We start from the raw sequence: 72,089 nt of genomic DNA on the forward strand, positions 1-72,089 counted from the left end.
CCTTTTCGGCTCTTGCTTTTTCTATAATCTCTTTTTAATATTAATAAAGACTTTCATTTTTGCACTCCAAATTTTTTTTCCTTACATATACTGTCTTTGTCTATGTAAGAATTCTTATATATTCTTTTCTTATTAATTATGTTGTTTTTATTTAAATAATAAATAGTTAGAATATATATAAATAATTCTTTGTTATAAAAATAAATATAGTATTCTTAATATGTATATTCTTTTCTTTATTTATTAGGTTGTTTTGATAATAAATCAACATACATAGCTAGAATATACACAAAGATATGTTCTTAATATGTCTTAATTATTTCTTTGTATGTTCTTAATAAATAATATATTAGTTATTTGTATGTTCTTAATTATTTCTTTGTATTTTCTTAAAAAATAATGTTTTAGTTCTTTATATATTCAATATGTACCTTTTTTACTCGTTCATATTAATATAAACCCACCTTTTCAAAAAAACATATATATATGTACCTTTAGGTATACATCAATGGATCAATAACGAACTCATCCAAGTGCATATACATATACATTTTAAAATATATAATGAAATAGAATATATAAATATAAACATATATATATATATATAATAACCTTTAGTTGGATATCAAATATATATAACTTTAGTATATTTTATTTATATATATATAATTAGTATATTATATATATATATATATATAAAGAGAGAGAGAGAGAGAGAGAGAGCGAGAGTGAATAAATTGTAAATACATATAACTGCATATACATATTCCATATTTATTTAAAATATCTATTCACACCCATATATATATATATTATTTCAATTTAAAATTTTATTTGTTTATATTTATTTATTTATATAAAATGTATAATCAAATATAATATGTAAGTATAAATATATAATATGAATAATACATAAAAAATATTTATAAATATGATCACATAGTTATTTAAATATAAAATGGAAGACATATCAAAGGTATACATACAGTACAATATGTGTATTAAGATAATGAATAAATAAATATATACATATATAACTGCATATACATATTCAATATTTATTTAAAATATAAATTCATTTAAATCTGGTTAGGGCAGTGGTCTAAATTGCTAAAAATGTAATTCTTTTATTTTTTCCATTAATAATACCAAGCCTTTTCTCCACAAAAAAAAGTGTATATATATTATTTATATTCATTTGTTTAAATTGTATGATCAAAAGATTTATTTATATAAAATTTAGTTGTAAAAAAGATTTGGCCACAAGGCCAAAACTTTGTGAGGGTTTCCAAATCAAGATGACCTCAAGAACAAGATGTACAAAAGTTTAGACCTTGTGGCCAAAACTTTCAAGGGGAACAAACTCATAAAGATTATCACACAAGAAAAACGTTTGACTCATGAAGATTTTGCCACAAGGTCAAATCTTTGTGAGCTTCATAAGGTTAAAAATTTTTCACACACACACACATATTAATGTAGACACTTGGAAAGATTTGGCCGCTTGTTCAAAACTGCACACACATATCAATACATATGTAGACACTACAAAAAATTTGACCACTTGGTCAAAACCACCATATGCTTTTTGATTGTGTAGATAGGAACTTGTCCTCATGACGCTCAAAACTTATTGCAACTTTGTGAATATGTGGACACGTCACAAAGATTTTACCACATGGTTAAATCCATCCTAGGCAAATGATTAATCTACAAGATGAAAACTTCCCTAGACTACCTATGGGTGTATGTACTCTCCTCAATGGTTTGTTTGGACACCCTTGTGCTTTCACTACAAGCTAAAAACTTCTCTGCACTTTTTTTTTGTGTGGACACCATCTTCATAAAAATTTTGCCACAAGGATAAATCTTTGCCGGGTTGCATACTTGTAATGGGACACCCCCCTAGGCTTTGTTTGGACACCATTGTTCCCTTGTATAGATTTGACCCCAAGGTTAAAACTTTCCTCTACTCAATCACAATTTGTTACTCAATCACAATTTGTTTTGCACAACACCTTTCTTTCATGAAGTTTTGGCCACTTGTTTGTGATTATGTTGACACCTTCTAGTCATCATAAAGGTTTGGCAATATGGTCAAAACTTTTACAAGTTGTGTGTGTGTGTGTGTGTGCGTGTGTGTGTGTGTGTGTTTAAAATAAAAACCTTTTAACAACACGGCATACAAAGCTCAGATAAGGGTGGATAAAAATTTATTTATTACATGGTTGTTCATACAAAGTGTAACAAAAATTATAATGCCGGTGCAGTCCTGACAAGCATCTTATTTACTGAAGAGGAGAATCTGCATTCCTGCCACCATCCAACAAGAAAACATGATGAGAACCAGGTTAACTTCAGTTGGGAAGACAGGTGTCATAAACCCTTCTCCCTTGTTATTGGGGTCACAATAAATTAAAAGCTTAGCCATGAACCAAACCAGCATGATGTAAAAAATTAAATACAAAAGATGGGTTTCTTCAAGTGTGGAAAAAAGGTCCGGTTGAGTGGTTCAAGTGTGAAAAAGGCTCGGTAGTATGGAGAGAGGGTTTTAATCTACGACAGATGTCTTTAAGGAAACAAAATAGTAAATAAAGGAGAAAAAAGCAATTAATTTGGTTAAGAGATGGCACAAGATGAGAAAGTTTAGAGGGGAGAAATAAAAGATGGGAGAGGGGGAAGATCTAATGTAGAGGAGGGGGAAATTGGAGGGGGGATTATATACTTGGAGAGGGGAATTTAAGAAAAGGGAAGGGGAGAGAGGGGGGGAAGAGGGGGAAGATAAAGTAGGGGGAGGATAAAATCTAATTGGAGAGGGAGGGAAGGGGTTAATGGAGAGGGAAAGGAAAAAAAAGGGGGGACGTGAAGTAGTTATATAGAAAACAAAGAAGGGGAGGGGAAGAAGGGGGGAATTAATTTCACAAAAAACAAGAAAACAAAGTTAAAAAAGGGGGAAATGATGCAACAAAAAAGGAAAAAAGGTTGTATAAGTGTGTACTTATGCACACCTATAAGTCTCTAGTGCTCGAAGGTTGGGGCAAAGTACAAACGCGGGGAGTGGTAGTCACGGTTTAGTGAGTAGAGGGGATTGTGCCGGGCGTCAAGGGAGTCATGCCGAGAGTTAAACTTTAGTGAAGGGACCAGGCAATGTAGTAGATAGGCTCATAGGATTTTAGAGCAATAGCGGCCATGTAGAGGCATAGATGGAGAGCCAATGTAGCACGGACATGAGTTGACAGGCTTTTAACAAGTGGGCTGCGCATGCATGAGCAGTGACTAAGTCAGGCCTGAAGGAGTAGGGGGTGGGAGGCAGTGACTAGCATAGGAGGTGAAAACTGTGAAAGACCACATGGGTGGAGGGGAGTAAAGGTTGGTGCTAAAGAATAAAGCAAGGGACGGGACAAAGCGCGAAGGTTTCTGAAGAAGGAGCTTCCATTTATAGGCCAATGAGCTGATAGTTGTGCCTCGGGTAAAAGAGACTGTAGGTAGAAGAGACTAGCTTGCAACGATGCAATGGGAGAAGAGAAGGGTAGTCTATATATATATATAGGGGTAGGAAGAGAGTCGGTACACGGGAGTCAGGGGGTTGGGAAACCCTTGGGAGGTAGGGCATTTAAACTAATGCCCCATGTTGCATTAATAAATAGAGGCATAAAATTTAAGGGTAAGGTTAGGCCAAAAATTAGGAGTAATCTAGAAGTAAAATTAGGCAAAAAAAGGGAGTAAGTAGAGGGATACAATTTAAGGGAAATTTTAGGACAAAAATAGGAGTACTTTTTGGAGTAAAATTAGGCGTAAAAATAGGAGTAAAGTAGGAAAAAAAGAAAAATTATAGAAAAAAACTTTATAAAAAATCAGACAAGAAAATAGCTATTGATAAAAAATAAAACATAACAGAAAGGAAAAAAGAAATGAAAATTTTAAGGTAGGTAAAAAATTAATAAATTAAAAGTACTAAAGTAAATTAAGAAAAAAGTAAAAAACAAAAGTAACAAATTAGGAGATAGAGACGAAAAAGTAAGAATAGAACATAAAAAATATACAAAATTTCTAAAAGAGTAGAAAATTTATTTTTAAAATGAAAAATTGGGGAAATAAAATACAAAAAAAATAAGGAAATTTTTTTAAAAGAAAACAGAGAGAGAGAGAAGTGTGTGTGTGTGTGTGTGTGTGTATGAGAGAGAGAGGGGGGGGGGCAGTAGGAGAGATACAACCATGTGGTAGAATTTGTATATTCATTTACTAACTAAGAGTTCTCATTTTACTTTATACCTACATTATGGGTGAAGAAATCCGATGTGAAGATATGGTGAACTTAATAGTTAAACATAAAGTTGTGGCTATGGGGAAGGTATAGGCAATAAATCCATCTGACAAATGCCATGGGAAACTTCTTGGTGTGGGATGCATATCCATATCAGTGGATAAATGTCTGAATAGTAATGCACTTTTGCCATTTCCAACTGATGATGCATGCAAAGTTTGTGATGCCATTGGTAGTTTTGTGAAGTGGACTAGTGAAAATGTAATGAAGGTACTACAAAACCATGATGGTACACTACACAATGCTTTTGGCCATGAAAATGGTAGAACTAACCTATGCAATGGTGATGGGGCAACAATGAATGTGATGATATGCTTGCAGATTTTGATTGCATTAGTGTATGTGATAGTTGGAGAGAAAGGAGAGTGGTACTATGGTCAGAGGAAAAAAAACAGTACCTTGGCACAGGCGTCATCCTTCTAGCTTACCCATATGAGACTATTGATTATGAAATGCTAGGAGACCTTGATGTAGATGTAGTGGTGGATAGGACATACAATGATAGTGCATCGTCAAATTGTTAATGTGATGATCTAAATTGTGTCAATTTGGTGAGGTGGCCTATCAAGAGTCTCACATTTGAGGATGGAAGACCATTGCCTAGATGATGAATACATGGGTGGTACCATGTATGAAGCAAATAGAGTTGATGAAATAGAGGGTTTTAGCGAGGATTTCATTCTAAGCAAGACTTCAATCTACCTTAAAAAGAGATCGTATTGTATGGTGAATTGGAAGGGTAGGGTTGTTGCTCAAACGATATTTTACAAGTGGCTACATTGAGGTTATGTATGGATGATATTTTACAAGTGGCTACAACTGAATGCTGTGCTAAAAAATGCTGCCAACTCACTAGTCGGGAAGCAATAAAAGCTATTCGCAACTACCTTTAGAGCTTGAACTTGGAAGCACGCATTAACTATGTGTATGACAGTTTTGACTCATCAAATGTGTTGATATTGTGGGTACATGAAGATATAAATTTTTGTTTAATGGGAAGGATGTGTGTGCCATTGCATGGTATAAGATATATGGCATCCCAAAGACCTCATTTTATAGGTACAGAGGGCAAGTGTGTGAAGAGCCATCCATGGAAACAAAGGAGTTTTAAGGAAATCTTGGGATCACACTCAGATAGGAAGAGTAATTATGACAGACTTTGTGGAGAAGAATGCAGGAAAAATGCCACACAAAAGTCGAACAAGAGAAGATGGGTCAAGAAATACACAATTAGTAATTCCAAACATGTATAAGCAAGTAGACATTTTCAATGAAGTTAATAGCACCTTGGGACAACTAGGGTATAAGTATAAGTCTATGTCCACATTCAATCGAATATGGACCATAGAGTTCAAGCATGTAAGTCTTTCAAAGACTAGTGAGTTCTCCAAGTGCAGCACTTGTTCGGAGATCAAAGAATAGCTAGGGGCAACAAAATGTATACAAGAACATGATAAACTCTTGAGGCGACGTCGATGTCACATGCTACAACAACAAAGCTATAGAAATCTCTATTATGCATGGCACTTGGCATCACAATTGAATCCATTAAAAAACTTATGTATCATACATGACAAGATGGATCAACAAAAGACAACAATACCAAGATTGAGGGTGCAATCAAAAGAGACAGACAAATGCCCTCAATTGTCAATTTCACTAACAGGAGTTATCATACATGGACATGGGGAAGGGCAATATGGTCACTTTGCTTTGGGATTATGGCCTCATGACCCAAACTTCAGTATTGCATCATTGTCCATGTGTTTATAAAACTTAGAGAGGTTGGAGAGACATTAGAAGGGTGATCTTGTAGAGGATGGTGTTATGTTGAGATCAAGCAATGCACTTCTACATGCACTAAATTCCCGAAAGGTGCTGGATCATCACCAAGGTAATATCAATAAAAACATGTGTGTGGATAAGATGGTAGAATCAGATGGTCAAATGGAGCTCAAACAATTTCCTAAAAACTTACAACTACAACTTGACAATTGTGGATTAGGGAATAAAATTCGCTCATTTTTTGCATTTTTATCACTCTTGGTGGCACGAGGGACCTTCAAGATGATACAACTAGGATTTCTTATGGTGGGTCATATACATGAGGACATTGATGCCATGTTTAGCAAATTCTCTGAGAAGCTCAGGACAAGCATGACTTTCACTTTCCCACACCTGATGCATCATTTTCAAATGTGTGAATCTTCAAGGCCTGCACCATTCCTAAGAACCCATGTCCCTGATTTCAAGAGTTACATCAATGGCTTCTTGTGTGATGGGTAGGATGCATTGGTGGGGCATTCAAAGCCACTACAATTCAAGTTTTACATGAAAGGAAACATGCCAAACATGCAGTACAAGATGCATCCAAAGTCGATTGAGTGGCTACCGAGAGAAGGTGCATTGAATTGTGGAAGAGGGATAATTCTGGGGAGCCCATGCTTCCAACAAGGTCCCCAATGTTAGTACCCATGTTCAAATATATAAAGGATCACCAAGAGGTGGTAGGAGGCATCAAAGGATACCTATGATACTGGGAAAAATGGTCAACATCACAATGTCTAGATGTTGAGTTCACACGATACATATCACCTGTGATTGAGTATTGGAAAAATATGGTGGGTGCTTTACAAACTCCAAACATGCAGGAAGAGGAAGTGTTCAAAGATTTTTGGCCAAGGACACATGGTGAAGGAACATCTGTTGCAATAGATGACAAGGATAACTTTGAAGAGTTGGAAGAACGGGATGACCACTATTGTGGGCCTGTGAAGATAGTGGGAGAGAGGGAAGGAGTCTCACTTACGGCTTTCTCACATACACAATGGGGGAATACACACACAGGTGCAGGCTGAAAACAGTTTTCCTCTTCTTAGTTGTGAAAGCCAAAAGAACTCAAGTACAAAGAAAAAAAAGAACCCTATATGTGGGTCTCAAACCAAACTCAACTAACTAAGGTGGCATACTAATGGAGCCACGAACTAGAGTAGATAAGGATAGCTATCATCCAACTATTATTCGTGGGCGGTGTACCAACCGCATCTGCAGCTAACAAGTCGGTGACATAAATACACAATGATCACCCTGGCATATCATGAGTGGAGCTCGATATCTCAACACTCCCCCTCGAGCTCAATCCCAATTCTTGCACACCAAGCAAGTCTCTGAACTTGCGCAGCTTCTCTGCGCCCAATGCCTTCGTGAATATGTCAGCTACCTGATCCTCTGTGCTGACATAAACTAGATCAATAAGACCTAGTAAAACCTTCTCTCGCACATAGTGATAATGCACCTCAATGTGCTTTGTTCTAGCATGATAGACTGGGTTATTTGCCAAGTGTATACTGCTCATGTTGTCACAATAAATGACAACTGGCCCATATGTAGACTGATGCATATCATAGAGTAGCTTATGCAACCAAGCTACCTCACATGCAGCCATTGCTACACCCCTATACTCAGCCTCTGTGCTCGACAAGGCAACTGTAGGCTGTTTCTTGCTGCTCCAAGTGACTGCAGCACTCCCAAAAGAGAACACATATCCACTGGTAGATCGTCTATCAGAAATACTACTAGCCCAATCAGCATCAGTGTATCCATGCAACTGTATCTGAACCCCAACCTCATAAAATAGTCCATACTGCAATGTGGACTTCACATACCTGAGTATGCGTCTAGCTGCATCCAAATGCGGTTTCCTTGGAGCCTGCATAAACTGACTTACCAATCCAATAGCATAGCTTAAATCTGGCCTGGTAATAGTCATATAAATCAAACTTCCTACTATGCATCTATACATAGTAGGGTCTTCCAGAAGCTCACCTGCATCTGTGCTCAGCTTCACATTCTGCTCCAAAGGAACTGAAATAGGCTTACAGCCTGTCATCCCATATTTGGACAGCATGTCCAATCCATACTGCCTTTGCAAGAGCTGTATCCCACTTGGTGATCTAATCACCTCAATGCCCAAGAAATAACGCAGCTTTCCCAAATCCTTCATCTCAAACTTCTGCTTCAATAGCATTTTCACATGAAGGATATCTTCATCACTATCACCTGTGATGATCAAATCATCAACATAAATGACAAACAGCATAATCCCTTTCTCTGTTTTTCTCACATAGAGTGAGAAATCTACCTTGGAAATCTGAAAGTCAATAGTGACAAGATACTGTCCTATCTTGTCAGACCATGCTCTAGGTGCTTGCTTCAAGCCATACAAGGCTTTCTTCAACCTGCAAACAAACTCAGGATGAATAGCATGAACATAACCTGCTGGCTGCTCCATAAAGACCTCTTCTTGCACATCACCATGCAAGAAGGCATTCTTTACATCCATCTGATGTAAAGACCATCCCTTTGATGCAGCCATAGCAATGACTGCTCTTACAATTGCCATCCTTGCAACCGGACTGAATGTTTCTTCATAATCAATGCCATATGTCTGTGCATACCCCTTGACAACTAATCTTGCCTTGTATCTATTCACAGAACAATCTGCATTGTGCTTGATCTTATAAACCCACTTATAGCCAATTGCATTCTTGTCTTTAGGCAAAGGCACCAATTCCCATGTAGCATTTGCTTCCAAGGCATCCATTTCTTCATCCATGGCTTTCTCCCATTTTTCATTTCCCATGGCTTGCTCAAAAGAAGTGGGTTCTGGTATCACTTTGACCATATAGGCATAGTGAATGGCTGTAAATCCATCATATTTCAGCTTATCCACAGGATACCTAGCTCTGGTAGACCTGCGCAAAATAGGCTCACTTCCATGTGCTCTCAAAACATCCCTGGTCTTCCTTACTCCAGGTGTAACAACAAAAGGAATTCCCAACTCATCATCAATGCTCTGTTCTAAGCCACTGGATTCGCCATCCACATAAGAGTGACCTGCATTCACATCAAACACGGGCTGATCTGCCTTCTCTTTTCCTTTTTGTGATACCTGCGTACCACTATCTGCATTGCTTTGAGGAGATTCTCCTGATCTCAATCTGCCTGTCCATGGCGAAGTATGTGAACCACTGCTAGAGGACACTGCAGGTCCACTGATATTTTGTGATTGCTGCATTGAATTCTGTGCAACATTACCATTTTGTGCATCTACATCAATCATCACATTTACTGGTTTATACCAACTACTCATCTCATCAAAAACATCTCTGCTCACTGTAAACTTACGAGTAGAAGGGTTATAGCATCTATACCCTTTCTGCTGCAGAGAATAACCAATAAAGACGCACTTCTCAGCTTTTGGATCCAACTTGGACCTCAACTCATCTGGCACATGAACATAGGCAATGCACCCAAAAATTTTCAAATGAGAAATGTCTAGTTTCCTACCAAAGTACATCTCCTCTGGCATCATGCCATGTATTGCTGCAGTGGGAGTCCTGTTCATTATGTAAACTGCTGTAGCAACTGCTTCAGCCCAATAATAATTTGGTAGATCTTTTTCATTTAGCATGGCCCGAGATACCTCTCGAATATGCCTGTTTTTCCTTTTTGCAAGTCCATTTTGCTGTGGGGTGTGATTGCATGAATATTGCTGCTTTATCCCATGCTCTGCAGGAACCTTGCAAACTCATTTGAGAGGTACTCTCCCCCTCCATCTGACCTTAGGCATTTTATTTGCAGGCCTGTTTCTTTTTCAACCATAGCTTTAAAAGCTTTGAAGTGCCCAAACACTTCACTTTTCTTTTTCATAAAATACACCCAAACTTTTCTGCTGAAGTCATCAATAAAAGTGACAAAATAGTGACAGCCTCTAATAGGTGCAGCTTTAGTAGTCCACACATCAGAGTGGATTAATTCCAATGGCTTTTTACTCTCTTGAACATGCCTAGGAAATGGTTTCCTTGCCTGTTTTCCAAATTGACAGGCTTCACAAACCTTATGCATTTCTGTAACCTTGAATTTAGGCAATCCTGCAATAATATTTTGGGCTTGCATTGATTTAAGTCGCTGTATATTAACATGACCAATGCGTTTATGCCAGATATCAATATCTGCAACTACACCGGTCCCATGTGCAAACATTGTTGCACTCAATTTAGGCATGTCCGCATCCAGCGTAAACATCCTGCCCTTCTTCTTTCCTTTTGCTATCAAGCGACCATTATTTTTCATATCCTCAACAAAGCATCCATGAGGATTGAATCTGACCTGCAAGCCCTGCTCAACCATTTGACCAACAGAAACCAGGTTCTTGGTGATGTTCAGGACATGAAATGCATTAGATAGTATTTCTTTTTCCCATCCTGCATAGACAAAGGAATTTTACCAATCTGCACAATAGGATGTGCAGTATCATCACCAGTCTCCACAAATCCTGGTTTTTCCATTTTCCTTGCATCCTGCATCCATTCTACATGACCTGTCATGTGGTTTGATGCACCTGAGTCAACATACCACACATCATTTCGTTCTTCTGCACTTGAGAATTGGTCATATGCTGCACCATAAATAGATGCTCATTTCTGTCATCCCCCTGTCTACTAGAAGATACATAATTGCCTTGCTGAAATTTTCCATTCATAATGTCATTCTGCTTTTTGTAGCAGTCTTTAGCCATATGTCCCATTTTACCATAGTAGTAGCATTCAACATTGCTATTTGCATTTTGGCCTCTCTGCCATCCACCACGGCCTCTTTGGCTCCCCCTGCCTCTAGAGTTACCACGTCCTCCTCCATAGGACTGGTTTTCTTGAGTTTGCTGCATATTCTGATTTCTACCATGGACTGCAGATCGTCGGCCTCCTCTACCTCTGCCTCTACCTCTTCCAGCATTTGAGTAGAAGACAGTTTCTTTTGACGTTCCTCCTGAAGAAGATGCACCCCCATTTCCCTGATCTTCAGAAATTAGAAGAGAACACACTCTTCAAAATCTAGAAATTTTTCACGGACGGCAATGGATGTCCGGAACTGTGCATAATCTTTCCTAGACCATTCAAGGTCACAGAAACTAGATCATCATCTTCCACTGGCGACCCAATGGAAGCAAGTGCATCTGCAATTTTCTTCACCTTCATGTGGTAGTCATTTATGCTCAAATTTTCTCTCTGCACATTGTGCAACTCCTGTTTGAGCTGCATTTTCCTGGCTTGTGTATTTGTGCTGTACATTTTTGCTAAAGTATCCCATGCCTCCTTTGGCGTACTTGCATCCTGAATATGCACAATCATAGAATCCGAAATACTGATAGATAGCCAATACATAACTTATCTGGATCTCTCATGCCATCCTTTAAATGCCTGCATTTCCTGTTGATTGGGAACATTAGGAAGAATTGGTTCTTCTTCATTTCCTATAATGAACTCCCAATAGTCTTTTCCCATAAGGAAATTCGTCATTCTAAACTTCCATGCCTGGAAGTTGTTCTTGTCAAGCTTTTCTGTGACAATCTGTGAAAGAGAATCAGATGCCATTACAAAACACTGCAAAATATTCTGTCACTGCGAAAAACACAGCTTTTGCCTCACACGGGCAGATCTGCAAAGCTGACGAAAGTGGTATTTGACCACACAGTCACTTCCTAGTGACGATTTTGCATCAACAGGCAACTTTCAATATCTCTGGACACAGGCATACGATGCAATTTCTGTGGCAACTTTTCACCGACCAGCCGAGCAGTGGTCACACAGAAAAAACAGGGCCTTTTTCTGAGTGCTTGTGAAGAACTTCTGCCTTTAAAACGGGCCCCGAAATGGCCTCGAATCAGAAAAATAAAGTCACCTAGAGCTTTGCCACTTCCCGCAGCATATACTGCCCTCTCGCCACACCGCGAAGGGTGTCTCAATCTGAGATAGTGCACTCTTGCAATTCTGGCTGTGCTACCTGTAGAGATTTGCTCCCAAACTCGAATTAGGAAAGCAACACTGGTCCTCTTACCAGGACACCATGAACTTGGTTTGCTTTCTTGAGCTCCTTACCACGAACAAGGCTCTGATACCATGTCAAGATAGTGGGAGAGAGGGAAGGAGTCTCACTTGCGGCTTTCTCACATACACAATGGGGGAATACACACACAGGTGGAGGCTGAAAACAGTTTTCCTCTTCTTAGTTGTGAAAGCCAAAAGAACTCAAGTACAAAGAAATAGAAGAACCCTATATGTGGGTCTCAAACCAAACTCAACTAACTAAGGTGGCATACTAACTGAGCCATGAACTAGAGTAGATAAGGATAGCTGTCATCGTGGGCGGTGTACCAACCGCATCTGCAGCTAACAAGTCGGTGACATAAATACACAACGGTCACCCTGGCATATCACGAGTGGAGCTCGATATCTCAACAGGGCCTTCATGAAAAAGGCCCAAAATGCATTTAAGCTAATGTTGGATGTCAAGAATGGTGATTTTGTGCTTGTTTGACCACTAGACTCAATCTACTCAATATGGCTTGGAGTTGCAGAAAGTGACATAGATGTGATCATGTTGTATCAAATACTTGTACAATATTGGGCACAATTTGCGTTTGATGAAATGCTACAGATGAAGAAGTGTATTTAGTGTGTTGGGATAAATTTTGGATGTTAAACACAAAGGATCCTCAACGATGGGAGAGTATATATAGTCTTGTATTTGCATGGATGCATACGAGTGCTAAACTCCCTAAAAAAATAAAAATCCCACCAAAACATGCAGCCAAGGCCCAAGAAAATCTACGGTTGTCCTTTGGAGATTAATCGTTGTGATGTACTAAGGTTATGCAAGCCTTACGAATGGTTTTTATGAACACCACCATATTGATTTTTTGTAAACGATGTTTTAAAAACACCACCAATGTGAGCATTTTCAATCCTACACTATGTGGATGCATATTGCTAGTGTTATAAAAATTACAATCAAACCATGCAAGTTCCATACTATCTCATGGCAATTTCTATGCAACTATAAAAACATATTATCTCATGGCGAGTTCCATATTAACAAAGTTCCCAAACTTAAAGGGATTTTTCTCATTTGAGAATTCCTAAAGTATTTGAAAATTCCCAAATTCCCTAATATGGTGTTATGCACTATTGTTAACTTTTATGGTCGCTAGCTGTTATCTTTTGGCCTTTAAGGCTTTCAACAATTGTCAAGTTTTTATAAATGTAAGATCCTCTATTCAATTTTTGCTCAGTATAAGTTGTTAATTTCATATAATTTGTTATTGGAGGTAAATGTACATTGTAATCTCTTTCGCTCAGTTTTCACTCGATAAATTGTACTTTTGCCCTCATTTATATTTACTGCAACAAGGACTAAAATGCCAGGAAAGAAGGACTACAATTTCCTTGGTGTATGACCAAAACAGCGCTAAAATAACTCCAACGACCCACCGTTGTGGTTGCATGGAGATACATCTAGAAAAATACAATTAAACTCTCTGAAAATGCAATTGATGATATGGCCCTTGAGGAGTCCCCTCTAGGGGCAAGAACCATATCGACATGCATTATACAATATCCAAGATGCCACTGGATAGAAATGGCATGTCGATATGGCCCTTGCCGAACCTCTCAAGGGCCATATCATTAATTGTATTTTGCTTGGTTGCACAACACAATACGTTTTCCTTGGTACACAAATATATAACTCCAAGAACTAGCACGATGGCTATCATAGATCTCCTTCTATTTTCTAGCACGCTGGTCATCATAGACCTCCTCCTGTAATATGTAAAAATAGGTAACGGAGCTATAGCTTCAAGAACAAGCGTGGTGGTGTCTTCAAGACAACCTTGAATTATGGGCGATGACAAGTCATCAGGTCAACGATTGCGCTGAGGGGATACTCAGAATGATAGATTGTGTCTCATTATTATGCCAAAAACCAATGCATTAGTCTCTCCAAGCCAACCTATGATTTGCATGGGTTGCAGGCAAAGATGCGGCAAAAGACTACACGATGACAGGGGGTTAGGCAAGAGACTGCGCTTCAGTGGTGTTCAAAATGATAGTTTGCATCTAATTATCACACCAAGAACCAGCGCGGTGGTCTCTCCAAGCCAACCTTAAATTTGAATGATCTGCATGGGTGCGGTGCCAAGTGACAGGTGGCAAAGATGTGGCAAAAAGCTGCGCAATGATAAGTGGTCAGGGGGCGTCGGGCAGAGATTGTGTGAGTCTCAAATGGCAAACAAAACGACACACTTTGGACGTTTCTCCAAACAAAAGGAGTGTGAAATGACGGTGGGATGTCACCACTTCAGACATTTCTTCATCCAAAGTGTGAATCAAACCTCTCTCTCCTCCTGTTCAAGTCGACCGTGATCCCTCCTTCCTTTACTAAGGCCTTGTTGGCTGCTGGCAGTACACAAAGTTCCAGAGAGTGATTACTTCCTCCTCTCAATTCAACACTCGAAATCGCAGAATCATACTCAGTCGTCGTATCCCGCCTAAGGTACCTGAGCAATTTTTTATGCGTAGTACCCTCTCTAAATTGCTTGTGTATGCATGTCTAGATCCCTAGAGGTCAATGAGCGGGGGAAGTGATGCCCCCCGCCATTCACAGGAGCGGGTGGAAGTGATGCCCCCCACCATTCACAGCGTGTTTCTTTATGCATTAGGGTCTAGATCCTTAGAGGTCAATGAGCAAGGGAAGTGATGCCCCCCGCCATTCACAGGAGCGGGTGGAAGCGATGCCCCCCTGCCGGCCTAGCATATGGGAGTCTTTCCTAGGGTTGAGCCATTTCCTTTTTTGGATTGCTTGTGATGCTTGTGTTGGCAAAAGTATACTAACAAGGTGGCGATCAAAGGTGTACGACCATCACTTGTAAGCATCTGATGATGAGGTTGTGTGTAGGGCAACAAGGTGCAGCATCAAGTTCTGCCACATGGGTAGTAGAAGGGCATACATGTAGGTGGAAAGCATGAACAAGATTTGGTAGATATGCAGCTTGATTGGCTATGGATAAAGGCCTACACCTGTGTCGATAGATGGGCTAAGTTTGGTCAGAAAGTCATAATACATATTTAAAACTTCTAGCTATGCAGCTATTGTTTCTAGAATATTTGCAGGCAAAGCTCTTCTCAAAATCTATTGTGCAACTTTGTATTACCAGGAACCGCTGCAGTCAGTACTGGCTGTCCAAGAAGTCCATGGATCTGAGCATGCTGACACAGGTCGCAGTAGCTCCTTGTCCACCCACGCTTGGCTCTTTCATCTCTCTGGATGGGTGCACCTATGGGCAACTGTTTCCTTCGGACTCTTGGTTAGCATTTGGGTCGTGCTGCCAGGTGGTAGCTAGCGCTTGCTGCAAGCTCTCTTGGCTTCTTATGACATTTGGAGCATGGTTCTTTTTGGAGGTTTGAGTGCAGAGTGGGAATTGTATTGGAGGAATTTGGAGCTTCTTATACTAGTTGTAAGTGACTTTATGGGAAAAGCTAATATATTTTGGTCACAAATTTTGATTGCCAAGCCATTTGAAATGGTTAGGCTCCATGTCTTGATGGGACATCAACAGAGTTGCACAATGCACGCTGGGACATTGCCAGAAAAAGGGCCATGAAACTAAATTGATGGGGTTATTCCAAAATGTGAGTGAGATCTATATCTTGGATCCAAAGAAACGGAAATATAAGCATATCAAAGACAAGAGACCCATGTGCTAGAAATTGACCAACAAAGGGTGCGCATAGCGGAAGACTGATAGAATAGCCCAAGAGCTTACACAGTGTGTGTGGGCGTGGAACCACAAAGTTTTTTACTTAATGTGCATCACACAGATATGCAGATCAGGAAATAGACAGTAGACATAGCCAGATATAGAATCCACCAAAACAGTATATTTCCAATCAAAACTATGGACACAACAAAAGAGATAGATTCAGAGTCCCACCAATGATGTGGTCCTCTGATCTTACCAAAGGTCCTTCTCTATCTACTAGTCTCTTCTAGAACCCTGAGTCCGCGTGCTCTACCTCGAGCATAGTAGACTCTCTGTCCAGAATGATTTTCTCCACCTTACTGCCTAGGTAAAGCCTAGATGGGAAGCCTCCTGTGAGCTAGGTCTGCAGCTTCAAGGTCTCTTCCTCCTCCTGTACATAGGCCCAAATATAGCCCTGTTGCTGCTCCTTGTACTGTGGACTGGCTGCTGCAGAAGATGGTTTGTGAGGGCTGAATGGCCCCCTTTTATAGGCCCAGGTCCTCCTCCAAAAAACATACTTGTTGGGTGAATATGGGCCGACCAGACTGCCCCCTCACTGCCCCCCCACCTGATTTTGTGTTCTGTAAAATGACCCCCAGGAAGCCCTTGATTGGCCGACCTGGGACAGCTCTCTTGGGCTACTGCCAAGCCCCAAGGACAGCCCATATAGGGCCCTACCCTTGGGTTCTTCTAGGGCAGGGCAGCTGGCTATCCATGGCCCCTATCCCTTGCCACATATGCCTTGATCTTCTGCAACTGTTTCGCCACCAATAGGCCCTATTGCAATCCCCAATCCTACCCCGTCATGTGTCCTATGGAGGCGACTGCCTGCCGCAGCATCTCCACGAGTGCGCCTACCTGTCGAGGAGGTCCCTTATGCTGTCGCCATCTGTCCAGTGCTCTATTGCAGGTCATACACCTTCCCACAGGCCCTGCACCATAGGCACCTATGTCCTGGGACGCCCTGCCTTGATAGCTGCCCACATGGCAGCCTGTATGCTGCCCATGTGGTAGCCTCTTCCTTTTTTGTGTGTTGCCCACATGGCAGCTCATGTGCAGCTCTATGTGGCAACCCCAATATCCCCTGGTCTACCTCCCCCATGCTCTCCTCATTTGGGGGCTTATAGATGGGGAGTTGACCTTTCCAACACCATGACCCTCCTCAATGTGCCTTATAGGATTATTGCTAGAGGTTTGGTTAAGAGCATGACTCCCATTTCTCTTCTATTTGGAGAGACCCTTTGAAGTGGACATGCTTTATTGGGAGATTGGGCAGAGATCATGAAAATTGATCATTGGCTTAAAATTTCTTGATCTCATCTATTACACTCAGTTAGTCTCCTAAGCTTTGAGCCCCATGCCTCTTTTTCATTTTGCATGTGGTAATCTCTCTACCAAGGGATTAAAGATTGGAGAGAAGCAGTTAATGGATACAGCAATAAGCAACACGACATGGAGTGTGGATGAGGGCTGCCCCCTAATAAGAATACTTCTTGAATATTTTGTGACTCAATGATACTTTGACTTGTAAATATAATGAGGATAGAACCAAATCAGCCAATAAAGACATTAGGTTCTTCCCTTGATACCACAATACCTTGGGGCCTGCATTATATAAACCTCCTCTTGTAGATTCCCATTGAGAATGCTGATAATTTGACTATCAAAGCAATGGAGAGATTGTCACATCCTTACTGCTAGAGAGAAGACCTCTACTTTGTCCATCGTCTAATTCAAGCCCTATTTCATCATGTAGATGTTGGAAAGGTCACCTCCCCATCTGTAAGCCCCCATATGAGGAGAGCATGGGGGAGGGAGACCTAGGGCATGTGCCCATGAGAAAAGGAGAGAGGGGGCTGCCACATGGGCAACACCTCACAAGGTCAGGACAGCAAAAGGGGCCCCCACATGGGCATCAAACAGGATGCCATGTGGGCAGCACACAGAAGGCTGACAGAGGAAAAGCATGGCAGGCCAAAAGGCGCAGCTGTCAAAGCAAGATCCACAGGCCTGCAAGAGAGGTGCATACGTGGTAGCAAGGTCAGACTGGAGGCACCTGCGTGGCGGGCTGTCTGGCAGGGCAGATGATGCAGAAGAGCAGGGCAGACCAGCATATCAGGTCGGCCACATGGAGGCCTGGTGGAGCAGCAAAGGAGGTTGCTAGAGGTAGGGACCTGCCTTTATATAGGGTTGAGCCCTTGCCTTGATTGGAGGGCCAAGGCCCTCAAAGAGTGGGCCAAAGGGCCCTGGTTTGAGAGCCCTTATAGGGCTGGACCAGCCACAGGCTGGTCGGCCAGTTTGGTTGGTCGGAATGGGCTGGTTGGTTTTTGTCAGCAAGCCCTTGGGGGCTATAAAAGGAGGGCCTCCAGGCCCTTATTCCACATTCTCTGGAGCAGCAAAAAAACACAAGCAGCAAGGAGCAGTAGAAGACCCATTCTTGGAGCCTATTCTTGGAGGACCAAGAGAGTAGGAAGAGCTATATACTAAGCTTGAAGGGCTGCCTACCTAGGCTGATCTACAAGCAGTAAGGTAGAGGGAACCATTCTGGACAGAAAGTCTACATATGCTTGAGGTGGAGTACATGGACTTGAGTCTAGAAATAGCCGGCAGATAGGAGGAGGACCTTGTGGTAAGATCAGAGGACCACACCATTGGTGGGACTCTGAATCTCTCTCTTTTGTATTGTCAACAATCCATCTATTCATTTCCATGAATGTTGTCTCATTCCTTTTAGCAACACCATTCCAATATGAATTGTCAGGCTATACTATATGCTGAGCATCAAGTTTATAAAGTGCCTTGGCTAAAACTGCATAGCCCTTGATGGGTCTTTAATCCTGCACTTTCTAGCCTGAAATTGAATCATATATGTTAGGTCACATAGTATGGAAGGAACCAAAATCAGGTTGTTTCACAATTCAATAACATATAAGTATCACTAGCTCTTGTCGTTTCTCAAATGGATAGGAACATGATGCTTAAGAAGAATCATTTGAAGAGGTAACGTGCCTGGTCTTGAAGAGATAATGAGGCATCATAATCAAATACATACAGAAGCATAGGAGATGGTACACCTGAGCATGTTGCTGCAATTGAATCCAAGAGCATGCCGAAACTCATCCTCTAGGAAGACAACACATTGTGCTATTTATATCTCATTCTAATCACTCATAACGTGCCTGGTCTTGAAGAGATAATGAGGCATCATAATCAAATACATACATGCTCTCCTATTTAAAGCAGAAGCATAGGAGATGGTACACCTGAGCATGTTGCTACAATGAAACGTATATGTACATGAATCCAGGAGCATGCCAAAACTTATCCGCTAAGAAGACAACACATTGTTCTATTTATATCTCATTCTAGTCACTCATAAGGTTGAACACCATCCATCATGTATAGCAGGGACTAGCTACTATGACATCCTCACCACCCTCACCTTTGTTGGAAAGGTCACCTCCCCATCTATAAGCCCCCATATGAGGACAGTATGGAGGGACACCTAGGGCATGTGCCCAAAAGAAAAAGGAGAGGAGGGGCTGCCACATGGGCAGCACATGGGCTACCATGTGGGTAGCACACCTCAGAACATACTGGGAAGGTTGGAGGGGCTTTGGAAGATCTACACGGATCTACCATGAAGGGACTTGCAATAGTATGGAGCTTTGGAGCTTTTTGTACATAACAGTGGCATGAGATCAAAGGGCTGGAAGAGCCTTGAAGAGAGGCGGAGATGCTGCAATAGATGAGCAGGCTGGAGGCGCCTGCATGGCGGGCTATCTGCAGAGAACATGGGCAGGCTCAGGGCCTGCATCAGGCACAAAGACAGTGGCCCAAAATGGCCTGCCAAAGGCCCTTTTATAGGGCTGGTTGGACCAGCCAACCAAGTCAGCCAGCATGCTGACTGGTCAGCCAGAAAAGGCATGGCTGGTCGGTTCTATTGCAGCCCCTTGGGGGCCTATAAAAGGAGGGCCTCTAGGCCCTCATTACTCATCCCTTGGAGCAGCTTTTGAGGAGCAGAAAGGAGCAGCACCAGCAGCAGCAATTGGGCCTCATCGTGGAGGTGAACCTGGCTGGATACCTACAGACTTAGCTCACTCAGAGGGCTGCCCACCTAGGCTGGTTTGCAGACAACAAGGTGGAAGAGATCTTTGGATTGAAAGTCTACTTATGCTCGACCTGGAGCACTCGGGCTCGAGTCTAGAGATAGCCAGCAGATAGGAGAAGTATCTTGTGGTAAGATTAGAGCACCACACTATTGGTGGGACTCTGGATCTCTCTCTTTTGTATTGTGTCCATAGCTTTGGACAAAAATATATTATTTTGGTGGTTTCTATATCTAGCTGGTTCATTGTCTATTGATGAGTCTGCACATCTATTCTATGCACATAAGTTAAGATGTTTGTGATTCCACACCCCACACACATTGTGTGAGCTCCTGGGCTATTCTATCAGTCTTCCGCTGTTCGTACCCTCTATTGGATCATTTCTAACATGGTATCAGAGCCCAAGTAGGAGGCTCACAGGTGTGGGAGCCTAAAGGCAAGGTCCTTGTTGAAGGACGACCCTGATTCAGAATCTCTTGGGAATCGACTTCTACGACTGGAGGACAGTACCCTTGTGAGAAGGAGGGTGACTCAGGTTCAATCAGGTGCGTTCAGAGTTCTGGTCTACGGAAAGTTGAGTTTTTTCAACTTTGCTATGTGGTTTAGCAGTAGAGATGTCGACCTCTTCAGCCTCTATCCATCTATAAGCCCCCATATGAGGAAAGTGTGGGGGAGGGAGACCTAGGCGTGAAGTCATAGTCACAAGAAACGTTTTGTCTGTTTCGTTGTTTCGAGGTTTCAATAGGTTTTGTTTCGTTTCGTTTCGAATCTTCGGACGAAACAGATAGGTTACGAAATGATACTTGATATATACAATGATAGGAGCAGATAAGACATGTTATATTCAAGTTTAGAGTGAACAAAGAGAAATACAAGTGTCAAGTCCTTAGTCAAGACACCCAGTGTCTAGGTAATCCAAAACACAAACACATTCAGAATTCAAGTCTCCTTTCTCAAGTTTCAAATTTAGACCAATTAATATTTATGGAGTCAAAACTTAAAAGCATATTGACATTGGACATTGGATTCTAGCATCTAGATATATGAACATCATTGATTCATTGAAATTTGAATCTAGATATATGAGTCATTACTTTCCAAAAGCTCTCAAACTCACGAGCTCCTCTTGAATCTGCCTCACTTGGTTTGTCAAGTGGGTAGTTCTCAAGGACTCAGAATTTGCTGGTTGTAGACCTATAGCTCTTGCTGCGGCGGCTGCCACAAGTGCACGATGGAAATTTTGGTATGCTGGACATCGAGCTATGTTGAAAGCAAGGTTGCATTGATAGAAGAAACGATGCTCAGCTATTTGAGCCTCTTGCTTCAACTTTGGAGCAAAGCTAGCATCAAGGGTGATTTGGCATCTTGGCAGCTCTCTTCCCCTCTTTCTTGTTGTTACAGCCTTGAGATGAATATGGGAGGATGTTGGGATCCTCTCATGACCCACAGCAACACTAACAAAGCTTGATGAATGTGGAGAAGCCACAACATGCGAGGGAGCTTCATTTGCATTGACATTGGGTAAAGACTCACCAATGTTAGAAGACTCCGGGGTGATATGAACTTGGGAAGAAGCCCCAATATTACTTTGAGAAGACACTTAAACTGAGGTTCTTGTTGAAGTAGAGGCCCCTTTTTTCAGTGCTTCACTTTTCTTGGCTTCTTGCACCTTCGCATCAATTATCTCCGAAGGCAAAGGTAGAAGGAGCAATGACCGGACCTCTTCAAACTTTGATGGCAATCCACCATGGGCCAAGAAAATACCTTCTGGAACATGAGTGCAGCCATGTGTTCCTTGTGCTCTCTCCCAAATGTAATGTGCCTTCACCCGGTTTTGTCACGATCTGTGACGTATTCCTTTCTCTATATCTTAGACTTATGGATGGTTTGATGAATGGACACTTGTGGAAGGGTATGCCCTTTCGACGGGACACTTCCTATGAGGCACAACCCTTCACAAGAGACATTCTATGGAAGAGACACTCCTATTGTAATGTACCCTCTTATCAAGGGTCACACCCTTCACAAGGGGTACACACCTCTTCATGCACATACACTTTGGAGTACACACCTTTTCATGTGTGACTCTTCACTCTCTATATAAGAGAGGCCCAATTGTATGGATGACACACTACAGCTACACTGCAGATACTCAAGCAATACAATTATTCCTTGTTCTCTGCTATTTCAGTCTCCTTCCTGTTCCTTAGCACATTTCTAAATATAGTAAATCTTGGATTTCTTACAGTGGTATCAGAGCCTACTTGGCAATCTAATGAAGACTTACAGTAGTACCCTGACATTTTACAGCAGTATTTTCAGAATTTACCGTGATATTTTCTACATTAGTTCATTATCTCCACCAGGGTCTTATTTTGAGTGGGAGGGGATGTCACGATCTGTGACGTATTCCTTTCTCTATATCTTAGACTTATGGATGGTTTGATGAATGGACACTCGTGGAAGGGTATGCCCTTTCGACGGGACACTTCCTATGAGGCACAACCCTTCACAAGAGACATTCTATGGAAGAGACACTCCTATTGCAATGTACCCTCTCATCAAGGGTCACACCCTTCACAAGGGGTACACACCTCTTCATGCACATACACTTTGGAGTACACACCTTTTAATGTGTGACTCTTCACTCTCTATATAAGAGAGGCCCAATTGTATGGATGACACACTACAGCTACACTACAGACACTCAAGCAATACAATTATTCCTTGTTCTCTGCTATTTCAGTCTCCTTTCTGTTCCTTAGCACATTTCTAAATATAGTAAATGTAGGATTTCTTACAGGTTTGATGCTCCTCGAATTGTTTCCACACAATACTTGCAAACCACACATTTTGTGCCAGAAGTACCATATTTGCTAATGAGAACTGAATCTTGCCAAACATCACGCTGAGTGGGAGACTTGCGAGGAGGCATGATGGAGAAGGCCTTGAAATTTGGGAAGAAACAGAGAATTGGGGCAAATTGGGCTGCTGCTCCTTGATCCAGGTGCTGCTCCTTGAGCAGAACCAAAAAACAGCAGCAACAAAGGGGATGGTGGGCAGGACTGTCGTTGGCAGCAGATGCGAAAGAAGATAGGAGGCAGGTATGTGGATCACAAACGTGGTTTCAACTTGACAGATCGACCTCAAGGACTACAGATTCAGCTTGGGTGGTATCAAAAGGTGAACGAATGTACACATATGATTTTATGGAGACTTGAACATGGTGGGAATAGAGTCGGTCATTGCATTAGCAAATTTAACATACAATGAAGCAGCTGATAGATATCAACTTGATGGGGATGACTTCAAGCTATTTAATGATTTTTTAAAGGCTAATGATTAGTTGATCATATAGTATACTTCATGTAAGTGAATCTACACCATTTTTTTCATTGGTTTGTTTCTTATCACATATGGCATCATTGATGTGCATGCTTTCTTTCTTGTAGGCAATAAATTTTCAGATTTGTCTGAAGACAAGGATCTGAGCTGAAAACAACTACTTTTTGGTGACTAAAGCTGTGTGGTTTTTCACTAAAACCTACGGGCTATAAGTGAGGTCTATAGTGGGTTTTTGTAGCTATGGCACAACTATGTATTGGACTAGAAGTCAGCGTATATATCATTCTATATCTTACAAATGGACAAGTAAGAAATACTTTTGTCACTTATCATTGTAAAGGTTTGCTGATTAATTTTTCAAGTATTTCCTGCAAGTGGTGAGGTATTTAATTTTGTTTTTCACCCTTTGTTTTTCTCATTTGGCATCATTTTTCTATTTGTTTAATTCTTACAGGAAACAGATCCTCGGACTTATAAGGAGTTGGGTTGATAACTACTACTTTTTGTGGGACTAAACTTTTGTTGTCGTTTATGAAAGACCTCGCACCTAACACCTCTATGCTCTGTACATTATTGTTGCCAGGATAGTAAGTAAGATTCAACCATCGACATGCGCCATTATTTTCATGTATAGATCATCTACATAACAATGGTGAATGATTATTTCACAAGAATGGTTATGGACTTGCTTATATATGTTGTAGTTAAAGTTGTCCGGCTCCTTGTTTTGCTGGTTAGTCAATACAATAAAAGGAGCAACCCAGTTTTAGGCTTGCATTGACCACTCCCTCCATTTTATTAAGGCTTGCCTTGTCTTCCCAGCCAACCAAACATCCAATCGATGAAGGAAACCAACCTGTTGAACTTGTTCAACCCTGGTTAGATGTAGAAGATCTACTCAACCAGATCTTCATCAACCCTGGTCAGATGTAGAAGATCTGCTCAACCAGATCTACATCATTTTTGTTCCAATTTTTGTCCATTTCTATTGTTGATCTAGGTACCAGCCTATTCCATGTCCTTTTGTAGGCTCATTCCAAGCCTGTGCAACCTGTCCCTACTCCAAATTCCTCTGTTTCAAAACCTGGTCATGCCCAAGCAATTACTCAGCAGCCTCTAGAGCCTGTCATGTGTCATCGCAGCACATCGTGGTATATTTCCATGAATTGTTGCTGCTCCAAATATGTCCTAGATTGCTCTGTGTAGCTTTTGTTGGTCATGCCTTAAGTTTGTACATATTAGTGTACACTCCAAGCAGCCAGTTATACCTATGGGTGCTGCCTACATGACAGCCTATGTGCTACCCATGTGGCAGTCCTATTTTTTGTTTATTCTTTGCTTACTTGTTGCCCAGGCCATGTGTTGTTCAAGTGGTAGCCTAGCTTTGTCTCTTAGTCTTGCCCATTTTTGGAATAGATCTCATTTGTTGATGCAAAGGAAGAATGAAATAATATTACAGTACAATATCTCATTGAGTATTATGGTTGGAATTAGAGTCATGAGGCGACACACACAAGAATTTGGTTTGGAGATGTTTTAAATTGTAGTGTTCCTCTGGTGGTATAGCTCTTTGGTTGATATGTTGTACTTGGTTTCATGTAGGAAACATGCCTATGGTTGAAAAAGGTCAAGATTTCTTATGGAAATAGGTCTTTTGTTTCTTGAAGAGATAGGTTACATGCAAGCTATGGGTACAGGGAATGACATATGGTTTGATGTAGCCCTACTGCTATTTGGAAAAGGGTCATGGGATCAATGTTTGAGATTATCTCCAAGGCTTATTGCTTTTTGGAAGGATTTTTATAGCATGTTATCGAAGGTGATTGTATGTGGTTCTCTCCTAGTTTTTTGAGGATATATTGGAAACATGCTTTTTGCTACAGCAAAGTTAATGCATTAGCCTTGTCTTTGTTCGAGCATAAACTTTACCTTACAAAATCTCTAATCATGCTCAGATTTTGCACGTTATACATGCAGTTGGATGATAATTGAATGGTTTGTAGAAACATTGTGGTTGCATTGTTTGCATCATTAACCTTGGATATTCAGTTTTTGTTAGTAATGTTTGATGCAGTTTTAGAATTCACTTTGACCAAGCAATTCCATCTTGTGTGCATATGTCACACACTTTGTCACATGGCTTCTTGTGTCTGATGAGGGATTTTTGGATGATCTTTCCAAGCATGTCGAAAGCATGTTATTGCTTGATGGGTCTTGAATGGGTCACATATCTTTTCGAATGCTCAACCACTAGTTACTTATATATAATATCATTGAACTCATGAATATCACAATGACTAAGAAGTAGTGGTTAGCAGGTTGAATGTCTTAAAACTAACAATCTTTCAATGTAGGTTAAGATGTTAGTTATATGGAAAAGCTGAAAGGTTTATATGGGGTGTACAAATCATAATATGGTACATGTCTCTGAAAAGCTTGAAAGGTTTATATGGGGTGTACAAATCATAATATATTTAATAAAACGCTCAACATGTAATGAGATGCCAAGCCAATTCAATAAATTACATTGTAAATAACATGTTTAAAGAGTAAAAAGCATTGTTGAGATGGATGAAATTTTGTATCCTTGTATGTTAATAACAAATGAAAACTTGTAATTTATCATTCTTTTTTAGTTTTAGTAATAGATTTTTCAATTAAGTTACGTTATGTTTTTCTTAAGTGTCACCATTCTACCAATCCTAAATATATATCTTGTAAAGAAGAGAAAAAATAGGCCTATTTAGGTATACTTTTCATGAGAATACACTCTTATTTTTACGCGGAGCGTATATATATAGTTTGTGTATTGATTGGAATGTTATCAATGTGTCTATATTGATCACTTTGCATAGCTTATATGTAGCCTATCAAAGTTGTCTTGATTCTAATGCTCAATTTTCCTAGCATCTACTAAGAATTTGTATACATGGAGCCCATTAAAGTTATCTTTTTCAATTTGTGTAGCATCTATAGTACTTATATTTATATATCTTAACTAGATGTAAGTATTTTCTTCAACTTTCATTGGTGTTATAACTTTGTTTGTGAATGTGTGGATGTGGCCTTGTACATATCTCTGTGTGTGCGCCCACAAACACGAATGCATGCAAACATATGTATTTATGTATGCATATAAATAGCATGTATGTATGGATGTACATACATGCATGCATGCATCCATGTACACATACATATATATGGTGCATGCATGCACGTACACGCACATGTACACACACGCGACATGGTCAAAAGTGGCACTCATGTTGAATGAATAAATATCCATTGGACCCAAGCATAGTTGCATAGTGAGCCCATTGCACACGAAGTGGTGCCTTGAATCCATGATCTCTCGATTAAGAGGTTGGGTCTCATCAAATTGAGACACGAAAGTTTTTTCTTATGCTGACTGTAAATATCCAAAATTACATAAGTATGTGAATAGTCTACAGTGTTATGACTAATTCGTAAATGGGTGGTGTATAAAGTTGTCAAGTTGAATTGTCCATATGTAAGAGTGATGACACATGAAAATGGATGTATCAAGTGCCAGAATTGTATCGATTATTCTTGTGATTAGCTGTATAAGAACAATCTTGTGGCTAGCTCTATAAGAATAATCTTGTGGGTAGCTGTATAAGAACAATCTCATCCTTTTGAAAGCTTTTGAAGCGCTTTGTTTCTTTAAATCTTAAATTTACGAGAGGTGGTAAAAAATGTATCAAGACTTAAATTTAAAAAATATAGGAGGTATATATTAAGATACAACAAAAGTAACAAGAGGTATGCATAAAAGAAGGGAAAAAGGTTACAGAGGGGTTTTAAAACATGCCTTTAAACCCACGTGATACACACGATTTTTGAAGGTGCACCCCTCGAGATCAAGATGAAGTGAAAATAGTGAAAATAGCGTATCAAACTATTTTTTTTTATTAGAAAAAAAATACTATTTTAAGGTTTCTAATGTTTGCAACCTTAAGGCATGCATTTCGATCCAACCATGCTCACCTCTAGTTTAGGTATGTTGTCCTCAAAATTTGGAGCTTCAAGACTGAAGCCAAGAATTTTAAGTGTAGAGGTGAATGTCACAATATCTGCATGTAGCTTTCTATAGAGCTCTAAGTCAGTTGTTGAATCCATAAGAGACAATTCAGTTCGGGCCGCTTGCAGTTTTCTCAGCAATGTCTTAACAACTACTGGCATGTTTTCCTTGAACAACTTGTCCTTCTTAGCCTTGTCAAGTACACTGATGGCCATGTCAACATCTAGACTCGCCTTGTCGAGTCTCAACTTCGTAGCATGCAACAGATTTTGAGAGTTCTCCACCTCAGCCATTGTGTACAGTACAGAAGGTGTGCCACGAGCACTTGAGAACTAGGTCGATGATAGAAAGTTCCCAATCTTGGGGGCACTCTGCATATCTTCAACCACTGCTGTGACTTTGGAGGGGTCACAAGAAAGACTCAACTTTTTTTGAAATTGATCGATATTACGTTGAAGCTTGCCCTATTGCTCAACGGTGCAGACCATACTTTCTACAAATTGAGCCCAATTGACAATGTAATTGTCCTTCTTGGGGGTGTTGCTTGCAGCCCTACAATGCTCAAGAAAACCCCCTCGCAAATTCAACCCCAAATTGATTATACAAATCATTAGCTTCTTGTAGAAGGTCGGGGTCACGAATGCTTTTGGACTTTATTATGTAATCCTTTCTTGCCTCATTGAACACAGTGAGCCACTCCCGTTCAGGAAGGTCTACATCTGTTAACTTTTGTGGGTTTTTACCAGTAATGCTAAGGCCATAAACCTCGTGAAAGTCTTGAGCACTATGACAAAAACATCCTAGGTACAAGCCACATAGATGACTCCATGACTCTGAGAGATGAGACCTACGAGAGCTGTGAGAGACAAGACCTACGAGAGCTATGAGAGACAAGACCTTGAGCTCCTCTCTACCTTGGCGTGACTCTGTAAGAGAGAAGACCGTGAGCTTCCTAGAGCTGCACGGGACCAAACCTGCAAGAGCTGAGTCGCACAAAAAGAGCTAGAGCTAAGCTGAGTTGATCTGTGCTGCACTGAGCTGAGCCACACAAAAAGAGCTAGAGCTGTGAAAGAGGCTAGAGTTGCAAGAGATGAGAGGCACAATATACATGAGATTCTAGAGCCCTGAGAGATGAGAGCTATGAAATTCCAATGAGAAGTTAGTAGGCAATTACGACTGGAGGACTAGTTTCATCATGTGTTGAAAGTGTCAGTCCAGCTAGACATTTGACACATGCAAGGTGTCCAATCCATTATGTTATGTAAATCACACCTCCACGCACTCTTGAAAATGTGCTAAGAGAGTGCGTATTTAGCACACGCTTTCAAGCACAAAAAGCATACCAACTAGCTAGGGGCTCCATGCAACGGATGCAGCAATGATTAGGAAAGAAGGAGAAGATTTCTTCTCATCCAACTCTTGGTCATTGGCAGTATGATGATGTCAAGAGGAACCAATAAGGATGACTATGTGAAAGAAGACATGGTGGACTACTCATGGAATGAGGAGCGGACAAGCTGGGTAACTCCTAATGGCTTATCATTTGTGGTGGTAGGTAGGCCTTTCCAATGTCCCAAAACAATTGGTGCCATGTTTAGGGAGAGCCATAGTACGGCAATAACAAAGGAATGATCTTAATATCAAATGAATGTAAATATTTATTTTCCACCGAGTGATTTCTAGAAGGAGATTTATATGGTCTGGCCACTAGCATATGAGGATTTTGGTCACCTTGATTGTGTTTGCAAGCTACACAAAGCCTAGTATGGCTTGAAATGGCTAACTAGATCCTGTTTGGACAAGATTGGTGTTTACCTTGTCACTATTGGATTTCTTGTAGCAAATTTGGACACTCTCTTTGTGTGAAGAAGACAAAGAATAGGATATTGCTCATAGTCAACTACATTGATGACTTGAATATTATGGAACATAGCGATGACGATGATGGGCTTTGTTTTAGCACTGATATCTTTTTGTATAAGAAGAAAAATGCTATGTAGATCACATATAGGAGCACCTATGCGCTGGTGAAAATAGCACTAATAGATGCACATATAGCCACCGTGAATAGGTTAGGAAATGATAATTAACGGATAGCATGACAATGGCCTCCTCCATTTTTTGAGATGATATTTCTTATTAAATGTTTATTTCATAAATAAATATTTTCTTATATGAGACCCTGATTGCAGGAAATGATGATGAAGACCTTGTTGCCAATGAGATGATTGGATAGCCATTTGTGCTTGGATATGGGACTTGGATCTTACATCAGCACATGGAAAAAATGGTGAACTGGGTGAAGACTGTGAACTTTCAAAGGAAGAGGTAGTGAAGTGAGTGGGCACCAAGGCACTAAAGGACAGATGCTTAAGGAACACTTTGCATGTCCACAGATGGGAAGAGTAGGTCACAAGAAAGAAAAGAAAGGATGATCCATATTGATGATGGAAAAGAACCAATCCACAACCGGACTTTCACATGAAAAGCAAGGGACAAGAAGTATGGAAGTGAAGATCAGACTATCAGTGCGTCATCCATAAGAAGGGCAGCCGGCTCGGTTCATAGCCATCTTCGTGCTCGTCTTAGGTTGAAGATGGCAGTTGATCACATTCTTCATGAGCATTGTGCTCATATCAGTTCATAGTGGGAGTTGCCCACCTTGGTTGTTAGTGTTGACTGAGAGGTTAGGCGACTGGCTGTACTCTATTGCATGGGCATGGCGTAGTACGAAGTGCTACGTTTTCTTTGTTGGCAAATGTGTTGTTGCATAGCAATCTTGGCAAAACCCAGCACGTCTACCTTCTTAAGGTCCCCTTCGACTCCCCTTGACCAAATCTGCTACAGCCTACCTCCCTCGAAGTCTCGAGCCCTTCATACTCTAGTTTATTGCCTCTAAAGTGCCTTTCGTATGCCACAACCTGTTGATGAGTTGCTGCATCCTGTTGTCGAATTGCAGCAGCCTGTGGAACTGAGACCTCAAGTTGCATCACTTGAGAGCATGTGGAATAGAAATCTGAGGCCGTTGAAAGTAAGCTCATCCGTGCTCCTCTATACTCATCCTCACAGCCACAAAGAAGAAACTCTAGGACCCTCTAGGTATGCCGATTCTTGGCCTCGCCCCCTAGTTGAATCTCGCTCCCTCTCTCCCTCACTAGTTGAAGAGCTCTCTCTCTCTCTCTCTCTCTCTCTCTCTCTCTCTCTCTCTCTCTGTGTCTCTCTCCCTCTCTCTCTCTTTCCCTCCTTTTACCCCTCTCTGCTCATAGTAACAAATTCAAAATGACATTGAAATTCAAATTCAAATTCACATCCATCAAAGTTTCTACCACAAGGCAGAAACGTGGCATGCCCATGCTTTGGAAACAAGATGTGGAAAAATTCTAATGACTGTACTTCCCTCATAAGTTTATGCCACAAGGGCCGTGTACTCTAAAAAGTGGATAGGGATGCAAAGTTTTTTGCCTTTTGGCAAATACATTTGTGGGTGTGCACACACATACAACAAGAACCTGAAGGAGGTTTGACCATGTGGCCAAATCTTCATGATGGCCAAAGTTTCTTGAATTGTCAGGGTTTTGATAAGGTCTAAATGTCCAAATATTGCAAGACAAGAGAGCAACATGAAGAAGGTTTCACTAGGTGGCCAAAACCTTGCTTTGATATGAACAAAATCAAGATGAGTGTAATACCGTCAAAAGTTTATGCCACAAGGCCAACACTTTATCACATCCTATTTTCAAGGGCTTCTACCTTTTGGCAAAAACCTTGGTGGATGTGCATCCACCTAAAGAAGAATCCTGAAGAAGAATTGACCATGACATGTGGCTAAATCTTTATGATGGCCAAAACATCCTGTTTTCAAGGTTTTTGATTTCTAGCAAAAGCCTTGGTAGATGTGCATCCACCTAAAGCAGAATCCTGAAGAAGATTTAACCATGTAGCCAAATCTTTATGATGGCCAAAACTTCCTGAGCTATCAAGATTTTGACAAGTTTAAATGTCCACAATATTGATTATGGAGCATCCTGAAATTCATCCTGATAGTAACAAATCCTGATGAGTGTACTTTTCTCAAAAGTATACCTTGTCACATATTGTTTCTGAAGTATGGGGATGCAAAGTTTCTACCTTGTGGCAAAAACTTTGGTGGAAGTGCACCCTCATAAAATGGAAGAGGTTACAAGATGAATGCATTTTTAGGATGTGTGGATTTGTTATGGGAAACCAGTGTGGTGGTTGTTGGGATATACTAAAAACAAGCATGGGATGAAATCTGACGGCTAACAAAATGATAACCAGTCTAAAGGGGACTGTTTTAGTATAGCACTGTGCAATAAATTTTAGGATAGCACGGCAGTAGTGTAGGGATAGCATGGTAGTAGTGCAGGATAAGTTATCACTAGCATGGTGGTTGGTTGCACTAGGATATTAACAGCCACACCAGTGCGATGGTTTGCTTCAATTATTACAAGATGAATGGATTTGTAGGATGTGTGGATTCATTATGGGAAACCAGCGTGGTTGTTGTTGGGATATACTAAAAACAAGCATGGGATGAAATGTGATGATTAACAAAATGATAAACAGTCTAAAGGGGACTGTTTTAGTATAGCACTATGCAACAAATTTTAGGATAGCACGACAGTAGTGTATGGATAGCATGGTAGTAGTGCATGATAAGTTATCGCCATTTTGGAGGAAAAAAGAAAGCCAATAGTTTAAAAGAAGTCTTTCAGTGGTCTATCAAGGCATACTACAAAGGTTTCAAGCCAAAAGAAATTCAATACATCACATGTTAAGCTATCTTTTAGATTGGCTCAAAAGGAAAGGAGGTAGATTTTGGAGAACTCAAATGCAGCATAGAGACATGCTCAATGAAGGCACTCAAATATAGTCATAAACCACAAATGGGTAGATAGACTTCTCAGATTGGTATGATCGTGCATTGCTTCTGCTCTACGTTCAATTGTTGGAGCCACTTGGTTCTTTTGATAGACAACATCTTTGACATTGTGTGCCCAAGCCGTTTCTCTTTTGTTTCAGGGGACACCAACATAGCTAATGTCGCCCTCTTTGTAGCTAATTGATCTAAGCTATGCACCCCTTTCACTTTCTATAGGCCATTTCTTAGGTTAGAGAGCATCGCCTCTTGGGTGTGCATCTCCTGAGGTGTTGGTAGGTTTGTTACTCTACAAACTTTAGGGTGCAAGCTAAAGCTTGTGAAGACTCAAGACTAGTAATCACCTGAATGGCCTGATGTTGCTGCCTCAAATGCTCCCACCAATCGTGACACAACTCATGTTCTTCGCTCCAATGGGAATGATTGAATGCATGCATCTGCAACCGCTTCTTGCTACTGCTTTGCAAGGAGTCTTCTTTCTTCTCGTTGTTTCTCCCTTCATAGATGTTGCATAAGTGTCTTCCATTGCCAATTCGATATCGTGCTAGCACTTTCCTCAACCTGCACTCTGTTCCTTGTGCCTTGACCTGGCTTTTTAACTTTCCTATCTCGCAGCCTTTGTCTGCTTCTCTTGCAAGCCATGGTGAGCTGCATGTTGCCATTGATGCCATGGCCATAATCATTCCATAATAGACCTAGAGAACCTAGCTGGTGAGACAAGCAAAGAATAGAAGACAACTTACCCGAAAGAAGACAATGGAAAACCAAAGTCTGTGCAAGGTCACATCGAGGTGTTTTAGGGCATTTGTAGGGCGGGGGCAGGTTGCAGGTACTTAATATTCCAAGATTTGATGGGTGGGATGTGTGAAAATTTAAAATTCATGGGAGTAGCAAAATTTCAGCAGTCGGTTTTCCCTCCTCCAGTGATACACGTCAGCAAAATTGGATATCCCAAACAACTGCAATGTGGCCTAAAATGCTTCAAAACACAAATAGGCCAAAGGGCACACTATCGGGTTTGATGTGTATTATTAAATGCAATGACCTTTGGCATGCTTATGAGCCATATAGCAAGAAAGTACATGGAAAAATAAACAATTTAAAATTGTAAATAGTGTTGGATTTATTAAAATATATTTTCACATGCACAAATTTCACTTTTCCAACTTCTTCCATTTTACGGTAAATCTAGATACCAATACCAACAACTGTCAATGTTTTAAGACCACCATGTAGTAGTCCCACAAGTTTGGATTCCAAATTTTTGATCCGTTTTGGTTTTCAACAAATCAAAAAAAAGATATGGAGCATGCCCTCTAATGGGTATCCATCACTTTAGCACAACATTGGAGGCCTGTTAACCCATGCCTGATGTTCTCATTTAGATGTGTCCTTGGGTTGAGGAGAAGCCCACATAGTGTACTTTTGAATGATTACTTGATTGCATGTATGTATAGAGCAGAATTTTGATGTTTTTGAATAAATTGCTATATCCTATAGTCTTTAGGATGTATGCTTCACATGCAACATAGAACTTGTAATGCTTTAATAGCCTCGTTCCATATCCTTATCCCATAAATTTTTGCTCTCATTTTCAAGTTTGGAATGTGTACTACAACTTGAAGACAAAGTTTGCCAAATTTTGTTGAGAAATGCATGAGTGATGGGTCATGCAAGATACCTATATATAGAAAAGTCCCTGAACCTTATCAAAAATGGCTACACAAGTAAACAATGACCTTGTATCTTTAAAAAAGATAGGCTTATGTCCTTTAAAAATATTTTATCTTCATAGGCTTGTGTCTTTTTAAGTTATTGTATCATCAAAGGATCTTTTGGGTGAAACACAGTCTTGTATCTTTGAATGTTGTCTGAATGTCTTAAGAGAGTGCCTTGTACTAGCATACACATTAAAAATATTTAATCATCATAGGCTTTTATCTTTAAAAATTGAATGTTGTATCTTTTAAAAAGATAGGCTTGTATTTTTTAAAAATATTTGATCTTCATAGGCCTCTGCCTTTTCAAATTATTATATCATCAAAGGATCTTTTGGGTGAAACACAATCTTGTATCTTTGAAAGTTGTCTAAACTGCTTGAGAGAGTTCCTTGTATTGGCATACACATTAAAAATATTTGATCATCATAGGCTTGTATCTCTGAAAATTTTATGTTGTATCTTTTAAAAAGATAGGCTTATATCTTTTAAAAATATCTGATCTTCATAGGCTTGTGTCTTTTGAAATTATTGTATCATCAAAGGATCTTTTGGGTAAAACACAGTCTTGTATCTTTGAATGTTTTATGGGAGAGAACGAGATAGAGAGGTCAGTTTATGAACAAGAACATAATCATGTGATGGTTTGTTTAGGTGACATCAAATTGGTGCTAATCACATATGTAAATGGTCCTTTCAAACTCCGATGCAAGGCGAGTGCTACACAAGCCTATGGTTCTTCTCTAGATCAATGAAGGAGAGTGCACAAGGTTTATGAAGCCAAGCGATCAGACACGGCACCATGGTTATGGCAGTGGTTCTTGTCAGAGGATCGGCTACAATTTGCTTTTGGAGATCATTTTGGGACCAAGAAAGCTCACAAGTTGTAGAAAGTTTTGTTGTACATCTAGGATGGGTGCCAGCCAAGATGGCTAATCCTGAGAGGCCTCGGACATTTGTCGGACCCCAAAACCCCAGCAAGAAATAGTACCTTGGCAATAGATTGTTAAAGAGAAAAAGATTGAAAGACTTTATGGGTGTGTGGGTAAGTGTGTGTGTGTGTACACACCAAAGTGTACAAAAGAAAGTTATATGGAGGGTTGGAAATTTTCCAACCCTCCATATTGCTTTCTTTTATACAATCTCAAACTCTACCTCTCCAAACCACTCCCCCTCCCTCTCTCCCTCTCTCTCTCTCCTTCACCTCTCTCTCTCTCTCTCAATATTTGATCACAATCAGGATTTGGCCATAAGTTCTAATCTTCCATGGCCATGATCAAAATTGTGGGAGAGGAGAGCACACACAAAGGAATAAGGAGACACCAAAAGTGGTGGAGCAAAAGCTACTCCAGCTTATTCCTCTATCATATATATATGAGTATACATGGGCACTGTACAAGTGGGTGGGCACATTGCCCTTTACCCCAACAACCTCCCACTTAAAGGCAGTGTGCCTTTAAGGGAGTATAGTACACATATAATACAATCAGCCATAGGCTGAAAAACAAGATGACCAGACCGTCATCCTATGCCCATCGGCACTTTACAATGTGAAAAGTGCAGAGGATAAGCTGCTAGCAGACATCAGGTTTGCAGGATAGAAAATGACAAGCTGTAGATGCCTGTCAACCAAGATCTCATGCCAGATCTCACTGGGAGAGTGAACTCTCACCACCACGTGCTCCTGTGCTAAGTCCATAGCACCCGAACTGTCACTATGCAGAGAAAATGTCTCTCTACCACCTGTGACCATAAGAACATAACCTACAATAGACCTCTGCTGGTCTACCCAACCTGCATCACTTGCATGCTGCTCCTGGAAGCATAAGGACCTGATGTCCACAACCGCTTCTCTACTGCCAAAATCTACCATAATCATGCTACCAACTCCCACTGCAACGGAAGCAAGAACTGGAAGTGTAGCCCCAATGGCAAACATGTGAGAACCAAGTCTCAACACAGTCATGGATGCATGAAGTACTATGGCTGCTATATCAACCATAACTTGCTGCTCAACTGATCTTTGATCGTCAAACCTACTGTGTTTCAAGTATGGAGCCAATACAGGCAATGGAGTACTCAGTAACTTCCCCCTCTCCATACTAAAACAACCAAGTATCTGAGAAACATCATCAAGACCATGTAGCTCCCACTGCAAAGCATCCCTGTCCATAAGGAACCATATGGCAAGTAACCTCAGAAGGATAGCAACCTCCTGAATACTGAGACCATAACCTGTCTCACTGCGCATCACATCCTGAGCTCTCATAATGGTATCAAACCTATGAAGCCAAGCTCGAGGGGATTGCTTCTGGCGAAGCGCTGAAATGTATCATATACATCATGCTTCTGCCGAATCGGATATACCCATATGTACTTTGTAGCAGCATCAATAAATGTCACAAAGTAAGAGGCGCCACCCAGTGAAACGGTAGGCATAGGCCCACAAACTGCACTATGAACCAACTGCAATGGCTCAACATACCTCTCACTGACTGTCTTCCTCACAAAAGAGGATCCTGACTGCTGATCATCATCACAATCATTACATAAAATTTGAGAGACATCCATAACAGGAATGTATCTCAATGTTGTAAGGGCTTCCATACCTGCAGTAGACATATGTCCAAGTCTGGCATACCATAGACTAACTGATGGCTGCTTACTAATCATAAGCATCTTATCCTGGACACTTGATACATGCAATGCATAAGAGAATCCAACCCGTGATCCCCTAGCCATAACCAGATTGCCTCTAGCAATCTTCCATGCATGATCACCCAAAGAGACATGATAACCTGCCTCAATCAACTGTCCAGTACTGATCTTGCTTGTAGCAAGTCCTGGTATATGTCTAACCCTCTGTAGAACAAGAATAGAGCCACTAGGCATAACAAGGTGGATATCCCCATAACCATAGACATCCATAGAATGATCAATGCCCGTCAAACCACTCTCCACAATGCATTCTTGATATGCACTGAACCATGACCTATGAGGGGTCATATGACATGAAGCACATGGATCTAACATCCAATCACCAAGAATGGGTACATCAGTGGCCAAGAAGGAGGTGTCAGACATAGACAAAAGAAAGCCTTCATCACTGCTACTATCAGTGGAAACCCTGGCATCCACGCCTTGAAGCTCAACATGCTTCTTCTCCTTCTTCCTGTCATTCTTAACCTTGCTCTTCTTCTTGTATTTTCTCAGCCATTTCCAGCAATACTTTCTCATGTGGCCATACTTTCCACAATAGAAACATCTAACACAAGTCCGAGAGCTAGAATTGCTCCTGGAATTCCCCCTTGAACATGACCTGTTTCTACCAATTGATCGACCTTTGGAGTGCATATCAAGGCTGTATTTCAGCCCATCAGGACATTTCAGCCCATCATGCTGTAACATAACACTATCATGGTCATACATCCGGCATATACGAGTATAAAACTCATATGCATGGTAGTGTACACCCTGTACACCATCCTGTACCTGCAAGTAGACTGACTTCGAGAGTGATGCCTGAATGATAGAGCATGCTTGCTCATCCATGTCATCCCAATCACTCTGTTTAATGCTATTAGGCTTGATACCTTTGCATTGAATGGGCTTATGCTGCCTCTTCTGCACTAACACATCATAAATCTGCTCTTTCCAATACTGAAAGTTTGATCCATCCAACCTCTCAATATCAAAGAGGGCACTACCAGCTGTAGATGCCATATGTGGCACAATAGCTCACAACCAAAGAGCAGTATAGTGCAATAGGCAACCCAAATGACCAAAAATATAGTGTTGTCCAGACCAATCAGGTCTCCAAATAAACTGGCTGATCCAATGCTCAAAAGCACTCAGCCATAAAGAGGCATAAACAAGAATATATGCAGCCCAGTAACCTGCCAATGCCTGGCAATCCAAGTAAGAAATGCACTGAACCAAATGAGTAATGCCTGCTCAACCAATGGAAATAGGAGCCTAGCTCAACTATCCATAAACATCAGTGCGGCATCCACCAATGCAAATCCATAATGCATAGAAATGGCATTTATTGCATCACCAATGCATCACATCAAGCGCGCAATCCTTTGGCAACAAAATCAAGCATTCACCACTTGCCAAATGTGCCAAAGTGACTTGCCAAAATGCCAATAATGCCCTTGGACTGAAGTGAGATTCCAATCACTTTCTGTAATTTACTGTGAGTTCCCAATTCACTGTTGTGCAAGAGAAATTCCTACAACAATACCTCACAGCCACTTTGGGCAAAATAACACGCTGTCCTTGTCTTTGAACAGCGATATCTTTTCACTGAAAGACCGGATGCCAAAGCTGTAAACAGCAAAGTTGTAGCTGGTAGAAAGATCTACAACTTGTCAGTTGACCTCAAGAGCAAAATCCTTGTGGATTCTCATATATTCTCACCTGAAAAACAGCTTCCTGCACATTGGTCACAAATAGACAGTAGACTGCAACTTTTTGTGGTTTTGCAGAGGCTCTAACTCCTGCAGCTTATACCGGATCAACTTGCTTCCAAAAGCAAAGTTGTAGTATGTTTTGTGAGCTACAACTTTCCAGTTCAGCACAAAGTGCAATTCCACATCAAGAAAGAGATATTCAGTCCTAAAAATGACTGTTTTGTCATAAAAACAGCAACAGCAGCTTCCTTGAATGTTTGCTGCCCTTTACAGCACTCATCTGCTCCGGCAAAAAACAGCCCCAAAAATGGTCAAAATACATCCAGCAGATCACCCCGTATGTCAACTGCAACACCAGCAAAATGGCAAGTACAATGCCCAACCAAATCAGCCCCAAGAATGCTCACAGGTTAGCAATAAAATAGCCCAAAAGCACTGGCAAAACAGCCCCGAAATGTGCTCCAAATGATGCTAATCTGACAGGATCTCAATACATCACCGTACCACTGTATGTATCCAACATAGGCAAACAACCATACATCCAACGAACTGTCAATGCATCTCAACCAGGCATGTACCGCTGTCAAAGCATGTGTCAATGCCACTGCCAAAGTGATGTACAGATCGAAAGCTCCTTGTGCAAGATTGCAAAATGGCATATGACCAATCCCGCAAAGTGCCCAAGCAACAGCCTCAAATCAGCCTATCCACAGCTAATGTCCACAAGGCGTACTTCTACAAAATGTCCTGCAAAGAGACCAAAATCAGCAAATGCTCAGCTCCAAAACCTCAAATGCAACACCGGCTATCTCCCAAGCATACAATTGCATCAAACATGCAATCCACAAGCTCCCCAATAGCTCATCTTCTCCAAAATGGATGTTGTTGCTATCACTGGGCTGCTCTTCCTTTGCTCACGGGAAGGAGAAGGGTATGGAGAGAAAGAGACTCCTATCTACTCCATCTAGGAGCTTGCAGTGGCTCACGAGCCATCTGCAACAGCTGCAGCTACAAAGAGCTTCCCTACAGCCCTCTCCAAACAATGCTCTCCAATGAAGGCTCAACCTCAACTCCAGCCTGTAGCACACCCCAACGTAGAAACCTCTGCATTGAGCAACTCCTACAATACCAGTCGCACGGCATCACACCTCTCCAGTCAACGTCCTAACAACAACGCATCGCTCAAAGCTCTAGCCGTAGCAGTAGTAGCAAGCCTAAATGACGCTCCTACGATCGGATCTCCGAGTCTCCAAACACTTCACAAGCAAGCCCAAGCCTATGGCCATCAACGATCTCCAGCAAGTATCTACGAAGCAATGCCTCCATCAACAAGGCAATGAAGCTCCCAAATGATGTCTTCTCCAACCACTCCTACTCACGGCTCTACAACAATGTCCTGCAACACACGCTCATGGGTGCCTCAATAGCCTGGGCTCCCTCGATGGCTCCATTGAACTCTCTCCTTAGGCTCTTCTCTTCGAGCTCCCCATAGATCGAATGCCATGAGCTCTGATACCAGTTGTGGGAGAGGAGAGCACACACAAAGGAATAAGGAGACACCAAAAGTGGTGGAGCAAAAGCTACTCCAGCTTATTCCTCTATTATATATATATGAGTATACATGGGCACTGTACAAGTGGGTGGGCACACTGCCCTTTACCCCAACAAAAATTTAGCCACAAGTTCTAATTTTCCTTAGCCACAATGAAGATTTGGCCACAAGGTTAAATCTTCTACTGTGCCACAAGATTTGGCCATAAGGTCAAATTGTCTTAGGGGCACATTATTTGGCCACAAGGCCTAATCTCCCTTGGGCCACTATGAAGATTTGGCCACAAGGTTAGATCTTCTACTGTGCCACAAGATTTGGCCATAAGGTCAAATTGTCTTAGGAGCACATTATTTTATGAAGATTTGACCATGAGAACAAATCTTATATTGTGCCATAAGATTTGGTCACAAGGTCAAATTGTTTAAAGGCCACAAGATGTGCACAAGGTTTGATATTCCATTGGTTAGGTCAAATCTTCTAGTAGGCCTCAAATTTAAAATTCAAAATTATTCAAATTTGTTTCAAATTTCCCTCTGATTCTCTTTCCCTTCATGACTATACTTTTCCTCTCCCTAATGTTTCAAATTAAAACTTAAAACTCAAATCTCCCTCCTATTCTTTTTTCCTTTCTTACTTTCCCTCCTTTGTTTTTCTCCCTAAATGTACTTTTCCTCATCCTTAATTCAAGCCTAATCCATATTTTTTATTATATTTCCCTTCATTCTATCCCTTTTATGTGAATTACAAGAGCATGGATAGAAGGACCACTTGAAAGACAGAGCATTCAGAAGGACTAAGATAATTTGAACATGCTTAAGCAACAAAACTAGTAAGAGTTCTTTCTTATTTTGTATTTTTCTTGGTTTTCTAATGTGAGGAATCTTTTAGATTACCAATATATTCTTTGTTGCATTACTAGTACATTACAAATGTAAAATTTTATTCTGAAATCAATCATTATGAGCTTGTGAAGTAGATTCCGTTGTTAGAAATTGAACATTGAGTGAAATTGTAAAAAAAGGAAGATGTCCAAGTCTAAAACCAAAAAAAAAGAACCTGGAACATCTTGCAAAGATTCATATGAGTTCCTTCTTGCTACTCATCCATGCTTTAGCAAATACCAAACTTGCAAACTCACTCCTGGAGAGGTTTTGGGAAAATGGGGCAAGGAGTGAGAGAGAGAAAGGAAGAGCAGAGGCAAGTGCTTCTTGTTGCTACCAAACTCATAAACTTGTAGCTTTCTGGAGAGGTTTTGAGAAAGGGGGATTCATAGAAATGAGTTGTTAACCTTTGGAAGTTGAGAAGGTAAGAAAATGCTTAAAATTTGGAGAGTGAAAAGGTGTGGGTTGCATACATAGGCAGGGAGGGAAGGGAGAATAGGGAAACCTCAATTTTAATTAACCCCCTACCCCTATTTTTAATGAACCCCCTCCCATATATTTAATTCAAACCCCCTCCCGTATTTTTAATTAACCCACATAAAACCACCCCTCCCCCTCTTTTCAAACTATCCACTTGACTTCAACCAGTACTCTTGAACTTAGAATATAATGGTAGCACAAATCTAGCCTAGAATCTCCTTCACTTTCTCTTCTCCCTCTATCCACTCCATACTTGTGGTATAACCATAATAGTCTTCCCCTATCTTATTTCCTAGATTTAAAGCAACTTGAATTAATGTACAATTCTCATTTCCTTGATCCCACTCTCATCCCACTATTGTAGCATGACAAGAGTAACATTAGATCAGTTAGAGTTAATGTAGGAACATTGCAACAATAAATTTGACACTTAGCATGGAACAAATATATTGGTCACCTCCCCCCCCCTTGCCCCACATGCACACACACAATCATCACAAGAGTAAGCAATACTATGGAAATAGGAACTTATGGCCCCTACTAGATGGACAACTAATCTAAAGTCACTCGTGCCTCACTAGTTTTTGTTAAAGGGATTTGATAATGTGTAGTGGATTTGCAAGCGTGTGGTAGTAATAATTCATAATCTCAAGGAAGACCTAGTATTCTTGGGTGTCTAGGAGGTGGTGTGGTGGAGGTCCTAGTTATAGGAGGGAGTCTTAAAAATTAGTGGAAATGCAAATCTAGTAAAGGGTTTATAATGAGTTGTCCTATATTTTAAATGCAAGGTGTAGGTTTCTTGGTACTTGTGGGTTTTCTAGCACTTTGAGTTCTATTTTTACATACCATCTCCAAGTGTCCTAGTTGAGCATCAATCTCACTAGATTGACACAACACAATTCCAAGTGCATACACCACACACTGATATGCAAGAAGATGAGATGGGGGAATAAGTTTGCAACATTAATTTATATTCCTTTTAAATTTCCAATATGCTATTTATGAGGGTTTCAAACCTACACAAACATGTATAATTTTGTTTCCAATGCACCCATAAAAGGTTTTGATTTAAGTTTTTTGGGGTTTCGAGACAAGGATATAGAGGATTTTCTCTTTTAAATGTCCAAATAATAAGCCTTGCTAACCTTATTTCCTTGTCATGTCAACCTCCAGATCTCTGGTGTCTATCTCAACTAATTTTCTATCAAAATTCCATAGCTTTGGTGGCCCATACAATAACATACTAGATTTGAAGGGGAAGCCATGGTGGGACCATGACTCTATTTGCATGCTACCACAAGCTTTGGGTGTTAGTGTTGATTTTTGAATGTTTTCAAGGATGAGGAGGGGATGAGGGAAGGGGTGGGGGTTTGAAATCTCAAGGAGACGGGGAAAGGGGTGAAGGTTTTGTGCTATAAGCCTATTGCATGGTGTCACATGTTTGGGTGCTATTATTTTTTCAAAATATAGAATGGAAAGGTAAGAATGTGGGGGACAAGGTTTTGGTCTATGCTAAAGGTAGGTGGGTGGAGATGGAGTCATGGAAAAAATTTTGCTAGAAGATAAGGTTTAAATTATCTCCCACCTCCCCCCACTCCCATAGATTGCATAAATCTATTGTTTTTATAGGGTGTTTTTTAGGATAGATTTGACCACATGGTCAAATCTCCCTCTAGGGGCCTTCCTCATATTATCATAACCATCACACACATTTGGCTTAGATAGCACCTTAATCTCATAGAGGTGGCCAAATCTTGACCCCAAAAAGATTAGCTAGAAGGTCAAAACTTTCCCACATTCCCATAAGGGTTTGGTTTAGATGAAACATCTAATCTTCCCATGCAATAATAAAGATTTGGCCACAAAGTATAATCTCACTTTGAGCCACAAGCTCTAATTTTCCTTGGCCACGAGATCTAATCTTCTGAGCCACATTATTTGGCCACAAGGTCTAACCTTCTCTTTAGCCACAAGATTTGGCCACAAGGACTAATCCTGCTGCCTAGCCACAATAAAGATTTTTCCATTTGGGCTAATCTGTACTTGAGACACAAGATCTAATATGCTCCATCCACAATAAAGATTTAGCCACCAGTCTTATCTTCTCTTGAGCCTATGGGATTGGCCACAAGATCAAATCTTCCCTAGGCCACAATTCAAGTTTGACCACAAGGTCAAATCTTCCCTGGGCCACAATGAATTGACAATGAGGTCTAATCTTCTCTTGAGCCACAAGATTTTGCCACAAGGTCTAGTCTCATTTGGCCACAATAAATATTTGGCCACAAGGTCTAATCTTCTACTTGGTCACAATAAAGATTTGACCACAAGTTCAAATCTTCTATTGTGCCATAGAATTTGGCCCCATAAGGTCAAGTCTTCCATGGGCCACAATAATATTTGGCCACAAGTTCTAATCTTTACTTGGGCCACAATAAATGGCTACAAGGTCTACTATGGCCACAATAAATATTTGGGCATAAGGTCAAATCTTTTCTTGAGCCACAAGATTTGTCCTCAAGGTCTTATCATCTACTGGGTCATAATAAAGATTTAGCCACAAGGTCAAATATTCTCTTGCGCCACAAGTTTTGGTCAAAAGGTCAAATCTTCTCTTGGGACATAATAAATATTTGGCCACAAGGTTTAATCTTCTACTCGATGACCATAAGATTTGGCCACTAGGTCTAATCTTCCCTAGGCATAATAAATTTTTTCCCACAAGGTCTTGGGCCACAAGATATGACCCCAACGTCTAATCTTCCATAGACACAATAATGATTTGGCCACAAGGTCTGATATTCTATTGGTTCACATAAAGATTTGACCACAAGTTCAAGTCTTCCCTTGGCAACCATAAAGATTTTGGCCAGAAGGTCTAATCTTCTCTTGGGCCACAATAAAGTCTCAACCACAAGGTTAAATATTCTATTGTGCCATAAGATTTGGACACAAGGTCTAATATTCTCAGGGTTTGGCCCACAAGGTCAAATCTTCTCAAGGCCATATAATTTGTCCATATCTTCTTAGGGCCACATGATTTGGCCATACATGATTTGGCCACAAGGTCAAATCTTCATTGGGCCACAAGATTTGGCAATAAGGCCAAATCATCTAATGGGCTTAATAATGAGTTTGTGGCTATAGAGATGGTACAAGCAACAAACCCAACTTACACACACCATGGAAAAATTCTTGGGTTGGATGTCTATCAGTGTCAATGGAGAAATGTCTCAATATTGATGCATTTTTTCCATTCCCAATAGATGATGCATGAAAAATTTGTGACGTTGTTGTTAGTTTTGTCAATTCGAATAGTGAAAATTGGAATTTGTGACATTGTTGTTAGTTTTGTCAATTGAATAGTGAAAATATAATGAGGGTGGAATGCAACACAATGATTTTGACCATGAAAATGTCAAAATCAACATATAATGGTGATAGGGCAATAGTGCAATGTGATAAGGTTCTTGAAGGTTAGGATTGCATTAGTGTACATGATAGCTAGAGAGACAGGAGAGTGGTGCTATGGTCAGAGGGTTTAACACAATGCCTTAGCATAAGAGTCATCCTTCTAGCATATCCATATGAGGCTATTGATTTTAAATTACTAGGAGACCTTGATGTGGGTGTAGTGGTGGATAGGGAATACAATGCTAATGCATCAAAAAATATTAGTGATGATCTATATTAAGTTAATTTGGTGAGGTGTCCTATATCAAGAGCTAAAATTTGAGGATGGAGGACCATTGCTACATCAATAGTTCCAACTATGAAGCATTCATAATGGATGGAGCAGGAGGTTCTACTGAGGATACCATTCTAATCAAGACCTCAATATATGTCAAAAAGAGAACTTATTGTATGATAAGTAGGAAGGCCAGGGTTCATATACCCAGGTCACATCAATGGATTCTTGTGTGATGGACATGATGCATTAGTACTAAATTCAAAGCCATTATAATTTAGGCTTTATATGAAAGGGAACATGCCAAACATTCAGTGCAAGATGATCCAAAGTCAATTGAGTGGCTACCTCAGGAAGGTGGCATTGAATTGTAAAAGAGGGATAATTTCCGGGAGCCCATACTTCCAACAGGGTGGTACCTATGTTTTAGTACATAAAGGACCACCAAAAGGTTGTAAGTGGAATAAAAAATTAGCTAAGGTATTGGGAGTTCTAGATGGTCAACAATGCAAGGTCTTTATGTTGAGTTCCTATAGTACATAATGCCTATGAGTGAGTATTGGAAATATATGGTGGGTGATGTAGGAACTCCAAATGTGCAAGAAGTAGTGTTCAAAGATGTTTGGCCAAGGACACATGGTGAAGGCATATCTATTGAAATGGATAACATTGATGACTTTGAAGCATTGGAAGAATAGGATGATCACTCTTGAAGAGTTGGAAGAATAGGATGACCACTCTTGTGGGCTTTCTAGTAAATGACCCAAATATGCATTTATTCCAATGGTGAATGTTAAGAGAGATGTTTTTGTGCTTGTTCAACTATCAAATGCAATGTAAACAATATGGCTTGGGGTTGCAAAAAGTGAGAAATTTAAATAGGACATTGGGGAGCTACAAGAGGATACTTGTACAATATTGGGAACCTATCTACATTTGCTAAAATGCTACATATGAAGAAGTATATTTAGGGATAAATTTTGGATGCACAACGCAAAGGATCTTAAGCACTGGGAGAGCATAGATAGTGTTGTATTTTCATGGATGTATAGGAGTGCCAAACTCACCAAAATGTGTGGAAAAGGCCCAAGAAAATCTATGTTTGTCCTTTGGAGAGGCATCTTTGTGATGCACCACCAATTTGAGTGTTATCAACCTTGTATCATTTGAAAGAACATTCCTAGTTTTATAAAAACTACCATCATGATATTTGACCATGTGGCCTAGCCCCTCACACTTGCTTGAAAAGTGTATATTTATGGTTAATATCAATTGTAAATGTAGCAAACACACTATTTCATAGCTAGCTCCATATTAACTAACTTTCCTTAGTTAATCATATTTTTTTCAGTGGGGAGTTCCCAAAAGTATTTGAAACTTCTCAAATTCCCTAATATGTTGTAACCCCCAAAATTCATAAAAATCCCATCAAAACATGTGACAAAGGCCCAACTTCCAATAATTTACCATGTGGATGCGTATTGCTAGTGTTATAGAACCTACAATCACACCATGAAAGTTCCATACTATCTCATGGCAAGTTCCATGTAGCTATTAAAATATACTATCCCTTGGCGAGTTCCATATTAACAAAATTCCCAAACTTAATGTGATTTCTCTCATTTGAGAATCCCAAAGTATTTGAAAATTCCCAAAATCCCTAATATGGTGTGTTTTGGTATATACAGACACTTGTATTGACATAAAACCTACTCGGAGGCTATATAGACAATGGTTTTCATGTCTGCACATGCTAAATGGTTGGAGGTAAGCACCTACAAAGGAAAAAGGTGTGGTAGTGTTAATTAATTTTAGTAATCACACAACAATTTGCATAAGGACAACATAAGTATTAAATAAATGTGGTAGGATCCTGTTAGTATATTAAGTATGTATAGTTGATGGCCCATTTATGCAAGCAAAGCACATGTCTTTGGATGTAGGAAAAACATACATGGGGAACCCATTAGCGATTTTGAAGTACATGTCAAACTTTGATGCAAAAATTATAAGCATTAGGGGAGAAATGGGATATCAAAAGGGCCTCCAATTAGTGTTTCCTAATTTCAAGGGATTAGAGAGTGATTTGAGGTGTACCAATGAGAGTGCTAGAGGGTGTGGGGCAATGGTATGCTGAGGTGGAGGGTGGGCAAGCCTACAGAGATTGGTTGCTCCCCTTACACTAGGGACCACCCAAACCATCCCCCCCCTCTTAACCCATGTTTGACCCTCCTACTAGGTGCACCTCCCCCACATGAGCCCAAAACTGCCTTCAATGGGATGGTATGGCCCTTCTGGCAAAATTTCCTTCTCCCCTCCCTCTTTCTAGGGCCTTTGCCCCCCACTGTTCTGGTCTAGCCTGCCAAATCCCTCCATTTGAGCCAAATCCCATGCATTTTCCCTCTTCCCCCTCTTTCTCTACTCCCTCTTGCTCTGGCCTACTTGCTGCAGCTCCTCTCTCTCTCACTCTCTCCCCTCTCCCTCTCCTGTGCCTCTGTTGGTGTTGCTCTGTCATTCTCCATCTCCCTCATTTGTGCCTCTGTTGGAGCTGCTCTATCCCTCCCCTTCTCCCTCTCTTGTGCCTCTGTTGCTACTGCTCTGTCCCTCTCCTTCTCCCTCTTTTGTGGCTTTATTGGAGCTTCTCTATCCCTCTCCTTCTCCCTCTCCTATGCCTCTATTGCTTCTGCACTGTCCCTCTCCTTCTCCCTCTTTTGTGCTTTTGTTGGAGCTGCATTGCCCTATGTAGGACTCCCATTCTTGCTGTTGCAGCCTCTACAAGCATGATGAGGAGCCAGGCTAAAAGACTATGCAAAGTTGTGACCTCTTCTGTCTTCCACAACACCAAAAATGCATTGGATGAGTGGATCCCTTACACCTATAGCTTAAATGACTAGATAGTGCTGATCCTTTAAGCCAAAGGTCCACATAAGCTTCCCAAGAGCAAGAGAGGTGAATCTTGTATGAGTGGAAGGGGCACATCTTGAAGTTCAAGTTTGGGAAGAAAGGATGGCTCACAAAAGTGCAACATGTTTACATGGAAAAAGATATGCGGCTTCCTCCATCATTCAATCAATCTAGGATACCATCACATTGTGAGCCTTTCTATCTATGTACCTTTTTCACTTGTAAGTGTAATGAGTCCATTTGGAAATTTTGTGTTTGGTTTCTAAGAGCTCTTATTCATGGTGGCAGATGTTTTCCCTTCGAACTTTGAGGAGTGGGAACTAATTGAATCATTCATAGGCAAGCTCACTATGATTCATGAGGATTTAGGTAAGCAAATGCATGCTGAGGAGAAGTTGTGCTCCTTGTGAATGAAGAATGTCTATTGGTATAATGCAACATACATCACTCCAACGACATCATCAAGCTATGGCCGTTTGCAAACCATTGCACCACCACAATTCAATGTGTTTCAATGTCACACATATAAAGACAATGTGGCTATTAGATACCGTTTATCATGCCAAATGTTGTATTTAGCTTTTCAGTATAGGCGCTGGAAGAAAACAAATGGCCAGTGGCTTCCCCTAGACTCTAATGATGAAGACAATATGGGGGTAAGTTTGTCTATTAATGTTAAAGAGGGAGATGTCAAGAATGTGAATGTCACATTGCAATGGACTCTAAGGGATGTGTGAGAACACCTATTGGTCATGGAGGATGGCATGTTAGAGTCCTACTTTACCTTAAATGGTGGTAAGATTAGCCACTGTGTGGAGAAGTGCATGCATAGTGCCAATTTCATTCCTCCTGCAACTTTGAAGATTGCTAACAATGTATTTGACTAGTGCAGCATTTAATTTTTTGTCTGTCAAATCCTAGTTATTGCTTTAAAAGATGATGGACAATTAAATTAAAATGTTATTTCTTTTAATGTTTTCTCCTTTTAGTTCATGGTAAATGTTTTTCAAAAAATCTGGGGATTTTATGATTAATTTTAATTTTTAGGGTTTTGACATATATTAAGGGGTAAGAGCCCTTTTTACATCACATTCTCACTTTCACATTTAAAGAGCCGTAGCAACTCCCACCCTCAAAAGTTACTCCCTCCATCAACTGCTATTTGCCATGGATTCAGCTAGAATTGCGTTCCATGACTTCATCTCACGAACTGCATTTGTAGATCATGAGGAAGAGCTATTTTTAGTGCTTGATAGGACTTTAGATGTCCTAGGCACATATATGTGAGCCAAGGATGACTTCTTAAATCTCATCCTCTACATACAAGATAATTTCTTAAATTTTTCTTAAACACTTGACCACTCTTCAAAGAGATGGGTTCCCATAGATTACATAAAGTGTCTGTTCCTAGAGGAACCCAGTTTGTAAAGCGCTTGGCCCGCTTTTATGACAACCTTATAGAGGAAGGGTTTAGGACGGTCGAAGTTAAAGACATCTTAGATGCAGGGATCACAGGAAATACAGGCACCAAATTCCTTTCATGGGAGATGACATTCATCTTCCTTCTCCAAGAAGGAAATTTAGAGGAAGAAGCCTCATTGTCTAGCACCTCCTCTAGTAGAACTATTGATCTGGTCATCGTCCCTAGACTAGACTCGAACATGTACATGGAAGAGAGTCTTGATGATGCAATAGAGGAGATGGAAGCAGCTCAAGCATTGAGCCTAATTCAAGAGCCCCTAATAGAGCAAGAATTTGAATCAGAGACCACTGACCCAAAATCAGAATTATGGTCCTTGTCCCTCCTCATCATTGATGGAGAAGAGTATGTATTCCTCCATGACATAGAGGTTCTTTTTGGACTACAAGAGGATGAGGCACTCGAAGTCCTATCTGGGTTCAATGTTGACACAAGTGTCGAAGATTCTGGGATTTTAGGTTTCAAAGACTAGACAATAGAAGAGTTTCTCTCGACAATGCTGGTTTCAATGAGGGATGCAGACATGTCCGTATACGATGCACCACCCTCTTATGCATAAGCCTCCACCTCCAACACAGGTCAAGAGAAAGTGTCCACCTCCCAAATGGAACATTACACAACACCTGGTTCCATCAACATTGCAAATGAGGAAGGGATAGGAGCTACCGACGTTGTAGTGGTAAGTTCAACCAATATTTTTTATTTTGATGTTCTTTCAGTATAATTTGCTTTGTCGGTCTTCTAATGTTTGTTGAATTGTTGTAGGACATCTTTGAGCTTGATGAATTCTCATCTCGACGGGGTAATGTTCGCAGTGCATTTGGGCGAGATCATTCTTTGGCCCATTACCTTGGCAAAGTCCTAGAGCACATCGTGGTCTTCCACAACAAAATTTCTCCTCAAGGTCCTTCGGACCTGTTGAAGTCCAAGGCATTGTCGTGCGCTATCGAATACTCCAACATTACTTCGAATGCCCACAAACTTATTTTGGTACACCACTTGGTTGCTATTAATGCCTTTGGATCAAAAATTCATGGCAGGGCATTGACGGCAACAACTATGTCTTTAGCAGTAGGAGAGGAGGATGTTAGTGCTGTTGTGGCTAGGTTTATATCTAGGAATCCACTAGGGGATTCAAAGACCCCTATTCTTAATGTACTCGAACTAGCCAAGAAGAAAGATAGCCTGTGAGGCCTTTTGTATATACAAACATATATTTCAATGGATACATGACTACATGTCTTTATTATTTGTTTTAAGTAATCGTTGCTCATCATCAATTCATAATATTTATTCCATTGTATTTTGTTTAAGTCATAGATGATATATTTTCTCCATCATTTTAATTGTGTTAATTTAATGCATTTCTAGCCAATTTAGTATCATTTTCACCAATTTCTTGGGGGGGGGTCACTATATATAAACCCTCTATATCACGTGCATTCAAGGCCTATTTCTAAAATCCCTTATCTATAAAATTTTCATTAATAAAATGTACCCCTTTTCTATACAAATCTGTAAAATTTTCCCAAAACTATTTTAAATAGTCCCTTTAAGTTATGTATATTTATTTCTATAAAATTTAGAAATAAAAAATATCCTTCTGTTGAACTCATGTGATAGGGTTACATATGATGAGTGACCCCCTTAAGACCAATTGTAGGTATCGAAAGTTCATTTCTGTTAAATCCTGGAGGAATTTCAACGTGGTGTAGATGGGAAAAGTAACTGAGACATCGCCAAGAGCCTAAAAAGCCTAAAACCTACCATGGCACAAATTTGGGCATTCTGGACATGTCAAAATGCCCAAATTTGCACCATGGCAAGTTTAAGGCTTTCTAGGCTCCTCGTGACGTCTTGGATACTTTTTCCTTCTGTGCGATGGTGAAATTCCTTAAGGATTTGAAAAAATTCAAAACTTACATTAAAATGATTAGTAATTTCAGTCATAAACATGGAGAATACATAACAATGCAATATTGTAGAGAATGTGGATATATTTTATTAAAAACGATCAGCCCTTGGGCCTTAGATACAAAGATAGTGCCTTCAAGGGTAGGGGGTGGTCTAAGTCCTAAGAGTGGGCTACAAGAGAATCTAGGGCTTCAAGCTTGGGTCACTCCGTAGCTACTTTGTCCTCAAATAAAGCAGTGGTCACTTGCTCTGCAGCTCTTGGAGTGCACCCATAGCTCCTGTGCTGAATCGCACATCATCCTTGTATCCCTGTGATATCTCCATACCACACGTTGGAAGGGAGCACATGGGATCAGGTTGTCTTTGGTTTTCTACATCTATCTGATCTCCCTTAGGGCCCGCCCTCCTAGCTTTGCTTTGTATGGGTTCTTAACTCTTGATGGAGGCTTTACAGGTGCCTGAACATGGTTCCACAGCCTCTTGTCTGCCTTGAATTTCTTGCACTGCTCTTCTATCAGTTGATCCTCCTTCAAATCCCCCTCTCATGGATGTCCTAAGCTTTGTCCTTCTTTGGGATGGGGCTTCCTTGGCGTCCGCTTTACCCTCTTTATGGGCACAGGTACCATTTCCATGATGGGATCTATCACCGGGAGAGGGAATATTGTGCTCTTCCTAGCACTCTATTGCCCTCAGGAAGCCTCTCAATATCAGGGAGGTTATCAAATACATTTTCTTCATGCAAGGGAGTCTTCTCATGGGGAGGGGAAGGTTGAGGGGAAGGGAGGTTCTCAAATATATGTTGCTCGATCAGGGGAGTGCTCTCATGGGGAGAGGAAGATCTAGGGGAAGGCTGAGGGGAAGGTTGAGGGGAAGGCTGAGGAGAAGGTTGAGGGGAAGGCTAAGGCAAAGGTTGAGGGGAAGGATGAGGGGAAGGCTCATGCTCTTGGGGCTTGGGAGTGGGATCACAAGACTAGGGAGTGGGCTCACGGGACTTGGGGGAGGGCTCATGAGAGACTAGGGAGGGCTCACGAGAGTTAGGGGAGGGCTCACAATAGTTGGGGGAGGCTCACGAGAGTCCTAGGAGACCTCACGAGAGTTGGGAGAGGGCTCACAAGAGTCAGGGGAGGCACCATCAGACCCAGATAGGTTCATGTGCGTAGATGCCATGGAGGTGGTGGAACTAGAGGAGGAAGGGTGTAGGCGGTGTCCTATGGGTCTAGCGGTGTTCCTCACTCTTGCCATTGAATAATGAGAGTTAGGGTTTTTTTTAAATGTTTTATATAGGCCCATCATGTTTTGACACCCCTTTTAATTACTTTTAGGGTTTCATTGTGTCCCCTGCCCCTGCCCTAACCCCTCCAACTTGCCCCCACCCTTGTCGCCCTCCCCCCCCTTGCCCTCCCTCCTACTTGCCCCGCCCACACCCATCACCCTCCCCCATCCCCCCCCTCCCCCCCTCCCCCCACCCTTGCTACCACTCCACCCCTCACCTTGCCCCGCCCCGTGCCCTTCCCTTCTCTCCCCCCTCCTTCACCATGTCCCCAATTTCCCCAATGTCATTACCTCATACAAACCTTGGACTCTAAGAGTGAGTACAAAAATTGTGGTCAAAATAAGCAAGATATTAAAGAGAGTACACAAATTGTGGTCAAAATAAGCAATATATTTACTTCATATTTGTAGAGTATTTGTATACAATTACACCATAGCTTCTGTTGCTGGTTGGACCCATCTGCTCCCTTCTCTCACTCTAGCTTGTAACCAACGTGTGACTCCTTGGCTCCTTATGGATGCTTTCTGAGCACTATGCCTTCTATTCTTTTATACAATTTGAACTACTTTTGCAAGTTTTGATGCCTTTGCCTTTTCAGACTTCAAAGTCCTTCCTAGTAACATCTAAAAAACTAGTCGAACATCTCATGCAATGCATTGCTACGAGTACACCAACACCATGCCTTGAGTTCTTGAAGTAGACTGCCTTGGATCTATAGTGTGACTTCTCTATGCCTTGTGTATTTTAAATGGACAAACGGCCCCAATTTTTTACAAACCATGGTCTGTGTGCATAGAGAATATGCTGCACATATGATGAGAATAGAGAATATGCTGCACATATGATGAGAATCATTTCAGCAACAACAAAAACTGTTTATAAAGTAAGTGCTAAATATTACGATGGTGCCAAGATTACCATGTAATGCATAATGTGCGACTCCCCCCATGCTTTCACCAATGAATTGCATAAAGTCTTTCATAGCCATCATGAACCTTTCATAATACATCTCATCGATTTGGACCTGGTGTAGCAATTTTATCAATGCATCTACCTTTGTCCATACTTTAGCTCTCAAAGTTGCTACTTGAGGATGAGAAGCCTTATTGGTCGTGCATTCACACAATGCTTTCCAGTATTCCCAACCCAAATTGCTTTGAGAAAATGTATATTTGTCTTTGTCGAGATTGTGGTTCAATAGGAATCTCCTTGCCCTCCCTCCACGCATGGACACTTTTGCAGGAAGATTCTGTGTTGCCCAAGACATTTTCTTATCCTCCTTAAGCTTGACATGTCCTCCATGAATCCCATCTTTAACAACAACTTCTTAGCTTTTGCAATGCACCATGTGGATACTTCTTGCGAAATTAAATTCCAAGCATAAACAAGATGCAAATATAACAACTTATCAAGTACGCGTAATTCTGCATGTAAAGTACATATGTGTATACTCTCAAGTGGGATGGGGATCCCACTTTGGATCCTTATTATCATGATTGGGAGCTTGCGTCGTTTGGCTGCAAGATAGAATTCCATTCTCCCATTGTAAGCCAGCCTTTTGCTTACATTGTGAACACATGCAATAAAGGTATGTGTTCATTGCATTTGCCCTTGTATCACAACCATGCAAGCACTTGAGGGTTTTCAAATCACCAGCAAGATGTCATTCAACTTGAAATGTTTCATTGCCATCGATTGCCAATGTTTTCTCTTCCTCTTGTCTTCGGATCATCGATGGGATTCCTGTTCTATCTAGAACCCACTTCAATGTCTCATGGCACTCTTTCAGAGTCTCAAATGTTGCAAGCCACCATATATCTTTCTCTGATTGCATTAAGAAATCTTGCTCGACTTCTTCATTCCCTTAAACAAAGGCTAAGGCTTTATTCATAATGTAGATGCTCACTCTCTCTAATTGTGCTCTTTTGCCAATTGAGCTTCATCCATTTTGATGACAAATATGAGCTTTCCATTGTAATCTGTACAACAAAAGAGAGAAATCATTAGGATAAACATGATATAGGAAATGAACTAAGTAAAGTGCAATGCTATAATGGATTTCCTCTTACCATCTTCTCTCATACCATAGAATTTGACCATTGCTTGTAGTTTCTCAACATCTAAGTAGACATTATTGGAAGCATTCATCTCAAAGGTTTGCAAGCCAGATTTTATTTTACTCTTCCAAGTCATTGTGCCCCTTACACAATGGTACCCTCCAAGCATTTCTCTTGCACATTGGTTTGTTTCTCATTGTGCACATCTCACAGACCAAGGTGTGGGTAGGGGCATTGTAGACTTCTTATACTTTCCCAAAATAGTAGACTTGAAAATTTTGAAAACAGATTTGTAAGCTTCACATTTTACACTGGCAGTATCACAAGCGGCAAGCATCTCCTTTGTATCCACAATATCCTTGAAGTCCTTCATCACCTCTTCAAGAACTTGCACATGTAGGCGCTTGTGTCTTGGATCCCTTAGTATCCCAATGACATCGCTTGACTTCAATAAACTAGCTAGAGCATACGAATAGTCAATATCATCCCTGTCCGTTCTTCCCATCACATCTTCCATGAAGGTCCTAAAGAAGAACACAAGAAAAACTTAGTAACAAACAGTGTAGCACAAAAGAGTGTAATTTCATTGGAACATTTGATAACCAACCTTAAACCTAGACTCTTCTCTTTCTAGCACTACTAGTGGGTGCCAATGCATCCATGTTATGGAAGTACCTTCTTTTCCTCTCCTTCAATCCCAAAGGTCTTTCTTTCATCTTTTGCACTCGTTCTTCTTCCTTCTCTATGGCTCATTGAGCTTGATTGTATATAGATCTTTCCAAGCCTTTTTTGGACTCAGCTAGCTTATAGAGTGATTGTATAATTTATGTCACTCCAAGTCCAATGCTTTGGCATTATCATGAAGATCCTGGTTCTTCCTTTGAAGATCCTGCATAGAGTTATGCATTGCAACAATGGTGCTATTTCTTAATGTGCTAGCATCTTTGCTTGGGCTCTACGCATCTCACTTGCTTGCATAGCCACATTAACTGAGCATTGTTTAATCGATTGCAATAACCAAGAAACCCCGCATGTCCATTTCCAACAAACCAAACTAGCTCATGCATTGTATAGAAAGGAGGGCTGTTTTGGTTGGCAGGATCTAAAAGATACAAGGATCCTTCTACCCAAAGGTCGAGATGCTTCTTTCCTTGCGAACGAAGACTGTGGATTTTGGAAGCTCCCCTCAATCCCAAACTACATGTGCTTGCATATTTAGCCTCCAACTCTAAGTGAACCTGGTACTTGTTGGAGACATCCTCGAATGGTGCCATGAGTAAAGGAGTGTGGAGAAGGAGAAGGTGTGGAGAAGCAGGTTGAAGGAGCAACATGTAACAAGAGGGAGGGCGAGGAGGAGAAGAGATGGGGGAGGGAGGACCAGTAGTTGAAGAGGAGGGAAGGGGGGTAGACCAACAGGTGTGGAGGGTGAGGAGGAGTAGGCATGGAGGAGGAGGAGGGAGGGAGGAGGGAGGAGCAGGAGGGAGGGGGGAGGAGGAGCAGTGGTGGAGGAGGAGGGAGGGGGAGGGGAGGAGGTGCAGGCGTGGAGGAGGGAAGGAGGCATGCATGGAGGAGGGAGGGAGGGGGAGGGTAGGAGGAGCGGGCATGGAGGAGGGAGGGAGGGAAGGGGAGGAGGAGGAGGGGGAGGAGGGAGTGAGGAGGGGGGAGGGGGAGGAGGAGGGAGGGGGAGGAGGGAGTGAGTAGAGGGAGGGAGGGAGGGGGAGGAGGGAGTGAGGAAGGGGAGTGAGGGAGGGGGAGTGAGGAGGGGGAGGGGGAGGAGGGGGGAGGGGGAGGAGGAGGGAGGGAGTGAGGAGGAGGAGGAGGAGGAGGAGGAGGAGGAGGGAGAGGGAGGAGGGAGTGAGGGAGGGAGGGGGAGGAGGAGGGAGGGGGAGGAGGGAGTGAGGGAGGGGGAGTGAGGAGGGGGAGGGAGGGAGGGAGGGAGGAGAGAACGTGGGAGGGAATTCAAAATTTGAATTTTGAATTTTGAATTTGTTGGTTCCCACCTAGGAAAGAGTTGTGTAAGGGGTGTAAGAGGTGGGGTCACTTTTGGGCTTAACCCACCTATATGAGGGGGGGTTAGGACTTTTTGGGACCTACCTTGTCTCTTTCATTAGGACTAATCCATTTCTTAATCCATTCCTTATGAGGCCCTTTTGAGACCCCAATTCTCCCCTAATGTACATTGACGCAAGCAAAAATTATAAGTACAATGGATATGAGCAAAAAATACATGGGAAGCTCATCGAGGGTTTAAGTACATGTAAAATTTGATGAAAAAAATTTAAGTACTGTGGATGGGGGGGAAAATACATGGGAAGCCTATTGATATGCTAGTTGGAGCCGTGTGCAATTGTTCAATACAATTGTGAATATCCTGCATAACACGATGGTAAAAGGCATCAATTTTCACAATTCAATGATAGAAATAACACAACACAAGTCAAAATTTGCTAATAGATCATATGTCAAACTTAGGAATTTATTATAAATTTTCATAATGTTTCAAATGCAATCCATTACCAAAATTTAGATTACTTAATTACATGATTAAAATGTATACATAAACAATATGTTAGTATGCCATTGCTTGACTAAGATGGATGAAAGTGCCAACATATCATGGCCTATGTAACCTAGTATTGGAAATATATGTTGCTCTGATGCTAAGAGTATCATACAACTCTTGGACTCTTGGGCCATAAGAGAATTACAAGCTACAAATGCACTCCTAACCTTCAAAGCATTTACAAGGAAAGCTAGGTGAAATCAATGGTGGTGACAATAATAAGTTATAACCAATTGCCATATCAAAATAATCCAAGCATATAGGACATATAGGTCCATTTTGTACAAAAGTAATGGGCACCATAATGGTAAAGAGATTTCAAATAGATAGGCCCCCAAAATTTGGATCAATTGTGTGTACCTCCTTTCTGGATATGTTGAAGCATTGCCTATGCATCTTGTGCTTGTTGATGATATGATGCTGCAATTTGGCATTGCTCCTCCTAGGCATTTTTTATGTCCAACATTTGTCCAGTTTGTTGGAGCAATGCATTTAAGCATCCATTTTCAAAAAGAAGCCGTTCGTTCTCACTTACTACTCGTGGGTGTTCAAACACGACATGCCAAATTAGGAGGGAGGGGAAAGTGATTTAAATCTCCTGGAACCTATTGACTCTCAACCTTCTCTCAACCTGGCAACCCCCTCTACACCTCCATCCTTTGCAATTCTAATGAAGAGATCATCATAACCACATATGCTATGCTGTGCAAAATAACTCTAATGAATACATGATCATTGATATATCAATTATTCAAATAGATGCAATAAATTGACATGCACTCTGAGAGATATATATGTATTCACCTAAAGTCAGGATTCAAAAATTTGTGGGTGGTGATGCTACCATAGGCACAATGGTTGATTCCTTTGGCAGCAGTGGCCGTCATTGCTCGCATGTATGAGGGCAATATGCAAAGTCAACTGCAACGTTGAGCACAACCCTTCCATACAACATCTTTGCAAATTATATGGGATACACCTACTATGGGGATTTTTTGAATTCACCATTTCAAAATGATAATGTGCATTCTCCTTCATAGCTCTATTTTTGTAGAATCTGATGGGCCAACGTCCATGTGCGACATCACCTTTCTCCCAAACTTGGTCTTTGTCTTCATTGGAGACAAATACATACATACATACAATATACATACATATATCTATACATCCATATATATATCTCATGACACACATAGACACAGACACAGACACACACACACACACACACACACACACACACACACACACACACACACACACACACACACACACACACACACACACACACACACACACACACACACACACACACATTCATACATACATACATACATACATACATACATACCAAAAATGAATGAGTAGAATAGTGTTCAAATATTTAACTCTAAGATACGTATTCAAATTGAATGATGTGAAAATTTGTCTAACTATTTCGTAAACAAAGAATAGCTTGAATTTTCAATTGAGGATTCAGAATGTTTATGCAAATTGAATAACAAGGGATGCATGAATATAAAATAAAGTAGTCAAAATCTTAGAAGACCCAAGCTCAATTTGACAATAATATAAGAATTGAAGATATAGGGTATAGAAACTTCAATATCCAAATGTACAACTCAAAGATATTAAAAATTTAGCAATCAAAATTGTGATAAAATGGTATCAAGGAAAAAACGTGTGTAGTTTGTCTTCACAAGAAACTTTCATTCCCTCAATGGGTCACATTGGCAGATCCTTCTTTACATTGTGGGAAGTTTTGCCAAAAGTAGCTCTCTCCTTTAGATCTGTCTTGCATAGCATAGTTTGACAATCGAGCAAGAGTTTGAGTGCAATCCCTCCCTTCAGTGAGTTGTCATCGAAAGCTCCTGTAGCATCTATGAGAAAGCTAGAAATTTCTTTAAACAATGAACCCACACTAAGCAATCTCATTGTGGTGTCTTTGCACCCTTGAGATTTGGACGTGCATTCGGGCTTGGATGTTTCTTCAACAATTTTGTATATTTTAGGTTGTCATAACTTGTCTCCTTCTTTGCTTTTCTTTTTCCTTTTCATCCTCATCCAAATCTTCTTCATCTTCTTGGCATCCTCCCTCTAATGCAATGACCAACTAGAAAAAGAAGGGCGAAGACCAATTGGCACCTCCAACCCCATGACTAACTTCTTGGAACCATTTCCTCTCCCATTTCCCCTCCCATACCCATTCAAGATTCCCCCTCCCTATAAAATTCCATTCTTCGTCTCGCATTTGTACGTCTCATGACCAGTTTCCCCCACTCTCTCCCTCTTCTATTTCCCTTTCCCATTCACTCTCTCTTTTTGTATTCCTCTTTAAATTCCTTTTGTTGCCCCTTCTAAAATTCAATTTCCTCCCTTCCCCCCCCGCCCCCCCTCTCTCTCTCTCTCTCTCTCTTTCTCTCTCTCTCTCTCTCTTTCTCTCTTTCTTTAGGTCAATGTTTGCTTGGGTGTAGCCACTTTTGGTGAGTTTCATACCATTTTTAATATTTATGGCATTGCTCGATGGAATTCAACAAACTTTGTCTTCAATTTGTAGTACACATTCCAATCGTGAACATGAGACAAAAAAAATGGAATAAAGATTTGGAACAAGATTGTTAAAGCATTACAAGTGTTATGTTCCATGTGAAGCATGCATCTTGAAGAGTATAGGTTATAACAATTTATTCAAAAACATCAAAATTATGTTCTATACATACATGCAACCAAGTAATCATTCAAAAATACATTATGTGAGCTTTTCCTCGACCCAAGGACACACTTAATTGAGAACCTTAGGTATGGTTTAAGGTCTATCCAAAGTTGTGCTAAAATTATGCACACCCATTCAAGGGTAGGTCACGGGCATGCTCCATAATTTTTCCTTGATTTGTTGAAAACCAAAACAGATTGAAAATTTGGAATCTAAACTAGTAGGACTAATGCATAGTGGTCTTAAAACATTGATAGTTGGTGATATTGGTATCTAGATTCACCCTAGAATGGAACAATTTAAAAATATGCAATTTATGCATGTGCAAATATCTTTTAATAAATCCAACACTATTAACAATTTTGTATTGGTTCCTTTTCCATGCACTTGCTTGCTATATGGCTCATAAGCATGTCAAAGATCATTGCATTTCATAATATATAGCACTAAACCGGATAGCATTCCCTTTGGAATATTTATATTTAAATAATTTGGGCCACATTACACTTGCTTGAGGGAAACCGATATATCCAATTTTACTAACGTGTATCACTGGAGGGGGAAAATCATGGTAGTGGCGCATGAAAATTTTTCTATCCCCATGCACTTTTAAAAAATTTTACCTTCCTCTCTGCAAATCTTTGAATATTAAAGTGCATCCTCATCTCGCCACCTTGCAAAGTACATTCTCCTCCTACTGCCACCTTGCGACCTGCCCCATGCAGAGGCAATTCGACATGACTTCGTTCTTTTGGTTTGGAATTATCTTCTTTACTCGGGTAAGTCATCTTCTATTCTTTTCTCACCTGACAAGCTAGTCTCTGTTCTGGCATCAATTTGCTGATCATCTCCATGGCATCAATGGCAAGATGCAGCTCATCATGGCTTGCAAGAGAACTAGATAGAACCTACTAGGAAAAAAGAGATCTCATTTTGGGGCCCTAAGAGAAATCCATAATTTCTTCTTTTTTTGTGAGTCCGAAATATGGGAAAATAGTAAAATACTCAATAAATTATTCACAAGTACTATAAACATGTTAGAGGATAAAAGAATAAAGATATTCTTCTCTCTCTATATTCACTACCATATCTCATGAGCTTTTACATTCAATGCTCTTACAAGCCACGTCTTTCTCTCAATCATTTTCTAGACAGCTCCATAATCTGTTAAGCTTCTCTATCAGGTCACCATAACTAATCTCTCCATAGCCTTGCTTTTCAAAGCTTATTGCCATCAAACTCTTTGCTTTATGAAAGCATAATGAAATTGCAAAGCAATGGAAAAACACTGCTTTCAAAATGGCAGCACCGAACTACAACTCTATAGAACAAGCCAAAGAGAGATGACAACACCATCTTCATATTGATTTAGCTAAAAAATCATGCCTCTTCCAAAACGACAATACGTAGGTGCCATACAAAGAGAAAACATGAGGAGAGAAGGTTTACAACATATCGAATTATGATGTAATGGGAAGATTTATCCAAAATATCTACTCCAAAACTCTACTCCACCATTCTGAAATCCAACAACATTGTTGATTTTTATGGGTGATAGAATGAAAGGTATGCATGGATATATCACAACTCAGTCTCAAGTTGCGCACATGTATTGTGGGGGTTAAAGGACACTGTGCCTTTACCCCGGTTATGTACAATACTCAAACACATATATAAATGAATGAAAAAGAAGATTAGGGTGTTCTAGTGGCATTAATCCATTCTAGTGTGGTAGAGATTTATGGCAACGTGTTTTGAGGACTCTGATTGGGACACATGTCCAAAGTCATGCAGTGTGTCATGAAATTATCGCACGATGATTTTTAATGTGCATGTAGTATTACGGTTTACTGCACACTATATTCTAGATATACCATGCAGTGTTTTTATGTACTATGCGGTATTTCATTGGTCAACTGATCACCTCTAAATGATTGAAAAAAAAGGTTTTTTAACATTTATAATGTCAAGATGCATTTCTTAATTGAAAAGTATGTATTATATTTTTTAAAAACATACTTTTCCCTAGATTCTATTCCTCTCTTGATTAGAGTTTCTAAGCCCACTTCTTGTGGTTTGGTTCCTATCTTAGATAGAACATTGAATATTGAAGAAAGCACTATTAGTTATGAATGACAAATTATTTGATTAATTATCAAAATATCACTGGACCATCACCCTTACAAGCATGCTTCTAATTAATCTTATAGTTCAAATAAGTGATGATTATGGAGAATGCTGAAAATGTGTCAATGGTATCAGTTAAAAATATTCACACTGAAATTTCAGAGCAAAAGTATGAAAATGGCACATTAGTGACACAGTTTGTAGTAGCATATTTATATCCCAAACAATTTGAAAGGTCTACTCCAACCTTCCTATGAACAAAAGCACTACACAAAGTTCTTCAACACCAATTTATATTCAAATAAGATAATGTATCCATGCTATGTTGAACACTTCAAATTCACTGTCGATCTTTCAAGATTCAAAGCAACATTCAAGATTCAAAGGATAGAGTTGAAAATTATATTGAGGCAGATAAAATTTTAGTGAGGCAGACTGATTTTATTTCTTCCAAACTGAGAAGATCATACAACTAACTATAAACATAGTTTCTCTCCATAAACGGACCAAATTAAAAACTAGAGAGCGAGAAAGAATGATCACACCAAAAATCCAATGTAGACCAATCCAAGTAGACTGTAACAGTTTTAGTTTTGTATGTCCCAAATTTCTTCAACGCCACTTTATATTCAAATTAGATAATGTATGTATGTTGTGTGTAATGCTTCAAATTGATAGCCGTTCTTTAAAGATTTAAAGCAAGATTCTAGATTCAATGGATAGGGTAGAAAATATATTGACACATAAAATTTTAGTGAGGGAGACTCATTTTATTTCTTGCAAAGTGTGACAAGATCATACAACTAACTGTAAACATAGTTTTTGTCCATACATGGACCAAATTAAAAACCTGACAATCACTATTGGGTGCAAACCACTTATTATAGCACTAGTTTTTGAAGATGGACTTCAAACAATTGAATCCCTCATGTGTGGATAATGATCATGCATCATGCTCAAATGCTATGACAGATACAACACTGTTTATAGTAAATGTGCCGCTAGGTTTGATGTCAAGCAAAAATGAGCGTGTCTATACAACACTAGCAGAATGAAGCTCTAGGAACGGGGTGCCTATGTGGAGGAGAGAGTCGACATGGTTCCCATGAATCTAAACAGAGACATCTGATCCATCCGGCAACAGAATCCATCTAGTAAGGCAAGGGGTTTTAACTATACACTGCACAGAGTCACAAGTAAAATAGAAAGGGTGACCTAGCTCCCGGCTAACTTGTATACCACCACCAAAAGCACATTAATAATCGATCAGCTGTGCATTCAAATGAGTGAAATGCAACAAGCCTATCACTCGCAACCCTCACAAAAAAAGAAATATTTAGCATTACAAGCGTGTACACATTATGAAGACATTTGCAATAGCATATGATTATACCTTTCTCTCGTAACTCAAGTCTGAAACTTGACTAGAAAATGCTTCTTGGAGCTCCACTCTCTTCTGCCCACTTGGAATCTCAGCTCTAAAATAGTGAAGTAAAAAAAACCTAATCTGTTTTTTGCCACGCATGTACGAGACATTTCTAAGGGTGTACATGACAATGCCCTCTTCATGGTACTCTTGGATTAAACATGACAACACATTCTTGCATTCACCAACAAAGTGGAGCTAAAAGGAGATTAGATTCGAAATTTGAGATTAACCAACTATGGTAAGGGTAGTAGGCTCCATAGCATTACAAATAATAACACAAGTACTTACAATTCCTCGGTCTTCATGAAGAGGCTCGTCAGCTATTGTCAAGCTATCAGCGCCCGCCTTTATTATAACAAATGCAATGGTACCAACAACTGTAGATATTTTTCCTCTAGCTGTGTGAATAATGGATGAAGCCCAAGGGACGTAGCAAGCAATTTTCGTCTCAGGGAGCATTGAAAGCACACCATCAAAGGGTTCTCCTCTAATGACATTAGTAGTAGCATCTACATGGAGAGACAAGCTGCATGCTCCACCTTCACCAATAGTTTTCTTCACAATGGTCGGTCCCTCGATTTGAAAAAATGAATCAATCACACTAGGATGTCTCTATACTGAGGGACATACCATGTGGCACAACTAAAGTGACAGTGTCATAATTGTCATTGTCAGCAGTGAAGTCTGCTCTCAAACACGTGGGGTAAGATGCCTCTCTAGCCTTGTAAGTCCCATACTTAACCAACAGTCTCCCCTCAAATGTGAAGTGAAAATGCACAAACCCATTGAGGCCAAAAAATGTCAATCCTTCACTAAGGAGGCTCTGCTAATAAAACCATCTAAATGGAAATATTTCCATGCCCACTTCACTGCCATCGGGATTCCGGACTCTGAGATCGCGGCTCGTATTAAATGTCATCTCAGTCGTTTCTTGTGCGCTACGGTTCCGACCACAAGAGAACACTACGGAACAATTCATCTCCGTTTGCTACGGCAGCTTTTACCACCACCCTGTAGAAATGCACTTATCGTGCAGGCTACGTCTCACTTCCGCGCCTGATGGTTTATAAAACCTCAGTAATGAGATCGTTTCCCAGATGTATGATCTATCTGCCTCGCCAATCAGTTCCGGATCCGTTGACGACAGTTGCACGATTCTGAAGTAAAAACTCCCAACCCTTCTGATGACAAGCCAAGCTGGTACGTCAGAACTCAGAACCTTTAAAACCTACAGTGCTAAAACACTGGATTCTGTGTACAGTGCTGAGTCCACCGTCCACCGTCCACTAGTTTCCCCTTCTGTAATTGCAAGTTGGCAATGACAGAAAAGTGAAGACCCAGCTTGCGTATACGATTTCAAGAAGTGTTGAACAGGCACAACGACAATAAGCTAAACGCCGCACGAGTACGACTTGCGCAACAGATAAAAATGATCAGGATTTATTCCGGTCCTTTCCCGATTGCCCAATTCTCAAGCAACGAAGACGGACAGAAAGTTGCCACACTGACAATATCCACGTGAAGGTTTATCATCCGCTTAGCTTCTTCAATTTGTCGTACGCCCACCCACCCTGACTATCTTTTACATTTCAGTTACCTTCTTCCAGATTCCACTTGCTCCAGCTAGCTCTTGTGAACCAGCTGTTCTGATACACGCGTCGTTAGTTTCGCTTTCTATGGGTGACACAGTCACTTGGCTATCGTTTGTGTCTGATTGTTTTGCAAATAAAATAGATGAATCAGTTGTCACACGACTTTCAATCCCACTCGAGGTCCTTTTGAGATGAGCGCTACCAAAAAAATATCGTTTACAAACGTCAAAATCATCACCCAAAGGTGTGGATCCAACCCCTTCATCCAGCTTGTAAAAACTAGTGGATTGGGATTCGGCAATGACGTAAGTGCCGAATGACGTAAGTTCTAAGATACTGCAATTTTATAACAAAGTTAAGTGTGTCAATGCTATATGATTGCCTTTGTATGGCACTTCTCAATAGAAAATTCCACTACCTTGAACAAATTGTTTCATACAAGAGAAAATCAGCTTTTGTTGAGAAAAACACCATACAAAATCAGTTGCCATAAGGAGCTAATAGGTGTGAGCTTGGACCATAAGCGAATATGCCTTGTATGTTAGCCTTCTTTCCACTCTGGGAAAACTCAACAATTATTTGCTTACAAACCTAATGGATGGGCAAAAACATTCCTTTTTCATGACCATATAACACAATACTTTGTATTATATCAACATTTATAAGCTAACATCCATCTACAAACATTCTAGCGCTAGTTGTTTCTATATTAATCTACAATTAAAATGGGACCATTTAAAAAAACAAAGACCATGCACATAGATATGAAACAATCATAATAATAGAGACAATGACTTTATAAACCATTTCCACACTAAGGCATTTTGGAACTTGAATCAATGAGACTACTACATGTAAATGACAACAAATAAACTAACTATAAGCATATATTGCATTTGAATTCTTAAATTGGAAGGGTATGAATGGCATCTTGAAGATGTGTTTAATAATGGCACATAGGTAGCAAGAGGTAGCACGAATCCACAGTCACTATGAAGTAAATGTGCAATAAACAAGTATTCCACTAGATGCTTTCAACAATTTACTAAAGATAGCTTTGTGTAGCTCGATCCTAGGAGCACAGGCCTTGGACTCCTGCCCCCAGTTTGGCCAAATTTTGTACAGTTTCCAAGGGACTAACCCCCGTTATTTTGTTCCCTTTTTTCTACTTAATGAAAGCTGGCATTTTATTTTATTTAAAAAAAAAATTTACTAAAGAAGTTATTCCTAAGTAATTGTCAATTGTGAACATGAGCCTACTTTTTTGAATCATCCTCGATCATTGTTAACTCAAGTGGCTATTACTCATCCTAAAAAATAGCATATAGGTTTTTGTTAAGCTCATCCTCAAACTTGTCACTTACCTAGCACTTTTAATCATTTAGCGCATTTAAGCATCATCTTGCAATTCGAAAACATATGATTGAAGCGATTCATGTTTCTTTTTTGGATCATCCTTGATCATTGTTAACTCAATTGGCTATTACTCATCCTAAAAAATAGCATGTAGGATTTTGTTAAGCTCATCCTCAAACTTGTCACTTACCTAGCACTTTTAATCATTTAGCGCATTTAAACATCATCTTGCAATTCAAAAACATATGACTAAAGCGATTCATGATCACATTGAGGATGGTCAAATGTGAACTTTGAAAGGATTCTAGCGTCATTTATAAATGAAAATTGTAGATAAATTTGAATCTTGATAGATAAATTAGTGCTTATAATGGGACCGCAACAAAGCATGTTTCCATAATCCATTAGTCTATTGGTTCAAAGTAAAGAGAAATATGTGGATTGCACTATCATTCTTGTCCAAAATAGGTAGAATGGATTAAGATTTTAGCCTTGGACCCATTTTTCCAAGTCCCCAACCCTTAATTGTCCATTGACAATGAGGGTCCTAGGTGTGGACTTTTGGCTTCTATTTTGAATACAAATCCAATTGAATCACATGTAGTTGATTGACTCACACCACAATAGACCTATGACTAAATCACCTTATTGCATCCTTATGCAATTCTCTCAAGGAGGAGGAAAACCCATGCTCACACTTGAAATCAAAGATATGTTTGCATTCACCTGTGTTAGCTGAATGATAAACATGCCTTAATACTTACCTCAAAGACATATTGAGTGCCGGTCCTTGAGTCATTTGGGGTGAGGATACCTTAGTTTAGTGGCTTTAGACCTCTAGAATAGTTGTGGTAGTGACCACACATGGAAAATCCTATGTCCATGATGAAGTAACTCAGAAAGGAAATACAAAAGAGCAAAGGAGAGATTATCAATAGTGATTCTTAGATACATGCAATTGAAATTCTATCTTTAAGTACATAGGAAAGCAAGATTTAAGCTCCATAGAAGCAAAGTTTTTACAAAACAAGAATCCATTGAACCATATTTCCTTATGTGATAGCCTAAAATTGGACTCTATAGGTGATCATGTGGTTTTTTCTCACTCAAAGTGTCTCTCTTAAAACATAATAGAATATCTTGACTAATGCCATAATTTTCACTCATAAAGGAAGCTAGAAAAAGAGCATCTATATTCTTGAAAACACTTGGAACAATTACCTTTAGTGATACCATATAGAACAAGGATTGATCATTGTCTTTATTTAGTTCTAGTGTGGTAAGCGTAGCCCTAAGGGATGCATAAAAAATATGGCAACCATAGAACATGGATTCAATGTTAGGGGGTCATAATCTAGTAAATTCACCAAAAAAATACACAAAGAAGAGGTTTTTTAATCACTAAAAAAAACATCTTAGATTTCTAGAAGAGGAAAGTAAAGGAATGTAGGCCTTGAACACATGTTGTATGCACTGTTTTAGTGATGAACCCCTCAAGAATGTAGCTCATGATCTAGCAATTCATATGATCGACTTCATAGAAAGGTATTGTAGCAATCAACATGATCAAATTTGATTGGACACACTGCACAATAGACCACATCTACCTAGTATCATAAAGGTTTAAGCTCCATGAAAACAAGTGAGATTAATTACTAAAGCTTCTCCAAGGCTTACTCCTTGAACATTCTGCATAAATGGGGCGATTAGTAAAAGCAATTACTTGCATAAAGGTCATAGATTGCTTTCCATTTAAAGTAATTTCTTTAGCTATGGATTAAAACCCTATATTCATCTAAATTGTTGTGAGTTTTCTAGATAAAATAGTCATTTTTAGCCCCGCCAAATTTGAATCTTGTGGTTTGGCCAAGCATCATGTATGTGCATTTTATTTGAGCAATCTCTATGCCCATCTATTAGATTGCAAAAAAGAAGACATTTATATTTATTAAAGGAAATTTTAAATTCAACGGCCAAAGTTTTGGACAATCAAAACATTATAAATTGTTCCATTGCAAATTTGTTTGTGGCTTATAGCTCTGGGAGGGGTCACTCACAAAATATGTAGGCATAGCATGTGGGTTCAATAGAAGGGAATTTTTAAAATGTGTTTTCTATAGATTTTTAACATACAGAAGGGTATCATTTAAAGGGGGTATTCACAAATCTAAAAGAAAAAGAGAGCATTTTATTAATGAAAATTTCATTGATAAGGGACTTTTTAATTTGTAGCTAAACGCACATGATTTAGAGGATCTACATATAGCGAGCCCCCCGAGGCTTTTAGTGTATGCATGTTTAACTATGCAAAACTCAAAAGTGATCATGCACCCATTTCAAATATTCTATATGCAACAATGAACCAAATCCATGTCAATACGATGAATTTGGAGTGTTGAACAAGAAATTCACATGTAACTCATGCTTGGACAATGTACAATTTCCAAATACAAAGAATTTGAGAAATTACCAACATTTATAGGTCTACACAAAGTAGAAATTATCTCAATAAAGGATTTAGAGAAGGATTTGACACAAAATGTTAAAGCATGAGAAAGACAAGGCATAATAAATGGTAGAGACAAGGCACTTCAGCATCATAATAGTAAGCTAGAAGTGACATTTTGGAAGTCTCTTCTTTAGTATGTTGAACCTCAGAATTAGTGACCAAAGGACAAAGAAAAGAACCATTATTCAAGCAAAGATAGGTGTGAAAACCTTGAATATTTAAAAGGTGGTTGGAAGAACCCCACAAAAAGGAGTTAAAGGTAGCTATAGACATTGGGAGAATAAAGAGATAAAATGTTTACAAAAATTAATTTCCTCACTCAAAAAGGAGATATAAGGACAAAGTAATGGTTTGATAACCATAAAGGTCTAGATAGATGAATGTGTGGTTAGTGTTTGAGGCAAACCTATTGTATATGTCAAAGATACTACAATGTCACAGGGATGTTTGTTGCGAGAAGGGACATTATGTTTCGAAGAAATCTTGTTTTTTCTTTTATGAATGCTAAAAACTAGAGGGAAACGTTTTTAGAGGCTTAGCAAAGAAACAAAAAATGAGGTCTAACACTTATAATACAAAGTAGGATGAAAGAATCACTTACCTTGAAATATTTTCAAGAAGAAGCTTGGTGGAGAGCAAACAAAGTGGAGAGGGACCTTTGTGGAGAGGAAGCAAGGTGGACAGGGAGTTTGGTGAAAAGGGACCAAGGAGGAGGGAGGGTGTACAAAGGAGACAAAGTTTGATACAGAGGGAAATTTAAAAATAGAGTGAAAACAAGATTAGAATGAGGCAAAATGCATTTTAGGTTTTCTCCTTTTCTCAAACCATTGGTATAGCTATTGGTATTTTTGTCTGTAACTAGAAAAGAATATCCTCCATATGTCCATTAGAGCAGGTATTGGTATATATCAATGACAATACCGATAGAGAACCTATGTATAGGTTGAAAGTGTGATCTTTTTATGGTCTTCATTTTGATCTTGGGCATGGGTTTGGATGTGTGTAGATTGACAGGATTTAGTGGAACCTCATCAGATAAAGGGTTATTGTTTGAGAGCTTAGAGTGGCTTGTTGCCTTGTCCTTACACATTACAAGTGGAAAACTCAACATCAGCATAGTATTTTCATGCTGCCATGTGGAAGCATATGGAATTTTTTCACGAGATGCTTTTGATTTTTGGATGTTGGTGCTAGATCATTGGTTTGCACACACTAACATCATTTAAGTTGGTGATTGCATGAAGGGTGAGAGAGCACTTGCAGGTCTTATGGTGGCACCCAATGTGGCTATTTAGTCGAGGAGATCTAGGTGAGCTTTAGCTCATGCTAGAGAGAGGCATGGTCCACGCTTGGAGCTTGAGGCTAGTTTCCTTGATGGGTAAGATGAAGATAGTCTCCTTGATGTGTGAGATAGCTCTAACAGATCGATCAACCCACTGTACCAACAATGTGCATATGGAGTTCTTCATTGATGGGTTTTGCCAACATATATAGGTGAGACCTAGTTCAAGTTAGAGCAAGCTATATATAGCTCTAACATTAAAAAACCTTAGATATAATGTGCATTCAAGGGGTATTTCAAAGACCCCTTATTTCAAAAGTTTTCATGGGTAAAACGACCCCCTTTTTTTTACAAACTCACAAAATTTCCCCAAAATTGAATTTAGAAAACCCCTCATTTAAATACCATTTTGTAGATTTAACCTATACCCTCCTCTTGACCCCACATGGTATACTCACATATTCCTAGGTGAACCCCCCAAGTTGGATGGGACCCCATATTGTTTTAGGACTATATTTCTTAACAAAGAAGAAGGCATGGATTTAGGTAGGACATGCCTTGGGATAGTATATTTATGGAAAGGGTATGTATCAGAGCTTGAGAAAGAATGGAGATATAAGAAAAGGAGGTCATCATAGATTCCAGGAGTATTCGTATAACCTACTATATGGCATGGGGGGGCCATGTGTAAAAATGTGACTATCACATGCATCTAGCTAAATGATATTTTTAAATGATGAAGTCAATTTCTTTTTAGTGGACGAAGACACTCCTTATGATGAGGAAATGGAATGCCCAATTCCAAGATCAAACCTTAGCACTACAATTCAAATGGATGCATTGCAATATATTGAGTCATACAAAATGAGTACAAAACAATCTTTAGTAGAGCAGTCAATGTGATTGGACATGTGGCAGAAAAAAATTTATCAGTCAAGATGGTTGATTTTGGAACAATGGATACCAAAGTAGGAGCTAGGTATGAAAATAAAGAAGAAGACAAAGAAGAAATAAATAAATGGAAAATATTGGCTAAGGAGGCAAATAATGAAATAAAATTGCTTCAAGGACAACTCAAACAGTGACAAATTAAGTCACTTTAATCATACATATGATGACAAGTCTAAACAAAACAAAGGAATAAAGGAAGGACTGATAAGGCACTTGATGAAGCATCACGAGGGAAATTATCCATAAGAAGTAAACTCTAAATTATTCAATATCCTTGGGGGGTTCACTATATGTAAATTCTCTATATCACATGCGTTCAAGGCCTAATTTAAAAGTCGGGCCTTTCTATGAATTTTTTTCATGAATAAAACACACCCTTTTTCTATGCAATCTGTGAATACCCCCTTTAAATGGTACCCTTCTATATGTAAAAAATGTGCAAAATGAAGATTTAAAAAACCCCTTTTGTTGAACTTATGTGCTATGCTTACATATTTATGACTGACCCCTCCCCCCTTGGCCCCGCATCCACCATCCCCCCTAAGTCAATATCACATCAATAAATAGGATATCGGGTACCAATTTCAAGAGTAAACTTAAGGAGGTACACCGTACTAGGAGGCCCCACACCTTTAGGGGGTATAAGGAAACAAAGAGATGAACTTCAAGAAGACCTAGAGGAAATTCTCCTATGACTCATCAAGCCATAGAAACAATAGAAGAAATGACAAAAGTGACAAAGAGAGGATGATGTTGAACTATATTTGCAAAAGCTGTGCAATGCATAGAAGGATAGAGTACCAATGTGAAAGAGCAAATTTAAGGATGCACAAGTAATATTTACATAGGA

The 72,089-nt window shown here is 40.1% G+C and overlaps 1 long non-coding RNA gene across 2 annotated transcripts; it reads left to right on the plus strand.

Annotated features, from left to right (window-relative positions):
- Window positions 1-14,446: 14,446 nt before the first annotated feature.
- Window positions 14,447-25,260, plus strand: LOC147891217 (uncharacterized). 2 transcript variants are annotated; one of them, XR_015542647.1, is made up of 4 exons: window positions 14,447-14,716; window positions 23,524-23,722; window positions 23,871-24,003; window positions 24,913-25,260. It is a non-coding gene; the product is annotated as an uncharacterized LOC147891217 (long non-coding RNA). The 2 variants fall into 2 exon arrangements; XR_015542646.1 differs by lacking the exon at window positions 24,913-25,260 and having other exon boundaries at window positions 23,871-24,229.
- The last annotated feature ends 46,829 nt before the right edge of the window (window positions 25,261-72,089 follow it).

This window comes from Dipteris shenzhenensis, chromosome 18, assembly GCF_047967505.1.
Source record: "Dipteris shenzhenensis isolate YYH24624 ecotype China chromosome 18, Dip_SZ_1.0, whole genome shotgun sequence".
NCBI lineage: Eukaryota > Viridiplantae > Streptophyta > Polypodiopsida > Gleicheniales > Dipteridaceae > Dipteris > Dipteris shenzhenensis.